At 40.3% G+C, this 72,089-nt stretch overlaps 1 protein-coding gene across 4 annotated transcripts; it reads left to right on the top strand.

Annotated features, from left to right (window-relative positions):
- Nucleotides 1–11,735: 11,735 nt before the first annotated feature.
- LOC135222928 (mucin-2-like) lies at nt 11,736–65,123 on the top strand. Of its 4 annotated transcripts, none has more exons than XM_064261379.1 (11): nt 11,736–11,879; nt 25,747–26,013; nt 34,846–34,989; nt 35,730–35,866; nt 36,311–36,523; nt 36,923–37,022; nt 37,589–37,937; nt 38,946–39,112; nt 49,012–49,265; nt 53,725–53,927; nt 55,333–65,123. In XM_064261379.1, the coding sequence occupies exons 2-11, from the start codon at nt 25,766–25,768 to the stop codon at nt 58,426–58,428; spliced, it is 4,911 nt and encodes a 1,636-aa protein (XP_064117449.1). In that variant the 5' UTR covers nt 11,736–11,879; nt 25,747–25,765; the 3' UTR covers nt 58,429–65,123. The 4 variants fall into 4 exon arrangements, with proteins under 4 accessions (XP_064117449.1, XP_064117461.1, XP_064117442.1 ...); XM_064261391.1 differs by having other exon boundaries at nt 11,738–12,033; nt 36,323–36,523; XM_064261372.1 differs by having other exon boundaries at nt 11,738–12,033.
- Nucleotides 65,124–72,089: the final 6,966 nt, after the last annotated feature.

Below are 72,089 nucleotides of genomic sequence, written 5' to 3'. Positions count from 1 at the left end.
GACAAGATTCCTTCTTCCACAGATAATGAGCGCAATAAGGAACAGAAAATTCATCTGTAAGACGGTAATTGACGAATTATTCTATTTATCTTCGAAATTGTAATGTTGGTTGCTCTTCTTGGTTAATAAACGTCAAAATGGAAGGCCATATCTGGATTAACTTTCCACCTGTGGGGGAAGGAAGGATATGGGTCTCAGTCCGGGTAAAGCCGTCTTTTTGTGCTTCGTGTGGCTCCCTCCCCTTCGCATCCATCAGATGAAAAGATAAACAAGCCACTCCTTTTACAAGATAAGCCCCTATCATCAACTATAACCACGCTCTGGTTTTCGTTGTCAAAAAGCAAGTACATATCAAGGACATTATCTTTTGGTTCTTTTGAGATAAGTGGCTTTTCCTCTCTGCCAGCTCCTAATTCTATTTAAGCACAGCCTGCAAGGCTATTATGACCAAGCATAATAGCTTAATCCTTCATTGCTGGTTCCTTCACCGACCACCAAGTCTACGCCCATCTTGGGCCGGAATGATATTGTTCATCCCACATACTTTCTCTATGACTCACTCATTTCCTGAATCCACAGCTAACACACGTTTTCTTTGACTGGCATCAAATGGCTTAAAAGATTTTGGTATCTTACACATCTTTTATCTTTTTCTTCACAGGAAATATATAACAGTACTATGATGTTTTCATACAAGCAAAACCCCGTGCTAGCACAAGGTCAGTTTAGCACCAACAATCATTTCTCTATAAATAATTGTTATTATAAACAGGGATACGGATATGAGATCGAACAATAAAACCTAAAAATATCACTAGAGATGTCAATTTCCAAAATTTGCAAAGTAATAATCACTTCAAGTTTTGGAATTGGCATAAACAACAACCATTCTAAATTTGAAAAAGAGTGCTTTCGTGAAATCGTAAGATCTTAACACATATACTGGCCAATATTCATTCTAAAATTCGGTGCCTATTGGACGCTCTGAGTCGAAAGGTCCACATCAGGCCTCTTATCCTCCTTCAACGCCGTAGTCATTAACGAATAACCCATATCCTTTGTGAGAGGGTTGATAATCGTGTCATTATGAAAGAGCTTAAATATGGTGACTCGACTCTGAAGGTAGCTCCTTAACCTCGTAAGAAATATAATTCTTTTTGATGACTCCTCACTTTAACAGTGATCCTTGCCCTTACGTGAGTTAAGCTTCCCTTTGGAGGTATTGCGGCCTTTTGGGGGCGATTCATGCGCCTCTCTCTCTCTCTCTCTCTCTCTCTCTCTCTCTCTCTCTCTCTCTCTCTCTCTCTCTCCTTCTCTCTCTCTCTCTCACTAACCTCCTGGACGTCTAGAGCTGATTTTCACCAAGGCATGCTCAATGTGTGGAATAACTTGCTTTCGTCCTTCATCCATTCCAACGGAGTATCGAATTTGTTACCTACATCCTTCTTTTTCCACTAGACTAGGTCTTGCTTCTATCACTGAACAATAACGGGATTTCTTACTCGCCTCTTTATTCGTGTCATATGCCCATCCTCTTTTATAAACGTTATCTCATGGATTCTGGTTCGCACGCGCCTAAGTATTATTTCTATATAAAGACTAATGGTGCTTTCTTTTCCCTTTTCACCCAGTCCGTCAAAAACCATACAAAAGAAATAAAGGAGAATGCCTAATTATTATCATTCAATAAAGTCCCTCTAGGAGAGCAATTTCCAATAACCTGGAATAGATAAGTCTTCCCACTTGCTAAATTTAAAAAATATATTGAGATTCGTTTGTTGACTTTGTTGACGGCTTAAATTATCTCAAGAGAAAGACTCGAAATATTGGTCCCACAGTTTCACTAAGGCTTCAGTTCCATTACGTTAATGAACAATCAGCCATTTTCCTTTATTTGTATATCTTTATGATATGTTTGGTTAATGTATTGAACCATACATTAATAGTTCTATGAATTATTATAATTAACAATTTAGGTTATTTTTAATCACTTATTACATTTGTCTTTATGTATTTGTAAGAATGTCACCAATTTCACAAAGGATATTCTCATATTCAAATAGTAAACTATGAATAAATCATTAATATCGGATTCACTACAACTGGGAACCATTTTCACCAAGGGGATTAGAACCTACGCCTTCTGGGTAGTATATTGGTAATGATAATAATAATGATAATAATTAATATAATAACAGCAGAGCTAGCAGCAGCTGTTGTTGTGGTTCTCACAACACTAAATCAAAATTTTATCTTCACCCTACCAAAATAGAGAGAGAGAGAGAGAGAGAGAGAGAGAGAGAGAGACTAATAACAGTTTGATATAGTATCATCTTACACGTACGCTCCAGAAGCTGTATGAATGCAATCATATCTTACATGTGTGAATAACATCAAGGCTTCCTGAATCCTGTCAAATGAAAGTATATTAAAACAATAATGAGCTCTTAGGCAATCGCTAAACCACAAGAAAAAAAATCTGCTGTATTATTATTATTATTATTATTATTATTATTATTATTATTATTATTATTATTATTATTATTATTATTATTATTATTATTATTCAGAACAAAAGCCTCATTTATAAAACGACAAAAAAACGGAGCAGTGAGTTTCGACGATGGTCATCCAAAAACAAATAGATGTAAGTTGTTAGTAACTATGGTAGTCAACCTCATTTTTCATTTGCTACCGAGTTGCCAACTTTATATATATCATTTATCTGTATGTTACGCTTCTCCATATGTGAGCATCAATAATAATAATAATAATAATAATAGAAAAATGCGCCTTAGTCAACATACAAAAAGGCAAAGTAACGAGAACTGAAGGGATAAAGCTACCAGATGGGAGCAACATCAAACACATAGATGAGACAGGATACAAATACCTGGGAATAATGGAAGGAGGAGATATAAAACACCAAAAGATGAAGGACACGATCAGGAAAGAATATATGCAGAGACTAAAGGCGATACTCAAGTCAAAACTCAACGCCGGAAATATGATAAAAGCCATAAATACATGGGCAGTGCCAGTAATCAGATACAGCGCAGGAATAGTGGAATGGACGAAGGCAGAACTCCGCAGCATAGATCAGAAAACCAGGAAACATATGACAATACACAAAGCACTACACCCAAGAGCAAATACGGACAGACTATACATAACACGAAAGGAAGGAGGGAGAGGACTACTAAGTATAGAGGACTGCGTCAACATCGAAAACAGAGCACTGGGGCAATATCTGAAAACCAGTGAAGACGAGTGGCTAAAGAGTGCATGGGAAGAAGGACTAATAAAAGTAGACGAAGACCCAAAAATATACAGAGACAGGAGAAAGACAGAAAGAACAGAACAGAGGACTGGCACAACAAACCAATGCACGGACAATACATGAGACAGACTAAAGAACTAGCCAGCGATGACACATGGCAATGGCTACAGAGGGGAGAGCTAAAGAAGGAAACTGAAGGAATGATAACAGCGGCACAAGATCAGGCCCTAAGAACCAGATATGTTCAAAGTACGATAGACGGAAATAACATCTCTCCCATATGTAGGAAGTGCAATACGAAAAATGAAACCATAAACCACATAGCAAGTGAATGCCCGGCACTTGCACAGAACCAGTACAAAAAGAGGCATGATTCAGTGGCAAAAGCCCTCCACTGGAGCCTGTGCAAGAAACATCAGCTACCTTGCAGTAATAAGTGGTACGAGCACCAACCTGAAGGAGTGATAGAAAACGATCAGGCAAAGATCCTCTGGGACTATGGTATCAGAACGGATAGGGTGATACGTGCAAACAGACCAGACGTGACGTTGATTGACAAAGTCAGAAGAAAGTATCACTCATTGATGTCGCAATACCATGGGACACCAGAGTTGAAGAGAAAGAGAGGGAAAAAATGGATAAGTATCAAGATCTGAAAATAGAAATAAGAAGGATATGGGATATGCCAGTGGAAATCGTACCCATAATCATAGGAGCACTAGGCACGATCCCAAGATCCCTGAAAAGGAATCTAGAAAAACTAGAGGCTGAAGTAGCTCCAGGACTCATGCAGAAGAGTGTGATCCTAGAAACGGCACACATAGTAAGAAAAGTGCTGGACTCCTAAGGAGGCAGGATGCAACCCGGAACCCCACACTATAAATACCACCCAGTCGAATTGGAGGACTGTGATAGAGCAAAAAAAAAATAATAAGAATAATAATAATAATATAATAATAATAATAAGAATAATAATTAATAATAATAATAATTTACTGGGCAATATCATCCGGTGTCGGTAACAGGATGCCATGTTATTCATATTATTATGACCAATAAACGAACTTAACTAAATAAAAATCTTTCTTGTTCATTCAGTATTTCATTCATTATAACACCTCTCAACGGAAGTCTGTAAAACTAGAATTTCGAACGACAAATATGCACCCCAACCTTTAACAATACTGTGTCAGATGTTTCAAAAATTCCCGTAATTTTATTAGACAATTTGAATGCCGAGGGCTCTGTGATGTGTCGCAATTAATCAAATCTTGTTCTTTCATTTGATAGGTTCATCATTCTCTTCAGAGAGAGAGAGAGAGAGAGAGAGAGAGAGAGAGAGAGAGAGAGAGAGAGTAGAAAAAATCACAGCGAATGAAAGGAATGCAAAAAACTGTTCGGGAGGTTTACTACACTCGGGAAATAAGACTCATTTTATCGCTGTCACATTAATTGATCTGAATGCTTCCCTTAATTAGACCAAGAAAACATAACTGCTGATAATTATAGGCGATATGACTCGTGGAACGCGTATAATTTGCCATGAAGAATGTGGCAGCTGTCTCCCATATTTATCGTCGTTATTTCTATCAGTGCGATGATAATGATGGATATAATTATTTCTTGTCGCTGAAATAATTAACATGAATTTTGCGTTTGAACTTGTTATATGCTAATTCTGACGGGTATACCTCTCTCTCTCTCTCTCTCTCTCTCTCTCAAGATTTATTCAACGTTATAACAGCGTTATAATGTTTTTTGTCCTCTCCTCCGATCCTCCCTTGCAGTAAAGTGTGTCCATCCGACAGATATTCTGGAAGTCTTACTCCTGTGTCCAAGATCATATAACCGTACCTTTGGGAAAATTAGTAAAGGATTTCTGTGGCTAATATTATCAACTTCTGACACAGTTTGCTGTCATTGCCTAATATATTCTATTTGATTTATGGAATAATAATAATTATGAGACCTGAAAATAGAAATAAGAAGGATGTGGGAAATGCCAGTGAAAATTGTACCCTTAATCATAGGGGCATTAGGAGGCACGATCCCAAGATCCCTGAAAAGGAATCTGGAAAAACTAGATGCTGAAATAGCTCCGGGACTTATGCAGAAGAGTGTGCTACTAGAAACAGCGTACATAGTAAGAAAAGTGATGGACTCCTAAGAAGGCAAGATACAACCCGGAATCCCACACTATAAAAACCACCCAATCGAATAAGATGACTGTGATTGAACAAAAAATAAATAAATAGATAAATAATAATAATAATAATAAATAATAATAATAATAATAATAATAATAATAATAATAATAATAATAATAATAATGGGTATATGAAAAATAATTTGTGTTTCGTCATTTTCTTTGAAGTCATCCCCAATTATGAGGAGGAACTTCTTTTTGAAATAGTAATGCATAAAAGTAATAACAAAATATACTGTCAAGAAATATCCAGTACCGTATATTGTACGTGTGCATAGTGGAATAAAAGCTTGTTAAAGTAACATCATTCTCTGATAATGAATAATTCACGGAATCAGTGAAACAGAATCACGGAAACCTACTATAATCATGTACATACATTTCATATGTCTTATGTGAGCATTTTCTATAGAGTTTACCAAGAGTAAAAAAATACTACTTTTCACTCCTCACTTATAAAGAAACAAATCATATGGAAAACAATTATATCTAAATCGTGTGAAATTAGAATTTCAATGATTTAGAAAAGAAAAGAAAAGCACAAATATTAATCTTAGCGCATCGCGCGACGCGCACTACTGTGAAGACGAAGGAACAAATAAAAGGAGCGAAACATCCCCATCCACTTCCCCACGGCCAACTGCAACTATTATGGCGATAAAAAAGAAGAAGCGGAAGAAAGGCTGGAGAGGGAAAAAAACCTCGAACAAACATTACCTTTGACATGGAGAGGATCAGGCCCCACTTTCGCGTGGTTTTGTTTCGTTTTCCATCTTGTAATTGCTTCCGCAATGTCTTCTGCTGCGTCCTACTTCTCTCGCGCTACACCTGACATGAGAGAGAGAGAGAGAGAGAGAGAGAGAGAGAGAGAGAGAGAGAGAGAGAGAGAGAGAGAGAATGTGTTTTGTTATTTCACACACAGGAGAAAAGAGGTCTGTTTTATCTTAACGGTAAGTATAAAGATTTTAGATACGTTGTATAGTATGAAGTGACATTAAGTTATGAAATAGGGAGAGAGATACACTTTTCCTGCAATAGGAAGTAGAGACGTGTTACACTTTAACCAAGAGAGACAGAGCTAAAGATCTTCGCTTATATTACAAAAAATTCAATGGTGAGGCTAAAGGTCAAAAACCAAAATCACAAAATCAAAGGTCAACGAAGTTACTACAATTATGATAACACTCCTGTAAACGAAGGGTGAATAGCTACATATTTCACAGGCATTGCCTTTTCATTCTTGTGACCTTTGAAGCCCTTCACATGTGTTGCCAGCAATAATAATGATGAAAATGAAACGTTACCTATTCTAGTATACATCAAAATATATAATTCTGGTACAAGAGTTATGACATGTATATACGTACACCGGCCCCGATTAATGGTAGCGACGGATTTGGCATAAGGTAATGAACAGTTATTCAAACTATGTAACAAAAATAACAAGCGGCGTTGAGAACAGGTGCCAGCGCTCCTATACTACGGCACGTGAGGAAAAAATGGTTAGTTCCACTCGAGCGTTCATTGATATAACGAACCATTATTTGAGTTAATTATGTTTTGCATGTACTCCCTAGGGATGGATAACATTAGTCTTAATTTTGTATTATTATTGCTCCCTTGAATGTTCTCTCTCTCTCTCTCTCTCTCTCTCTCTCTCTCTCTCTCTCTCTCTCTCTATATATAAATATATATATATATATATATATATATATATATATATATATATATATATATATATATATAATATATATATTATATATATATATATATACAGTATATATACATACGGATATTTACATCTATATATATATATATATATGCACGAGATACGAGATACGACCAATCCGAGAATGGGCACCAGCATCATGTGGGAGTCCAAGAAGGGGTATGGCAAGGTATGGGGTCTAGCAGTCTCATCCCGGAAAGGCTTGCTGAGAACCGTTAGTCTAACACCTTCGAGCGTTACCCCTTTCTCGGAGAAAAATGTACACACACGTTATGCATAAACGTATGCCTCTTTCTCTCTATCCTGGCTGTGTCTCACTCGACTAACTGCTAAGTACCTAATTCTCTCTTTAGTTCAATGGCAAACAATGAATATTTCAGAAAATGAGTTCACTGCATCTATGTATTTGTCCACTGATTTTCATCCGTTTCTGCACCTTATGACATTGTGTGGAACATCGTTTCAAAAGTCTCAGTGGACCCCAGCTTACACACTCATACACACAGGGGGAAGCCTAAATTATGCAGCCACAAGAAACACTGCAACTCCACACCAACCGTTCTTACATCTGTCGAGCCATATCTGTTCTGCACTCTCGCCCTGACGTCCTGTCTGTTAATTTTTTTCTTACGTTTTTTCCCTTTTCTGAATAATCAACATCTACTAAGGCCTCCTTTCCATCTGATTTTACAGATATGTCCGAATTCATCCTCATTATTCATTCCCCTCACAGATAAGATTTTTTTCTTTTTTTTTAGCCTTGATTGGAATTGATCGATCACCTCCCCACCCTATGGCACGTTCATATCAACGAGCAGCGTCTTAAAGTATTCATTGGATGGCTGCTTATCTATCAGCAGTGACAAAATTCAGTCTAAAGCCCCGTACACACTTGGAAACATTGTTTGGAAACAATGTTTGGAAACGGTTTCCAAACAGCTTGGAAACGGTTTCCAAACAGTTTGGAAACTGTTTCCAAACTGTATGCAAACAATGTTTCCAAACTGCTTACAAACTGTTTCTAAACAGTTTGGAACTGTTTCCAAACTGTTTTGCAAAACCATTTCCAAACACCATTTCACGAATTACTGTTTCCCATCCAGAATGGGAAACACTGCGTGTGTGTGTGTGTGTGTGTGTTTGTGGTGTGTGTGTGTGTGTGTGCGTGTGTGTGTGTGTGTGTGTGCGGCCGAGGCGACGATGAATTAGTACCTACTCGAGACTTGCAGTGATAACACAATGTGGTCTGCCGAGAAAACTCTAGAACTAATTGAATTGCTGCATTCATCCCCAACATTGTGGGATGTAACAAATGTGGATTACAAAAATAGAATTAAAAAGATGGATGCCTTGACGGGGATAGCCGCCAAAGGCAAATCACCATAGGGTCCTTTTTCAAAAAATTCCTCACCCATATCTTTCTCTTTTTCTTGACCTCCCTTGACTTTATCAAAAGTGCCAAGTAAAATGCAGACGCTGCTGCAGCAACCTCTTACCTCATCACAGACATGACCACAACTGAGGTGTGGACAGGAAACATTGTTTGGAAGTAGTTTACAAATAATTTGCAAACTGTTTCCAAACAGTTTGAAAACTGTTTCCAAACAGTTTGAAAACTGTTTCCAAACTGTTTGGAATCAAGTTTTCGGAATCAGTTTCCAAACTGTTTGGAAACCGTTTCCAAACATTGTTTCCAAACAATGTTTCCAAGTGTGTACAGGGCTTCATGAATTAAACGTGTGGATTCCTTAGTGCAAAAAAGCAATAAGTGTGACACGAAAACGGTTTGCAGAATTCTGTATAGTCTTTTATTTCAAACATAAATATTTAAGTGACTTACACACATCATTATTTGCAATCACATATACCGCGTGAAAGTACATTGCGATGACCACAGTCCCTGTGACACCAGGGACTGTGTATCTGTCTATCAAGCGCTCCGCTCTATTTCCTGAAACATTTAACTTGTCCTAAATCACGTACCTTCACTTCACTGACCAAGGTCGGCCTTTTTCCGTCTTTTTCCCGAGTAAAAAAAAAAAAGTCATAATATGTCTCGAAAGCCTTAAGTCTATTTTAAACATTACAGTTTTGTGTACAGATGAGAAATTCTGAAAATCTGAAGAGCGTTATTGCAAAACAGTTAAAAAGACTATTAAGATTTCCTGATATACATATATATATATATTGCTATATATTAAATATATACTTTATATAGATAATAATTTATATTATAATTTATATATATATTTATATATAGTAATTAATATATTTCAATTACTTGATCACGAAGTATATAAAACGTGATGCTATGTATAAATGGAGGTTTTTGCCACCGTGGCAAAAACCTTTATATATATATTATATATATATATATTATATATATATATATATATATATATATATATATAGTATATGTGTGTGTGTGTGTGTGTGTGTGTGTGTGTGTGTTTCTAGCTTGGAAATCTGATTGGATTTTCGGCCTTTTCAGGTATTTCTTTTCGTGTACTTGTTTACGCTATGAAATGACATACCAAAAATTAATATACAGCGGCACTCTCGTCCCATTAGCAAAGCGAAAGCTGATCAAATATAACTCCTTCTTCCAACCCCGGTTCACGCCGAATTAGCTACCCTTTCCTGGTCCTTTATTATGGATCATAATGAGAGAAAATAAGTTTCGCTAAAGTCACATCTGTTTATCTGGCAGGATGAAAGCACAAGTTGCAAACCAGACCAACAGGGTTCCGGATTTTATTATTAGATACACGTATATTTACCAAGATATCTTCGGTGGGTGCATCTCCCTAGAAATAGAATGATACACCGATCTGCTCTTTAAAATGATAACTCTCTAACGGCCTTACAAAAGAGGCTTAACTTCCTCACGGCCTTGAATGGAAATAGCTAATCATATAAAATTGAAATTGAACATGTTTCACAGACAAACGAATCATCGAATCAACCGGTTCCCAGAATATTCGAGACAAAATACATTAGACAGGCAACGCAAAACTTAACGACAAGAAATAGGAGTGAGCTATTGATAAGAATGTGATAAAAGCGCAACCTGACGCCTACGCCTCTTAAGAAAGGTCTAACACCTTCAAGAAAACTAAAGGTACCGTGACCTACGCACAAACAGGCCAACTGCTGACTACGAGAATGCACTAACCCCTGACACCTTTGTCAGCTTTGTACCATCCCAATTTACTCCGGACCTTTGCTTTTTCGGTTGACTTAGCTCCACTGGCGTTGCAGAATGAATATTCATTCGCTTAATTTGGTCTATTCCTGTGGCCCGCGATTGGCCAATCACAGAGGCGCTCTGGCTTATCCATCAATGAGGGACAAGTTCCCACTATATCCTGGGCAAATACCATCAATGCACCATGCAAATGCCCGACGAAAATAATTTCATACTCCATTTAGGATATTCATTCTTCTCTCGTGTAGTTTTGGAGGCAATTTTACATGTTTAATACCTCGATTTAGTGAGAGGTTTGAACAGGATCAGCTTTTGTTACCTACTGTGAGCAATCATCTGTGTTTTGTAGATGCAACACGATATCTTATTTTGCAGTGATGCGGTCTAACCAAGTAAATCTCCTTTAAGATTATGGGCAACTGTGTTTTGTTCTTCTGTCTATTACCAAAGTTTTAGCTAGGTTTTTCAATACTGTAAAGAGTGAAGATATGCTTTGCAGAACTGACGACGCCGTATCAGCTTTAAGAGATTCAAATCTAAAAGGGGATACGGGCGCTGTGTTTCTTTCAAGACATGTCTGGGAAAGTTGGAATGATGCTATTCCAGGCGAATTATGACTTGGTTTGAAATACCCTCCTTCAGTAGATATTTTCTTCTTGGTGGAAATTCCCGTCAAAAGAAACTGTAAGCGGCCGATTTCCGTAACGGCACGATATGAGGCAACGTTTCAATTTATACAAACTTGGTTTTGTATTGAGCTCTGGAAACTTTTAAACATCTATTAGTTTGTAGAGCAGTAAATGCGAATTAATTAGGAATAAATTTGATTGCAAAAAAAAATTGATTACCAGCAACTATTTTCTTCACTACCTATTTCACGTATTCTCTGTGATGCCATGTTAGAATAGCTGTAATTATAAAGTCACGGAAATAAACATTTCTGCTGCTTATAATAATATCTATAATAATCTACAAGTGACATAGATTATTGATCGATTCCCATTTTCTAAGACACCAACAGAGGGGTGGGGCGCTCTCGTCGAGCGAGGGGAGAGGCAGAGATCTCACTTCGAAGTCACTTCCAAATCTTTTCGCTCATCAAAACATTGAAAGCAAAATAATTGTTGATGTGAACGATATTAACAAATTTAAATGGTAGGTTTTCACCATGAAACAGCATCTTTATTATACAGAATGCGTTAAAAGTAACAGCTTCCGCCTGCTTTTTATTACATGGCTCTCAAAGGTGAGAGACGAACGGAACAATTTAGAAATGTCGAATATATTTGGTAAGAGCAGAAGGCAGCAGACACCCTGAGAGCGTCCTCGTACCACAACAAACATGGCGGCGGTGGTCGACAGTAGGGAAAGTTCGCCGCAAATATGACCCAGTTTGGATTATTTCTTTGCTGCCCGGTTCTTAAAACAGACTTAAATATCAATTAAGAGACCATACGTAAGTGTGCGCGTGTGTGGACTTGAGTTATCGAATTTCAGTGAACTGGAAATCAAGATTGATCCAACTGGAAGTGAATTTAGTGAACTTTTTTGTGGAAGTACTATGCTATATTATTGAACTGAAGAATCTTATTTTTCTGTCATGGGCGATGGTGAGTATGTTAAATAACAAGAGTGTGAATATGCACTGTTTAAGGAGGAAAATATTTTTCATCTTTTATATTTGTTGACTTGGGTATACAGACCAATCAGACTCGGATTTCCGTCACTTGCTCGTCCGGTCACACTAAGCGTATTATATTTTCAAAAATGTTAAATCAGCGTTACCTTTGATGGAAATATTTTTAATTTGGCACAATTCATATGAAAGAATTATTCCTAGGCAAGCCATTGTACCTTTAAAGGCTAAGTATGCGTATTCTAGTCATGGCTAACATTATTCTAGGAACACCCGGGAATGATTAACTAATCCGGAAGTAGCCCAGCCCAGATGTGAACTACAGCAGAATATATGAGCCATTGCTGTAATCATCTCAAGCATGGTCCTAGTAGGAATAATAACTTCCTTATATTCCATGATCCAAGTAGGTGCAGTTCGAACAAAGGCACTTACCTATAACTGAAGTAGCCTATTGTTTTCTGTGTGGTCTTTGTTAGCATAACCATTCAGCCTAATTAAAGGTTGCAGTTTAGACTAGGAAAATAAAAAGGAATTGGCATAAAATTTAAGAATTGAATCATAAAGCATACCAGGTAGGTAGGTGAAAATTGGGTACCTAGTAATTCTACAGAATAGTTCCGCACGGACTGCAAGGAACGTAACCGCAGATACGACATTCACTAGGGATTGGGGCGTCCAATATATTTCGCTGTGTTTAGTACTAGCCCCCAGGGGTTAATTACAGCCGTCCGAATAAATATTTCTTAAAATTCTTGTTCAGGAGGGAAAACTGCATTGAAAAATCGCAACTGCCATAGTCTAGGCCGCCGCGGAATAGTACCCTAGATCTTCCAAAAATTGGTAGTCTCACTGTAGACTACCTAGGATAGCAATAAAGTGTGATTGGTTAATTCTGTCTTTTTTGGAAGAATTATGTAAATCAATACAGTAGCCAAATAACAAGCCAAATGTTTTGGAAGAATAGGGCAAAATTCTATGTGCAAAATAAAATTAATACCTTAATGTTAGCCTACTAATGATATCCAGTCCAGCGCAAGCATCCTTACCCACGTCCCAGTAAAGCCAGGGCCCCTCTGATATCTCCAGCTACAATACTGCTGTAATGCCATTTTAGTCTTGCATTCCCTCTTTATTTCTTTTATTTTTATCAAAAGGAAAATGGCTTTATGCAAGTGAGTTTAAGAAGATAGATTGCAAAAAATACATATAGTAAATTGATAGCCCTACCAAAAGACCTTTGCTCGAATGGAATGGTGTATATTTAATATACTACATGCACTAGGTAATCATTGTATTAAACCACAGCATGCAGGGTATGTTAATAGTACTAATGCACCAGTGGTTTACCATGACCTATCCTTACTTTTAAACTATAATATTGGGTCAATTCTGGATGTTAGCTACATTATATTAGGCTTCCTATGCTAGTTCTAGTTTAGACTGCTCCAGGTTTTATCCAAGTACATGTAAAATATAGATGGTTAATTATGAAGTGGTTAATCCCTCACACCTCTGACCTTGGTTTGCAGCTCATATTATTACTTCTATTCTTATTACAACTTTTGCCCTAAATAATGAAACTACTTCCTTTAAAGTTAGAGTATCACAAATTTACTAAGATATAACCAATGATTTGGAAATAAAAGTAGGCTAACAAAGCATAGCCCAAGTTACTGCAGCCCTCTACACTTAAAAACTGTGGCCACTAAACCTGGGTCAGGAGCTGTCTACTGCATTATTTTCATTTATTAACTCACAAAATTGTTATAAAAATTCCAATGGTAGGAATGAAAATAATAAAATATATTAATTTGAAGTTGTTGGTATTTCTGCAATTCTAAAATGGTTAGAAATAATGTTCTGTTATGGTTGAAAGGTTAAGAAATATAATTATGAGACATTACAAGAATGACACTGTACATATGATAGGAATGGGGATATTAATTACAGCACAGTGCATGTCTTTGTCAATAACGCCTAAAAATCACAACAACAAACTTGTCTGACACCCTTTTGTAGTAAGAGTGGATATATTAACTACAGTACATTGGTCTGTTTGTAAATCACACTTAAGTTGTCAAAAAGCAGACTTTAAATAGGTATCCTTTTTAGCTACAAAGACATCTTAATATTGTGTTAAGATATAATCAAACAAGTTGAGTATCCTTTGGATGTATAATTTCATATAGGTACTGTACTAGTTTAATTTAGGTTAAAAATCAAGTTAACCTTTTTTTCATTCTTTTTAATGAACAGTGAACCTTTTTTTCATTCTTTTTAATGAACAGTGCTTCTTAATTAACAGTGATATTTAAGGTCATCTCAAGGCACGCATGAAAGTTCCCACTACTTATCATTTCATTTTATATATCATGCAGTGCATATTCAGTAACTGTAATCTTTCATCATTACACTACTATAATTCTTTCTCTTTGGGTAAAACTTTTGGGAGATTTATTCTTAGTTGGATTTTATAAGACTAACATTTATGTGAGTGATTTGTGTATATTTTATTTAACAGATCATTTTGTATTGAGATGTATAACTGATGTGACTGTCAGTTCAAGATATCTGGGTAATTCAATAAATTGCACAAGTAATTCTGAAAAAATTTTGAGAACTTCTTCACTCTGGCCTCAGAATCCAGTACAGAATAAATCATAGAATAATTTAGAAGTACTGTAATGATCTTGATATCTCATGTTACTAAAATATATTAAATTGAAAGAAGAATTCTTTAAAGAAATGTTTTGTGATTCCCAATGAGTCTTCTGTGTGTTTAAAAGTACAGTACCTCAAAACACTCATGATTTTATATAAACACAATTGAAATTGTACTTGGTTATTGAGGGCTAAAAATTGAGAATCTTATCTGCTAGTATTCAGATTTCATTTATCGTAAATTAGTGAATGTCTATGTGAGAAGTTCGTAACTTACAATCTGGCTACACTGGTGTGAGGGTTGAAGTGTGATTAGCACCATTTACAAGCACTGACAAAAATATAATTGTAATGGAGCGTATTGAGTTCATGTTAAATATACACTTTTACGTACTTATTCTTCAGTCGTAATATACATGGTGTAAGCAATACCACATCTCTTATCGGCTCTTACTTATAGTAATGGATGAGCATTTAAGAAGCTTACTTTTGCTGTTAAGAAACCATGAATCATATGTCACACAACATGGATAGCCAGAGCTTCTCACTTAAAAGTCTTTTACAGTTAAGCACAAGAGATTATTTAAGATGGTTTAAAATATCACATTATAGAAATGAGGAGGTCCTGTTACTGTTTCTAGAGTAATGTTTTGTAGAGACAACAAATGTAAGCAAGCCACAGTGGAGTGAATCTTCAATGAAGCAAAGACAACAATAAAGGACAATAGGGATGGATTAACCCTTAAGAGATGGGCTAAAAAACCAATATGGAACACCCCACACCTACCAAACTTTGAGGTCGGTCAATTTAAGAAAACACAACACTGGGAAGAGGAAGACATGCAAATGGTGTAAGAAAAAAAAAATTCTAAAAAAATTCTCCCTACCTTCCACAGGAAGTTGAAAGTGACTATGTACAATCCCTTTTTGGGCCTCTTTTATAAGACAATTACAAGTTGTTCATATACGAAACAACCCGTCAATCTTAACAATAGGATGTTATTAAGATGTCCTTTGAATTGCCAATTTCTAGTCATGCAGAATCAGCCCTCCGACATGTGAACTCAAGGATTTCAGGTCAGGATAACTTGTTATGATCAAGTAGGTCATTCAAGTTGCTCCTTCCTCCGCTACCTCAACATAAGGGATATTACACAACTCAGTTATTCCCCTCTTGGGTAGACAGATTAACCAAGACGTTGTTCAACTGAGACCAGGACTGACATTGGATCAAGTTAGAAAGGAATCTCCTTCTCTTATATGCCAAGAAGCTGCTACATTAGAATTGACTGCCTCTTCAGTCTTCCAGATGGCATCTAGCCCCCAGTCAAAGGATTTTGTATCTGGGTATGGTTATAAACACAGTTCAGGCAAGAGTTTTTCCATCCAAACAAAGACTAGAGAATTCCAAGAATGTGGTAAATTCCTTTCTGTCCAATCAAGCACAACCAGCAAACCAATGAGAACTAGTTCTGGGCCTACTAACTTCTCTAGAGAAATTTGTTTCTCACAGACATCTACATCTGATGTCGTTACATTGGAGACTGATGAAGTTTTTTTCTCGAGCAACAGAATAACCTCACATGCAAGTCCCCTTGTCTACAGAGGTGAGGAACGACCTTTGGGGTGGTTGAACAAACACAATTTGACAGTAGGAGTGCCTCTCCGTGTGCCCTCTCTGGATATTCTTTTGTTCTCAGATGCATCAACTAAAGGCTTGGGGGCTCATCAAGAGGACCTGAAAGTTTTGGGAGAATGGAGTCTCCAAGACAAACTACTCAAAATAAATGTGTTGGAGTTGAAGGCAGCACTTCTAGTGTTACTGGAGTTTCAGGAGAGGGTAATGGGGCACTCCGTAGTCTTGATGTCGGACAAACTACAGTTGTGGCGTATATAAACAAACGGGGGACTACTGTCTCTACAGCTACATCTTATGACGGTCCAACTACATCAATGGACTGTGGACAATTCAATCCTGATGGGTTCTGGCGCTTGGTCCTCAAGACTTAAATTTCATAATCAATCAATCAATCAGTAGAGAAGTCCAACTACATCAGTGGACTGTGGACAATTCAGTAGAGATAAGGGCCAGATAGTATATCCTAGGAAAAAGGAATGTAGTAGCATACAAATTAAGCTGTCAGGAACAAAGGTGTGTCTGCATTAAGATGTGGCGAACAGACTATTTATCTTGTAGGGAAGACCAGTAATAGATCTCTTCTTGACAAGATGCAACAGAAAACTGGAAGTCTATTGCTCAGCAGTCTATTTCAGAACGGAGAAACATCTTTCTGTCTGTCATAAAGGGCTATAGTCCCACTCTAGCTCTAGTTCTATGGATGAAAGACAGATGTACTATGTACATCGTGGGAAATATTATGTTGATTTAGTTTTGAGCAATCCCGTTCCCCTAGAGAGCTCAAACTACCTAGTTGGGATTTGACCTTGGTTTTGACTAGTCTTACTAGAACACCCTATGAACTATTTAGACAAGCTACAGATAGAAACTTTTACCCTCAAGGCTGTCGTAACTGATAAGTAACAAATTCTTTGTATATTTCTTGTAAAATATTAAGTAAATTTACTGAGCAAAGATGCAGTAACTTTTGTGGATTATATACATGCTTTTTCTAATATTTCTTTGCACTTTTCTTTGCAAAATTACAATTATAACTGACATTCTGTAATAAAAGATAAGAACTAAAACCAACAGCAACCCATGGGTATATTTATGAGCAAGTATATAAAAAGACATCATGTGAGAGAGAAAAACACAACATGCCTCCTTCAAGTCAAGAACACAACTGACTTGGACACCCAAAAATGCTAAGCCAAGCCAGTCTAAAGTTGCCATTAGTAAATTTGTAGGCCATTGAAGTAATGGAACCTTTTTCCTGCCTGATTCCTACAAATCGATGGCGCATAATATTGATGCTCACCATAAGTTAATCAGCCCACAACTCATAACCTGTTATTGTTACTCGTGATGGTATCCGTCCATTACAGGTTAATTGTGAATTGTTCCGATACGTAATACAAACCCTCGGTCCTTTAACAATAGGAAGGTAACTAGCGGCAGCTGGGACGGTCGTAAGCTTCGAACAAGGGGAGAACGGTAGTTAACTGCTTGTCCGGTCGTGCGCGCGCCCGGGCGGTGAAGAATCACTTTTGCTTTCGGCCGTGGTGTGACAGGACGTGTTCGTCATCGCTCTGCCCGCTATTTCGTCGTGTGCTTTGGATGTTACAATTTCTTCTGACTGGTTTGTTTGTGGTCTTGAATGAAATTGTAAGTACTCTTTTTTCATTTTTCATTGAGTGAAGTGAATTATTTAATCATGGATCAAGAAGAGCTTTCGCCGCGCCCACCAGCTGCCGTAGTAGTGTGTCCCCGGGCTGGAGGGGCGTAAATGCGGCGGATTCCGCTCTTACCCAGATATTGATCCTCATGAGTTATGTTTTCGGTGTCGGGGGCGAGAATGCTCCCGAACCGAACCATGTAATGTTTGTGTAAATTGGTCCGAGGTGCAGTGGGTGCTGTACGAGGGTAGGAAGAGGCGTAGGTCGACCAAGGAGTCGTCGGAAAGCTCTCCAGCGACTCCTTTGGTTACAGATACCTCGTCATCCTTCCTGCCTCCAGCTCAGCCCCCACGATTTGCGCCTTCCCCTGCGGGGGGGGTTTCGGAGTCCTTCTCCTCACTCGATCCGTCGAGTGTGGAGGAGGGTGCCCGATACCCGGATGTTCAATTGTATTCGGGGTCTTCCGTCCGCTCTGGGTGGGGTTCGTCCTCCCCCAAGCGCGAGGGTGCCCCTCTAACTGACCCGACTGTTCCTCCCTCTAGGTGTGGCCTTCGGTGAGTGACGACCTTGGACAGGTGTGGCGTCGTTGGGACTGCAGGGCGCCCCCAGTATCCAGGGCTTGATTCAACGGCTAGCGGGGTCGGCAGTGGTAACTCATGGTGTGGTTACAACAACGACCAATACTGTGTCAACACCAGCGTACGCCGCCCCTTTCCTCATGTGGTGTATACGCAACACTTGCGTCGGTGACTCCGACGGCATCAATTCAATGCCGATCGCTGCCGTACCTAAGAGGGGCGTGCCGCCGCCACCTGGGTTTTATGTGCTGCCGACTCCCGACTTTCGCTGCCCTAAAAGTTCGCCCCTGGATCTACCGCCCGTCCCGATGATGAGTTTGGCTGAGATGGAGAGGTCTGTGACGCCGGACTATGCTGCCGTACCTGCCGTACCTGCAGCGAGTGTTGCTGGCCCAGCCCCTCGCGCCGCTCCTACGAAGCGCGCGGTGCGGGACTCTCATGTTGATGTTGCTGCTGGTGCTGGTCCTGCTGGTGCTGGTCCTATTGTGTGGGTCCTGGTCCTGCTGCTGCTGGTCCTGCTGGTGCTGGTCCTGCTGGTGCTGGTCCTGATGGTGCTGGTCCTGCTGTTGATGTTCCTGCCGCTCCTGCCGTGCCTGCCCCTGCCCACGTCGCGTCTCGTCATGGAGGTGCTGCACCGGTCTCAGGTCTTTCCGGACAGGATCAGTCGGGGCGTGTTGCTTCGGCAATTGGCCCGACTTTTCCGTGGATGGAAGACCTGACGTCCGTCCTGAGAGAGCTGACGAAGAAGAGGAAGAAGAAGAGGAAGATGTCGTCGTCGTCTTCTTCGTCGTCTGTTGCCGCCTCTTCCCCTTCGACTTCTAAGGCTTCCAAGCCGAAGAAGAAGAAGGCTGCCTCCTCCCCCCCTAAGAAGGCTCCTGCGGGACCTTCGAAGGGCCCGTCTCGCACTGGCGTGACGGGGGGTGCTTCTGCTGGTCCTCCTGTTCCCTCGGGAACGGGGCCCGTCTCCTCTTCTGAGAAGAAGAAGAAGACGGGGACCAAGGATGTGCTGGCTACTGCTGGTACATCCGCGCCTGGTCTTAGCAGCACTGCTGCTAAGCCAGGTACCGGCTCGACTTCTCGTTCGCGAGAAGGTCCGAGTGTACGGTCTCCTTCGGGCGACCGTGCAGCCAACGTCAAGACGCCTGAGCTTGCTCACCGTCACGACAGAGGCACGGAGCAGAAGACTGTCGAGAGTCGCGCAAGTGACGCTCGCCAGGCCAGCGGTCGCTCTCGTAGCGACCAGCCGGTACCTCGGGTTGACGTGACGGTCTCTGACCGGCCACGGGTTGAGGCTGGGAAGAGGTCCCCTCGACCAACGGCACCAGCTTCGGCTGGTACCAGCGGTTTGACGTGCCGTGAGGACGCTCACCGGTCTCACCGCGAAAGCGAGCTCTGCAGATCACCTGACCGCCGCTCCCACAGGGACCGGACGGAGACGGTGGCCAGCAGCAGCTCGTCTGACGCACGAGATCGGGGTCGACGTGCTCAGTCGAGCCGCTCGCCACAGGTGAGCGGCACGACCAGGGCCTGCAGTTCGATCCCCACCGCGAAGTGGGTTGGTGATCGGCTACAGCCCCCACGTACGCTGGTCCTGCCAGCGAAACGGGGGGGAGCGTCAGGTCTGTCCTCTCCTATACCTTCAACTTCCTCGGGCTACACCGGGAAGAGCGAGGTACCTAGGAGTGATCGTGAGAGGTGCGCCGCTCACGATCCCGCCACGACGCCGCACGAACCCAGGCATGGTCTTAGGACCAGCCAGGGTCGTACGCGCAAGTGGTTGGAGGCGGACCGTCAAGGGGTCTGTTGCTGTTCCTCCTTCTGAAGGAGGAGGGTCTCGAGAGCTGCTCCTGTTTGGAGGGACTGGACGGTCCTACTCCTCAGGACGCTGTGAACTCCTGAGATCCAGAGGAACTTTGCCCAGGTTATTGCGCTGATTCGTCAGCACAACGACCTGGGGGAAGGATCGCCGCTACCACCATCTGAGCCCACGTCCCGGCTCGAGTCATTTTGGGGCCCGAAGAGGGAACCCAAATTGACGGTGGGACTGCCGCGATCGGAGCTTGCAGACTCAGTCCTTGACCAGGTGGAGAATTTCGTCTCAGGACGAGAGGACTCACTTAAGTCAGGACGGTCTTCCAAGCTTACTCCTCCTCCTCTGCAGCGACAGCGGAAGTTCTACGTGCCATCAGTGGATCCAATACCGCCCAAACCCAAACAGGTTAACCCGGAGCTAGCTAGGCTAACTCCAGGTGTGTCCCTGCAGCAGCTCCTGTCGGAGAACCTGTGGTTCTCGCAGCAGGAGGCACTGGGCCTGGAAGCTACCGCTATGGCGGCTTTCCAGGCAGTCTCTTGGTTGGATCTGTGGTCCCTCACAGTATCCAAGGTCGCGGCCGACGCGGGGGCGCTGCCCTCGAAGACGACCCCGACTTCAGGAGACTGTGCCAGTCTGGAGGTAGGGCCATCTCCTACCTCGCACCCATCAGACGGCAAACCTGTGGGCCAACTTGGTTCTCCGTCGTAGGGACGCTGTCCTTACACGAGTAGCCAAGGGGGCCGGGCGTGAGGCGGAATAAATGGACTCCGTAACGGACCAATGAAGAGTTCCTCCGCTCTCTTTCCCGGAGAGATGGTGGACGCTGCGGTGGAAAGACGACGCACTGATGACAGTGACCGTCTGGTTCACCAGGCAGTTTACGAAGGTTCTGGGCAACCTCGTACAACTGCGGCTAAGCCTAAGAGTTTAGCGAGCGCTTCCTCGGCTGCTAAGACGGCTGCTCCATCGAAGCCCCGAGGAAAGACTCTTCCTGCTTCAACTTCTGGTAAAGGAGGCCGTAACCAGCCCTCCTCCCAGCCCTCCTTTCCCCGAGGAGGTGCTGGGAAGAAGTCGAAGCGAGGTGGGAAACGCTAGGGACGGCGTTCCCCCTCACCAGCTGCCGGAAGTGGGGGGGTGCCTGGCGAGCCATTGGGCAACTTGGCAGCGCTACGGTGCCGAGACCTGGATAGTAGACGTCCTTCGCGGGAGGGATATCTACTACCCTTCGAATCTCGGCCACCCCTCACCTCCAACCCGGTCCATCTGCAGACATATGTTCTGGGATCCTCAAAGGACGACGCTCTTCGGCAGGAGATCAAGACCATGCTGACCAAACGAGCTGTAGAAGTCGTAGTGGATCGGTCACCGGGCTTTTACAGCCGCCTTTTCTTAGTGGAAAAGGCATCGGGAGGCTGGCGCCCGGTGATAGATCTCTCTCCCCTGAACCGATTTGTTCGCCAGACTCGGTTCAAGATGGAGACGGCACGTTCCGTGCTGGACTCCATCAGGGAGAACGACTTCATGCTTTCGGTGGACCTGAAGGATGCGTATTTCCAAATACCCATCCATCAGTCCTCCAGAAAGTACCTCCGCTTCATCTTCGACGGGACGGTGTACCAATTCAGGGCACTTTGCTTCGGTCTCTCAACCGCCCCACAGGTGTTCACGAGAGTGTTCACACTGGTGTCTGCTTGGGCCCATTCGCACGGGATACGTCTTCTGAGGTATCTCGACGATTGGCTGGTCCTGGCGAGCTCCCGCTCGCAGTTGCTGCAGGACAGGGATCGACTTCTAAAGTTTTGTCGCGATCTGGGGATCGTGATAAACTACGAGAAGTCCGATCTCGAACCCAAGCAGAAGATGAAGTACCTGGGTATGCTGATCGATACGGTAGCAGCTCAAGTCCGCCCCGCAGAATTGAGGATCAGCAAATTCAGGGAGGCAGCCGGCCGGTTCCTGTCTCGGCAGGAACAGGCAGCTCAGCAATGGCAAGTCGTGATCGGCCACCTGTCGTCACTCGAGAAGTTAGTTCCTCACGGACGTCTTCACCTGCGGTCTCTCCAGTGGAGACTAAGGGAGAGTTGGTCACAGGTAAAGGATCCACCTTACTTCCCCGTGTCCATCACGGAGAAGGTGAGGCAGGACCTAGCCTGGTGGCTCGACGACAGGAACCTCTTAAGAGGAGTGCCCTACGCACTCCCCCCCCGAGATGCTGCTGTTCTCAGACGCATCGACCGAGGGATGGGGCGCACACCTGGAGGAGTTGCTGGCTGCAGGTGTGTGGGACCATCACGACAAGCACCTTCACATCAATGTCCTGGAACTCAAGGCGGCGTTTTTACGCTCTCCAAGAGTTCCAAGACCGCTTGATGGGACACTCGTGGTGTTGATGTGCGACAACACCACAGTAGTGGCATACGTCAACAAGCAGGGGGGCCTAGTGTCTCTCCCGCTACACCAGTTGACTGTGCAGGTGCACGAGTGGGCCACGGCTCACTCGATAGAGCTGTCAGCACGCTACATTCCAGGCAAGAGGAATGTAGTAGCGGAACAAGCTCAGCCGTCGGGATTCAGGTAATAGGGACCGAGTGGTCCCTACACCCAGAAGTGGCGGAAAGGCTCTTCAACCTGTGGGGGCGTCCGGTCATAGACCTGTTCGCCACCCGGCACACAAAAAACAAAAACTTCAAGTTTTTTGCTCAGCCGTGCCGGACCCATGGGCAGCTGGCAGAGGACCGGCTCTTCAACACCCCTGGGACAACCTCTTCGTCTACGCCTTTCCTCCCTTTTGTCTGATTCGGAAAGTGATCAGCCGAGCGCTGGTCACTCCCAATCTCAGGATGATCCTGGTGGCTCCCAAACGACCTCAAGCCGTTTGGTATCCGGACCTGCTGGCTCTCTTGCAGAGGAACCGAGAGAGATGCCCCACTGGCACAACCTTCTAGCCCAGCCACACGTAGAGCGGTACCACCGAGCAGTCCAGTCCCTACAACTTCACGGCTGGCTGTTATCCACCATCTCTTGCGAACGAGAGGCTTTTCTCGCAGCGCAGCAACAGAGATGGCTGGACACGTCAGACAGTCCTCTGCAGCTGTGTACCATGGGAAGTGGGCCGTCTTCTGTGGTTGGTGTCGTAGACGGGGTCTATCTTCCTCTCAGAGCCCACTCTTCAGGGCAGGTAGCGGATTTCCTCGTATTTTTCTTGCCGAGAGAAGCTCCTCTCAGTACCACAGTTAAGGATATAGAGCTGCACTGGCACTCGTCCTAAAACTGAGGGGACTGGACATCTCGAACTCGTTCGAGATCTCCTTGCTAATGAGGAGCTTCGAAAGGTTTGCTTGCCCACCCAGGGAGCTCAGGCCCCCTGAGTGGGATGTGACTCTCGTCCTTAGGAGTTTGACTCGAAGACCATTCGAGCCACTCCGAGAGTCGTCAGACAGGGATCTGACCCTCAAGACCCTCTTCTTGCTGGCCCTGGCATCGGCGAAGAGAGTAGGGGAACTTCAAGGTCTGTCCTTCAATGTTAAACATTCCAGGGGCTGGGATCTGTGACGCTCGATTTCGTCCCGAATTTCGTAGCTAAGACTCAGAATCCGTCGATCCCTGACGACAGGTTCGAGTCTTTCACAATCCCCTCCCTAATGGATTTCACCGACAACGATACGGATGAGAATGCTGCTTTGTCCTGTGAGGGCGCTACGGCGCTATCTGAAGAAAACTCGACACCTCAGGCCTGAGTGTCGACGCCTCTTCGTTAGCACTGGGGTTACCAAGAAAGAAGTATCCAAGAACACGCTTTCTTTCTGGCTGCGTGAGGTGATCAGGAGAGCGTACGAGGCTGATGGTAGTGACGACATCCGTACGCTCCGACCGAGAGCCCACGAAGTCAGAGGTATTGGACCCTCTTTGGCGTTCCGCAAGAACTTCTCCGTGGCGCAGGTCCTGAAGGCAGGTGTCTGGGCCAACCAGACTACCTTCACGTCCTCTCACCTTCGGGATATTGCCCACAAGTCCTTGGATACTTTTTCCTTGGGACCTGTGGTGGCTGCTCAACACGTTGTGTAAGCTTACCCAGCACCCCGAGCAGGCAGAACAGCATCGATTCCTGTGTGACTGTAGGAATGAATGGTTGAATGAGAGTGCGACTGGCTTCTCTTCTCCATCTTTCTCTCTCTCTACCTGTGGGCAGAGGGTCACGGTCGTCACCATGCTGGAAAGGAATCGATGGCAGGTAAGCTACTCAACCGAGCCCCAATCTATCCCTTTAGTTAGGGATAGAAGCAAATATCCTCCACTCCCTCCAACAAGGGGGAAGGAGTGGATGCCTACTTGAGACAAACCATAACTTTATGTTGGCTCCTGTACAGGAACAAGTTCTTGCAATGCTGGTACGAAGAGATACGCTTGCCTCTCTCTTAGTACTTGGCTCAGAGGTCTGACCATTGATCCTGCGGTGCACACCCCGATCAATCGACAGAGGTTTGGATCCCTCCCTTGCTCTTACGACCAGGGAGGCATTCCAAGGTGGACGAACACCAGTCTGTTCACCAAAAAGACTCAGATTCCACCCACCAGAAGTGAGTCTTCCTATTGTTAAAGGACGAGGGTTTGTATTACGTATCGAACAAATGACAATTTGTCGAAAATTGCATTTTTCCTAACTATACAAACCTGAGGTCCTTTACATATAGTCCCACCTCATACCACCCCTCACTCTGCAACTTTTTGCATGGGCCTAAAGCAAAAGTGATTCTTCACCGCCCGGGCCGCGCGGCGCGCGCACGACCGGACAAGCAGTTAACTACCGTTCTCCCCCCTTGTTCGAAGCTTACGACCGTCCCAGCTGCCGCTAGTTACCTTCCTATTGTTAAAGGACCTCAGGTTTGTATAGTTAGGAAAAATGCAATTTTCGACAAATTGTCATATTTAATAGAATGCCAAAGTGCAAGAGAAAGATTTTGAGATTTTTCAACAGCCTATCATCCAAAATGAGGAACATTGTAATTGTAACCACAAGCAAATTCAAGGAGTAATAAATTATTATGTAATTGTAACCACAAGCAAATTCAAGGAGTAATAAATTATTATGTAAAATCCAGCATAAAGAGAGACTTACAGATTTGAATATTAATATTAATAACATCACAGTTAATTTAATACAACTAACACATATTTGCATCGTACAACACTAACAGTGGGTACTAAAATTCCACTGTGTCATAAATTAGAGGTTTTCTATCCTCTAAAAATTCTAAGATTTTGATTTTGAGTATTGTTTATTTACATCATTTTGATGTTTCTAAGTTATTAAAGGTTTTTTTCTTTTTCTTTCCAGATGAACTAATTGGCAGGTGATGGTAGGTGTAGGAATAAAAAGGCCAATATGGGCCCTCGGAGGGGCTTACTCCCCTCCTAACACTGCTGTCCATTCTCCCTCCCTGCTAGATGTTCTTGGAGGGGAGCCTGGTGGTCCTATAGATGGTGCATCACTAACTGTAGCTTTAGATGTGATCCAAGCATGGGCAGTTCTTATTACCATTGGCTTCACAATAGTGCTGTTTATCTTCTTGGCATTCTGTGTTTGTGCTAAGAAGGATGATGGGTAAGTGTGTTGAATCGTAATTTTCATTATTTTTAAATATATTGTAATACTAAAATATTGCCTTATATATAACCTTATTCTTCAGCAATCCCTGGTATAGCATGACCAAATATTAACATGTTTCTGGTGTAATTAGTGAGTGAGGCCACCTGAAGGAGCCATCTTTACCTCTGTTATTAATTAGTATACAGAAATTTTCACCTGGTTTTGATGATGGCAGTAAATATTCATGAGTGGAAATCATTACCTCAAGAATTATTGGATTTTTCCCTCTGTTTTTCAGTATGAAAGTTTCTATTTGCAGATTACTTTCTTTTTCCCCATCAGATTTTGGTGACAGGACTTTTCCTTACATGTTTCTGTAATTCATTTGTCACGGTTATGATATGTTACTAGCTTCCTTTGGAATTTTGGTTATTTGGAGTAAGTGAAACCTTTCTCCTATTTCCTCTTAATTGGATTGAGCACAATGGCTCCTCTGCTGATAATTTTAGTATAACTTGTTAACTTACAATGAAACAGTACTACCATTTACACAATGCTCTCAGTTTTGTCTTACTCACCTTCCTTATTGTTGAAGTATGGTTTAGTTATGGTTAACTTTGGAAAGTAGACTAATTTGGCATCTCAAAACAAAAGAATACCTTCTTATAGGGAGCATCATTAGTGTTGTCCATTTCTAATAGAAGCCAGGTACTGAAATTGTTATGCAAGAAACCTATATTGCTGGCCTGATTCAGGCAGATGCTGAAATACATAGTAAATTTTTTGTCACTGGAATTCTGATTTGGTCAAGTCTCCATTTATGGCTCCCTTTGTAATATTCTGTACTTTCCTGTTTGTTGGTTCATTTCACTTTCATATATGTATACGTACTGTATATATGTACGTACTATAATACTTGTGCAACTGATTGCCTTCCCCCCATTACTATATTTTTAATACAGCTCAGTTATACTCTAGTCACATTCAGCAGACTTTTTTTAATTGTTCCAGGTAATTTTACCCCCCACAGCCCGGGTATTGGATATATACGATCAAAAATAGCTTCAGGGCAGTGGACGGGTATCATACATATAGTACAATCAAGATTTGGCGTCATACAGTTAAAATGAATTTTGCGGGAAAAATATTCCTAGTTCCATATAGTATAACTTAATTGGTTACTCCTAAATCATGCTATAAGAATGTGAAGTGAGCTGAGAAGCCCTCAGTCTTGCTCGAGGTGGTAAGGGGGAAATGTCACAAATTCCCATCCAAGGATGCGTCATAAATATTTTACAGCTAGGAATTTGTTCCCTGTTTTGTTTCTTATCTTTTATGATATTGTTTGAGCTGTAATATCAATTTTAGAAAGTAAAAATAAAAAAAATAAATATTAGAAAGAATGCTTATAAGTTTGTAAAATTAGCATATTTTTTATGACTGTCATAGGGAAAAAGAGGCCCGCAAGGGGTGGGGAATATTTAATTACAACGTCCCGTGGAAGGTACAGACTTTTTTCAGAATTTTTTTTCTTATACCATGTGAATATACATACTATCTTCAAATTTTTTTTAGTTTTAGTTTTTCTTTTAAATTGATCATCCTTAAATTTAGCCCAGTCATGGGTGTAAGCATTAGTGTATATTAGTCCAGACGGGGGGGGGGGGGGGGGGGGGGGGGGGGGGGGGAATAATTTTCAGTATCTTGGTTGTTGCAGCCTCAAGCCTTTCTTGACACAAAATGATCCAAATTAGCTGGGATAGTTAATTTTTTTATGCATATACAGATAAGGCCAGGTTTTGCATCTGTATACATTGGACCCCATCCATTTGTGGTTCAGGATTTGTGACTTCACTGATTCGCAGATTTTCAGTGGAACATATACCCACATTGTTCATGGAAAATTCATCTGCTCACAGAATTTTTCATAGATAAATGTTCACTAATTTTTGTTTTCATGTATGACACTTACCTGGCAGGTATATATATAGCTATATTCTCTGTTCGCACTGGCAGAATTTTCAAAACTCGCGGCAACCGCTAGATCACTGGTAGTTCAGGTGATCGCCACCCCCGCTCCCGTGGCGCTGGTGCTCGAATCATTCCCTTCCCATTTTCGTCAGATTTTTTCTGCCACTGAACCGGCAACATCGTTGTTGGTTCCCTGCTAGAATTCGAAACTCGTTAGCTGACTTTCGCTGTACTTGGATGGTTTATTGGGTATCGTATTGGAAAGTTGGATTGGCAATCGCGATTGGAAGTTATTATAATGTCTGATTCTGGTATAGTATTTCGAGTGTATGAAGAAGGGTGTAAGGTGAGACTACCGAAAGCTTCGGTAGACCCTCACACACTATGTAAGAAGTGTAGAGAGGTTTTTGTGTACTTGGACAATAGATGTAATGAGTGTGAAAGTTTAAATGAGAAAGAATGGAAGACTTTCACCAAATATGTTGAGAGACTTGAAAAGGATAGAGTATGAAGATCGGTGTCTCGGAGTGAGAGTCAGGTTCTTCTAGTAAGGCCTTGAATAATTCTGTTATTTCTCCCACTTCTTCCCAAGAGAGTTGTTAATCCTTCTCCTAGGTCTCTCCTGCGCCCGCTGCTGTTTCTGAGGATACTAATATTGAAAAGTGTTTGCCGCCCTTGCGTCAATGGGCGATCAGATTCAGCGTCTTACAGACAAAGTGGGTACGATTGAAAGTGTCAGTGTAGTGGAGGGGGCGGCTGATCGTCTCACTCGTGTCTCCTAGACCTAGACCTCTGCCAAGCTCCCAGACCCAAGGGAGAAGGCATGTCGACAGTCGAAGGGAGGCGAGAGGGGTTCCCTTACGATCAGTCGTCCCTTCAGGCAGTCCTGTTGCGTCCCAGGCTGCAGCAGTGCGCCATAGAAAAGGCGACACTGGGAAGTGTCTTTCCTCGACAGATAGTGCTGCGTCAGGCAGGTATGGACGTTATGCGGAAGTTTCGCGTCCTCTGAAGAGGACGCATAGACCTACGTCTTCTCAAGATGAGCGTTACCGCAAGAACGGTGGAGTAGTCCCGAGATTTTCTCTTCTAGTGATGAGGAAGAGGTGGTTCCGATTAAAAAGGAGGAGATCCTTTAAGTCAAGACAAGACGCAAGACCTCATGTGTACGACGGTTCTCGGGATAGGAGCTCTCCTTCTGATACGGAGCAGTCTCTCCGATATCTTCCCCTTATCGTAGAACTCAAGATCGAGTTTCTCGTGTGATGATCCGTCTCGTCTTCGTCTCCGCTTGCTCAGACTTCACGCCAGGAAGCAGAGACTAGGAACTTCCTTGAAGAGATGCAAGGAAGGTTAGCCGATTTGGTTAAATCGTGGGGAACATCGGAACTTCCTCCTACAAGGCGTAAGGACGCATCTCTCCCAGTCAAGTCGTCTAAGAGGACGCATGATGGTTGGCCTCCTTCTCGTCAGGCTTCGGAGTCTCGGGTAGGACGCAAGTTACGGGAGCAGGACGCAAGTTACGAGAACAGGACGCAGGACGCAAGCTTCCGGAACAGGACGCAGGACGCAACCTCGGAGCTCAGAAGGACGCAGGACGCAGGCGGCAGGAGCAGGTTTCTTCACGCGAGGTTGGAGAAGATTTTCTGCAGCAAGACCTGGGTTTACAGGATGTGTCTTCGGCAGAAGAGGAAATAGAAGACTTAGAATCAGGAGGAAGAAAAAGAAGGTGAAAACACCTTCTTCAGATTATAAGAAATTGACGAATTGCCTTCTTTCACTTTTGGAGGGGATTTTCAGCCTGCAGCTCCGACATCACCCCTTTCTCAATTCTCCAAGAATAAAACTCCGAAGAAGTCCTCGTTTTTGAAGATGAAGTTTTCGATTACGGCTAAGAAGGCTCTTCAAGAATTGATACGTGGTTGAAGGAAAAGAGGGAAGCGGGCAAGACTGTGTTCTCTTTCCTCCTGCCAAATTGGCATCGAAGTCCGGAATTTGGTATGCGACAGGGGAAAATCTCGGCCTGGAGTGCCTGCCTCCTCCCAGTGGGGGATTTTTCCAACATTGTGGACAGTTCCCGCAGACATGCATTGAATTCGGCCAAAGTGTGGTGGCTCCCATCAGAATTAGATCATCTCTTGAAAGGGATTTTCCGGACCTTCGAGTTTTTAATTTTCTGGATTGGTCCTTGGGAGCCTGGGCTGGGACGAACAGTGGAAGATAATGAAGCAACGGCTTCTCAACTCCCAAGCAGTATTATGTCCTGCATGGACAAAGCCTTAAGGGGGATGGAGCGAATGAATTGGCATCTCTTTTCACCGCAGGAGTTTTAAAGAAAAAGGTCACTCCTATGCTCTTTTGCTGCTAAGGGCGTTTCTAACGCCCAGAAATCCGAATTGCTTTTTTTTCCCCACTTTCGGAGCAATTGTTTCCTGCGGATATTATCAAGGATATTTCGCTTTCCTAACTCAGAAGGCGACGCAGGATCTGTTAACTTCTCGGTAAGGAATTTTTACCAACAAGGTAGTTAAGAAGACTCCTAAGGAATCAAGGCAAGCTAGTCAGCCTCCCTTTCGAGGCAAGTCCTTTTCTCGTCCGGCCTTCAGAGCAAGAAGAGCTCCGTCCAAGAGGGGTTCGAAACCCAGTACTAAACAATGAACAGCAAGTCCTTCAGACATCAGTAGGTGCCAGACTCCAGAAGTTTTGGGAGATTTGGCAAGAAAAGGGAGCAGATCCTTGGGTAGTCAAGGTGGCCAAAGAAGGTTACAAGATCCCTTTTCTAAAGAGACCGCCTCTTGCGACATCGCCAAGAGAGCTGGGAGCTCACTACAGCGATCCAGGGAAACAAGAAGCACTACAAGAACAAGTTCTTTCTATGCTCAGAAAGGAGCAATAGAACCTGTTCTGGATCACTTATCTCCGGGATTTTACAACCGGCTGTTTTTAGTAGCAAAATCCTCGGGGGATGGAGACCAGTACTGGACGTAAGTCAACTCAATTTATTTGTGGAGAAAACAAAATTTACGATGGAGACGACGATTCAGTACTGGCAGCGGTACGTCCAGGGGACTGGATGGTCACCCTGGACCTTCAAGACGCATATTTTCATATCCCAATTCATGCAAGATACAGGAAGTACCTGAGATTTGTGATCCAGAACAGGGTTTTTCAGTTCAAAGCCCTCTGTTTTTGGACTGTGCACAGCCCCACAAGTTTTTACAAGAGTGATGGCGAGCGTGGCGAAGTGGCTACACATTCTAGGAATAAGAGTGTCTCTATACCTGGACGATTGGCTCATAAGAGCCCAATCAAGAAAGCAATGTCTGGAGGACTTAGAAATGACGTTAACATTAACGAAAGAGTTAGGGTTGATGGTGAACTTAGAAAAGTCGAATATGAACCCCAGTCAGGAGCTAGTTTATTTGGGATTCTGATCTCCTCTGACTTTTCGGGCTTTTCCGTCTCCCAACAGACAAGATCTGTGCATCCGGAAAGTGCAAGCCTTTCTAGAGAAAGAACAATGTTCAGCACGAGAGTGGATGAGCTTACTGGGGACACTCTCGTCCCTGGAACGGTTCGTTTCTCTAGGAAGGCTTCACATGAGACCCCTACAAATATTTTTGAACCAAGTCTGGCCAAGAAATCGCAACCAGATTCCTTCCTGTTTCGAATTCCTCGCAAGATCAAAGAGGAGTTAAAGTGGTGGCTAACTCCGGGGAAGTTAGCAAAGGGAGCGTCTCTCCAGCAAAAGGAAAAAACCCAGACCATGTATTGGTTCTCAGACGCCTCGGACGCAGGCTGGTAGCGACTCTCGACTTCAGAAGTTTCAGGTCGTTGGAGCAAGGAGGAAACGGCTTGGCATATAAACAGGAAGGAACTGATGGCGATTTTCTTGGCCTTGAAGGAGTTCAACGCGTGATTCGCAACAAGGTGGTACAAGTCAACGCGGACAATACCACAGCTCTGGCGTACATCCCGCAAACAAGGAGGGACACATTCAATCTCTCTTTGCAAGTTGGAGGAGGAGATCCTTCTTTGGGCAGGTAGAAGGAAAACGTAGAACCCTTGTCTCACCAGAAATTCATTCAAGCCCGGGAGGGGGAAGAATTGTGAGAGCGGACCTGTTTGAGCCTGGAAGGTCAACTGTTCTATCAAACAGAAATGGACGCTTCATTTCAGAAAGTCATGCCAGAGTTCCTGATGGGAAATTATGGGGTCGCCGCCCAGTAGTAGACTTGTTTGCGACAGCAATGCGAAGAGATTGACGACGTATTGCTCTCCAGTCCCAGACCGTCAAGCAGTCGCAGTAGACGCTTTTTCTTCTAGATTGGACGGGGCTAGACGTCTACGTCCTTTCGCCCTTCAAGATATTAGGGAAGGTTTTGAAGAAATTCAGGGAGAGTCAAGGGACAAGAATGACTCTCATAGCTCCATACTGGCCGGCCCGAGATTGGTTCACAGAGGTACGGAATGGACCAATAGATTGTACCAAGGACACTTCCAGCAAGAGTAGATCTACTCAAACAGCCTCACTTCAACAGGTACCACAAGAACACCCTCGCTCTGGGTCTGACTGCGTTCAGACTATCGAAAGACTTGTCAGAGCGAGGGGGTTTTCTAGAGAGGCGGCCAGAGCGGTGGCCGGAGCTAGAGAGCCTCTACTATTAAGTTGTACCAGGCGAAGTGGGGAATCTTTCGCAAGTGGTGCAAGAGTCGGAAGATTTCTTCATCCAGTACCTCCTGTGACCCAAATTGCCGACTTCCTTTTATACTTAAAGAAGGAAATAAAATTGTCAACTCAGACGATTAAAGGGTATCGGAGTATGTTGGCTTCTGTATTTAGACATAGAGGTCTAGATATTACAAATAATCTAGATCTGAGAGACCTCATAAGGTCTTTGCAACAAGGAAGGAGCCCCAATACAGAGCGCCTCCTGGAATCTCGATGTGGTCCTTGAAATTTTTAGGAACTAGTAAGTTTGTTAACCGATGGATCAAGCTTCGTTGAGAGATATCACAAAAAAGACCATCTTTTAATGGCATTGGCCACAGCTAAAAGGGTGAGTAGCTGCAAGCAATTAGCAAACATATTGGTTGGAAACATGACAAAGCGGTTTGCTCTTTTCAACAGGGGTCTGGCCAAGCCAACGAGAATCCAGCTCATCCATGGCCAGGTCGTTTGAAATGATGGGTCTTTCAGATCTAGTAGGACAGGAACAAGAGATAGTTCTTTGTCCAGTAAGGGCATTGCGCTATTATTTGGATAAAACCCAGTAAGATTAGAGGAACTTCAGAATCACTGTGGTGCTCATGTGAAAGGACCCTAGCAGAGCAATGACAAAAATGCTTATGGCCTTTTTCCTTAGGGGAACTAATTAAAGAATCTCATATTTATGCCAAGAAGAAAATTTCGGCATCTTAAGGTTAAGGCACACGAAAGTGAGAGCAGTAGCTACTTCTTTGGCTTTTAAAAAGAATATGGCCCCTCAAAGATATCATTGAAACGACGTTTTGGAGGACTAATTCAGTTTTTGCAAGTCATTACCTCAGAAACGTAAAAAACACGTTTGACATTGTCAAACGTTTGGGGTCCAGATGTATCCTCAGGAGCAGTATTGGGCAAAGGATTTTCCACCCCATAACTTACTAACATGCTAGGTATTTTAATGAAGGGTGTGTTTGTTTTTACGGTTGTCTGAGAGGGTGATTTCCTCTTCAGGTCGGGTTGAAGTGTAGTGTGGGGTTAGGTTCGTTGAGGTGTGTGGTTCAGGTGGTCTAACTTATCCTAGCATGAATGCCCGTGGTAAGAGAGGGCTAGGGTTTCCTGTCAACAAATTGGTCCGTCCAGTTGTCAGACCACCCTTGTATTTAGCTTCATCAACTAATAGGTCACGTCCTAGTTGGAAGCTACTAAGGCTTAGCAGGCTAAGAGGCAGGAATGCTGAAGTCAGCTACCTTAGCAGGTAAGGAATCTAAGAGTATTTTAAATTTTTTTTAAAACTCTTACAATGTTGCTGTCTTTGACCCACCTCCAAATGTGTCAATCAGCTATATATATACCTTGCAGTAAGTGTTCATACATGAAAATGATGTTATTATGATTATAACAAAGTTTCATGTATACTTACCTGGCAGGTATATATAATTAAATTAAACCCACCACCCCCCTCAGGAAGACAGGGTTCAGAGAGAAAAATAAACTGACAAGAAAATGGGAAATGATTCCTGAGCACCAGGCGCCACGGGAGCGGGGTGGCGATCACCTGAACTACCAGTGATCTAGCGGTTGCCGCGAGTTTGAAAATTCTGCCAGTGCGAACAGAGAATATAGCTATATATATACCTGCCAGGTAAGTATACATGAAACTTTGTTATATCATAATAACATCATATTTTCAAATTATTTTTGTGACTAATACATTGTTTATGGTAAAACTATAAAAATAGACAGTTATATGCATTTTTAGAGGGGGGTTTTGGTGTTTGAATTATTAAACTAGGCAGCTATAAAGGTTCATAGAGGATGTCAAGTATTCACATATTTTAGCTATGTGCAGGGGTTGTGGTCCCTATCCCCCGCGAATCCTGGGGGTCGACTGTATTACAGGTACAACAAATAATCGAGGTTTTGAGTGCTTGTCCTAACTTCATCTACTGACAGTACATGCAGCTGTTGTAACTGGAAATTAACACCATTTACCACTTTTCTTTTGCATGAATGCAAGGTCATTTCATGTATCAAATGTATACTGTATTTCCATTAACATATAGAGTGATATAGAATACAGTTTTATGCAAAACTTAAGTCTTTATTAATGTTTAATAGTGTTGTTGGTTCATAAGTTACAGAGTTTACATAAATTTATGTGATTATGACAGGTACGATGAGTATGAATTGTCCCAGGGAATTACTACTGTTAAAGTCTGTCATGATGGAGGAGAAAATGGTTTAGGGAGCTATCCACGGATCAATGGGTCAAATACACCAAGAGGCAGTGATGAAGCTTCAGAGGCATCAAGCAGGTAAAGTGGATGTTCTGGTCTTGTTGCTTGACCTAACTAAAGAAATATGGCTGTTGAAAATAAAGACTGTTACTACAATAGTTTTTAAGTGGAGTGTAATTGCAAATTACATAATAAATGTGAATGTGCATTAGGTAAATTTTGTAGTATATTTAATTTTATCTCTCTAGTCTTTGCTAGTCAACAGTTTAAGTAATTCATGATTATTGGCAAAAAGAAATACCATAAACCTTAAATTACTGTACTATACAAGTTTAATTTTCAAAGTACTATCATTATTTTTTGTTTTCTCATGCAGATAATTTATCAGAGCATTAAATATAAAATATAACAAGCTTTACATTACAATTCAATATTGTTTTCTGAGCATATGTATTATCGTGCAGGATAATAATTTTAAAAACACTGTATTCAATTGAATGGTAGAGTGAACTTTTCACTTCATGCAGTAAAAATAGTTGCCATAAGCAATACAGTAGGTTCTCTGTGTCATTCCTTTGACCCCAAGCTGCATATCTGGCAGCCTTTTACTCTTCATCTGTTCCTTTAGGTCTATTCTCATCTAGCCGTCCAAATTCTTAAACTTAATATTCTCTTCCAGTTTCCACTTTTCACTTAATCAACATTTTGCATTGTCCTTTACAGGTCTAGAAATATGACACAAAATTGGTTAGCATGTAGAGTAGGGCAGCTGTCTGTGCATTTTCTTTCTCAATATAACAATTTTTTTGGCTTCAAAGGTGCACTCTGAAGCGAGAATTACCTGCTATCCCTCTGAGTGCTCAGCCTGATCCGGCAGCTTCTGAATGTAAAGTCGAACGTACTCAGTCACAACATTCTTCAGATCTTTATGCAGCTGTTGGAGATGTTAATGATGGTGAGTCATTATCACAAAGGGGGGGGGGGGGGGGGGGGGGGACTGACATCTCGTACTTTAGTGCTTTAATTTTCAACAACAGATTAGAGTAGCTGCTTAAAAATTAAAAATTGGTCATACACTGCCTTACATAATTTATTTGAGGTAAGGCGTTTTGTTAACAAGAATGGCCTGGTATTGTAAGCAAAGCATTATATATTTTTATTACTAAATTTTAAAAACAGATTGATGATACAAACGTAATTGTAATGCAGAGTAAAGAAATTTTTCAAGTATTACATGCTGTTGAGAGAAACAAATAACTGTACTTATAAAAATATGATGTATTTGTTGATACTTCTGAATTTTCTTCTGTTCTTCCAAATGCATTTGGTTGTATAGGTCATATAGGCCAGTGGTCATATTTTGTGGAATACAGTAATTCATTATGTTCCTGAACCACAGGAACTGGTGCAGCTAAGGTCATTGGTGGGGTCCAGGTCCTTCCTGCTAATGCCATAGGTCAGGGTGGACGGGCTGCTGTAATAAGAGATGCATCGATTACGTCCCCCACCAGCCCTACTAGTCCACCCACAAGTGATGCTAGTGCTGCTGCTGCTCATCCATATGCCAAAGTGAAGAAGAATCATCCTTATGCTCATGTGAAGCTACCAAAGAGTAAGCAGATTTTTCTTTTTAGGTCATCTATCACAACATTTTAATAATGACTAAATGTTAAAACAAAACATTTAGAATGATTACAATTTAAAACAAAAGTTTTCAAGAAATATTATTTGTAAACAAAAGAAAAATTAAATTTTTAGTCTTGAAGATATGCATTAATATTTGTTGGCTTCTTGATTCATTGTATTGTTTTTATTTAACAGTAGTACTAGTAAGAAATGTGATTGCTTTTCGTATATTGAAAGTCACTGCTTTCCTTGCCAAGTATATGTACATACTTGACTGCTTTTACTATGTAAATATTCCCATAAATTTGAGTTCACAAGATATGTATTTTATTTTAGTGTTTTCAATCATGGTTACTTACAATGTAGTACTTATTTGTATTAACAGAGGATCATCCATATGCGAAAGTGGTCCGAGACGATTCTGAGGATCCAGAAACCGATACCGATAATTACGATGACCCCAAAGCTATTACCAAAGATAAAGGGTTTGTATTATATGAAATTTTTTGTTTTTTTTAATGTACTCTTAAAATAAGGAAGTAGTTTTTGGTCCTATTTGAAGAAAAGATGTTAATAGTCTAGGTAAACTCTGCAATAGTAATAGTAAACAGGAAATTTTTTACGTATATCTTTTAGACCCTGAAGCTTTATTTTTAAAAGGTATATTTTCCTGCCAAATTTTTTAGAGAAAAATACTGTATTTGTGGAACTACTGTATAAATAGTGTCATATAGTAGAAAATTTAAATAGTTTTAATATCAGCTGATTATGCTGATGTTGATCATCACATATGAATATCCCAGTCTGTAACTTTTGTGCTTATGTCCTTGAAAGGCAGAGAAAGAAATCCACTCAGAAATTACATTTCTTTGCAAGTCTCCAATCTTTCATCTTTACCATCACATAACTGTTCACTTGATGATTAATGATTTCTGGTGATGGTAGTAAAGAAAGGCAGTTCTCTGAAAACTTTTAATGTATTTTGGAATGGTTGATTTTCGTGAAATGTTTGTCTAAAGAGAATTAATAAAACATTTTCTGTTATATTTAGTGCTGGATGGAAGGGAGAAAGTACCTATGAACCAGCACCACCTGTCCCCGAAAAACGATTTGACATAGAAGAGGAGTCTACTCAAGGAGCAACCCCTGCTGAAAGTGGACTTATGTCTACCTCTGTGACCTCAGCATCATCAGCTAAGGGACCATCATCTCCAAGGTCACCCCATCTCACCACCCGATCTTCCATAACTCCAGGCTCAGAGCCGTCACCAACATCCCCACATGGTGCAGGAACAGCTGCTGACAGACCTCCATCAGCAGAAATCCCAGCAGCCATGGCTATCTCAGGACGAACTCCAGCAAATGAAGAGCTGCCTTATATGACACCACCACTTCTTCATGTAAGTGATGTTTTATGTTAACTATTATTCATGTTTACAGTGAAATTATGATATTACTGTATAACTTTTAATATATCAGACTTTACAGATGACCTGTTATTCATCATATTTATACAAGAAATTTTTCTTTTATGTAGCAAAACGAAGAGGTTTGTATTCAGGAATCTTAATTCTTTTTATTTTCATTTTGGGTATTTTGTTCTTTACAGTAAGTACATATAATCTTTAAATAGATGAAACTCAGCCTTTTCTGAGATAGCTAATCCTATGATTATAATATGAAATTTGATAAAATTAGTGGAAATATACATAGTATATGTAAGAATAAACGTAACATAAAATGTAAGAGAAATTCATGTTGAGAAACAATAACATTGATATGACCTAGCTGTAAAATATTTATCTCAAAGATATAGGCTTTAGTTTCCAAGAGATGTAATCTGCACTTCATAATACGTACTGTATTCCAATATTTAGTTATTTGGAGTAATGATATGAGATAATTTAAATTCAAAATATTCCAGATCCAGAGGTGATGATGTTATAGTGTATTTTCATGCATTCATTGGCAATATACTTGTGTTTTTATCTTGTTACAGTGTTTTGTTAAAGATTGTTTTGATGTAAGAAAATTGAAAATGCTTTTTTATTGATTACTTTTCAGGGTTGATACCCATGTGTGGTGCTAGTCTCATTTTACTTTTTTATTTTCATATTATTGGATCGTATTTTTAGTCAGGAGATAAATCCTTTTGTTTTGAATATTTGCGTGATAATACAGTAAGGCCTTATTTATGAGTCATTTAGCAACCATCTTTTTCTAAGTGTACTTCAAACACATGAATGGTTAGGTAATTGATCATTACAGTATTTATTATTTTTCTGTGCACCGTTTAGTTGCAGTGTTGAAGTAATTTTGCTCTACTAAATATCATTAAAAGATCTTGTTTGTATATTAAAGCAGCTGTTTGTAGATTCTGTTATTTAGTTTGGTATTTTATTTTTCAGGCAGGGATTGAGTTACCCCAGCAGCAAAATTTCAGTGGTGATTCTCAAGATTCTCGGGGCTATACAAGTATAAGTGTCCGAGAACCTTTAGCTGCCTTGAAAGCTCAAACTGCAGGTACTGCTGCAAGTCAGTCATCACAAGCAACCCAGCCTATGGAAGGAGAAGGGTAATTATAGCTATATTTTCCCCTGTACTTTAATTAAGGGACCAATACTATATAGTACTTGACAGTGAAACACTAATTTATATACAACTAACAAGTTCTTATGCCTGGTTTTACAGATGTAGTAGTTTTTCTTGGGTTTGCTTTCTAGATTTTCAATTTCTTTACTATTAACTTACAAATTGCTTGGTTCAACTCTTGAAAATGTTACATTACAAGTGGATCTCTGTGATGTAAGCACATTAGATATGGTTCATAGAATGACTGCATAGACATTGGTACTCTGGGATTTCATTCTTTCCCTGGCTTGATTCTTCATGTATCATACCCATTTACAAAGTTAGAATGCTAAAAGTAAAGGTTTTATTCATGATATTTCTAAGAGGGAATTTTGAGGATTAAGGAACAGTATATCACTAATAAATTAATTTGATTGGTGGCCATGTGATAGCATGATATATTTTAAAACACTAGTATATGTACAGTACAATATTACATGTTGGAATGGAAGGCTCTTTTTACATCTGACTTGACCTCCCTGGTCATTTAGGTTTTTTTCCTCATAAGTAGGGACTGCCTTTATGTTAGTTGTGTTTAAGGGATTTTTAAAACAATCCTTTATTACTTGGTGGTTTAACCCTTAAACGCCAACTGGACGTATTTTACGTCGACATTTTTTGTCTCTCGGGTGCCGACTGGACGTATTTTACGTCGACATACAAAAGTTTTTTTAAAAATTTGCGGAAAAATACTTTTAGGCCTACCAGCCGAAAACTCTTGAATCACGGGCCTTGGGGGATGCTGGGAGTTCACGAATCAAGGTGTTGTTTTGTTTACAATCGTTACGCAGGCGCGCAAGCGCGAATTTCTTTCTTGCCGCACTAAAAAGTATCTGTGACACATCTCGGAAATTATTTTGTCACTTTGACATAATTTTTTTACCATTTTAAATTAGCCGTTACATAAAGTTTTATATATGAAAATGTGCACATTTTTATGTAAAACACAACAAAAAAATACTCATGATTGTAGCTTTTATCAGTTTTGAGATATTCTCATATAAATAACGATAAGTGCCAAAATTTCAACCTTCGGTCAACTTTGACTCTACCGAAATGGTCAAAAAACGCAATTGTAAGCTAAAACTCTTATTTTTATACATTCAACTTCCCTGCCAGATATATACTTAGCTATAGACTCCGTCGTCTCCGACAGAATTTCAAATTTCGCGGCACACGCTACAGGTAGGTCAGGTGATCTACCGCCCTGCCCTGGGTGGCAGGACTAGGAACCATCCCCGTTTTCTAATCAGAATTCTTTCTGTCGCCGGACCATCACATTGTTGTTGGTTCCTCTCGATTGGTTTTCTTTTTTCGCCGGCAATTGATCTTCTTGACCGACTTTTGGTGACGTATCTGGATTGTTGGATTGGCATATAGCGCTTTTGTGGACTGTTTTGTGGACTTGATTTTTTTGGATTTTTCTTTAAATATGTCTGACTCTGGTATGGTTGTGAGACGTTGTGTGAATGTAGGCTGTAAGGTGAGGTTGCCGAAAGCTTCGGTAGACCCTCACACGGTATGCAAGAGGTGCAGGAGTATGAATGTTCTTTTACTAATACTTGTAAAGAACAATGTGAGAATTTGAGTGAGAACGAATGGAAGAATCTAACTAATTATTTGAAAAAGTTAGAAAGAGAGAGAGCGAGGAAGGCTTCTCATAGAAGTTTAAGTATTCTAGATCTGAACTAATTCCAAGCTTGGGATCTTCCCCAAGGGTAAGTATTGCTACTTCTCCTTCCATTGCAGCCCCTTCTCCTATTGCAGAACCTGTAGATCCAGCGAAAGAACTTGCAGATCTAAAAGCAGCCTTCAAAATAATGGAAAACAAAATGGCTGCCATACAAGGTAAGGCTAGTGATTTGTCATTAGACCGGTGATATAAGTGTCCCCATGTAGTGGAGGGGGCATCTGGTCGGCTCAGCAACGCTCCTAGGTCTAGACCTCTTTCCAAGCTCAACCATGCCCAGAGGAGAAGGAATGTCGAAAGCCGAAAGGAGGTTGTGGAGAATCCCCACCGATCAGGTGTCCCTTCGGCGGTTCTGTGACACCCCAGACTGCCAAGGACAGCTATTGTAAAGCGTCCTACTGAGTGTTTCTCGTCGTCGGGAATCTTCATCACCGAGACGTGATTGGAGAGATTCCGATCGATCTCGGCCTCTCAAGAGGAGTTGGAGGGCGAAGACAATTGACTCGAGCCCTGAAAACTTCCCTGAGGAGTCTCCATCGGGAGTTAAGAAGGCGAGAAGAGCCATTCTTCAACCAGAGTGAGAAGGAGGCAGGAGGTGGAGGCTATGGACTCCTCCCCTCCTCCTTCCCCTCCTCCCGAAGAGGATAAAGAGGAAGCTACAAAGAGGTTCATGATGGCGATGCAGGAGCAGATTTCGTCATTTGTAGGAGTCCCTGTCAAAGGAGCCTCCTAGAAGGAAAGACACTTCCCTTCCTATTAAAAGATCCTCCAGACGTATGGAGGTATCTACCTCCAGGATCGATACTCCTACCCGAGGTGAGGTTTCCTGTACGGACCTGGATGAAACAATCAGACGTCTGGGCACCGGCCAGGAGTGAGGATCCACCCAGGAGGCCAGGAGCCAAGAGCCAGGAGTGAGGATTCAGCCAGTATGCATAGGAGCCAAGAAGAGCCAAGAGTGTGGAGGCATCTACTAGGCCAAGGAAGGCAAGAGGCCAAAGAGCCCGGAGGAGCCAGAGGCAAGAGCCAAGAGCCAAGAGCAAGAGCCAGGCAGGAGGCAAGAGCCAGGGAGCAGAGCCATGAGGCAAGAGCCAGGAGGCAAGGGCGGAAGTCAAGAGGCAGGAACCAGGAGAGGCAGGAGTCAAGAGGCAAGGAGCCAGGAGGTCCGGAGTCCGGAGTCCAGTCAGGAGTCCGGAGTCAGGGAGGCAGGAGTCAGGAGTCAGGGAGGGGCAGGAGTCAGAGCCAGGAGGCAGGAGTCAGGAGGCAAGAGTCAAGAGCCAGATCAAGAGTTGGGGACTCGGTCCTGGAGGTTATGACTCTTCGCCAAATGGGAGCTCCTCTCCTTCAGAACATAGGAGGTCTTGGAAGGACTCTTCCTCAAAACTGGGAACGTTCTCCTTCGTCGGATCGAGGGTTAGACGAGTTGTCTGACGACGATCCTCCTGCTAATGAGGGACTTTCTAGTTACAAAGTCTTGGCCTCTTTACTACTACAAGAGTTTGGAGATTCTCTTAGTCCTGCAGCTCCTCCTTCTCCTCGTTCGCTCGTTTTCGAGCTCACATACGGCTAAATCGTCGGCCTTCTTGAAAATGAAGCCTGCGATATCATGAAGAAGGCACTCCATTCTTTAGATTCTTGGATGGACAAGTAAGAAGGAGTTAGGAAAGACGGTATTCTGCATGCCTCCTTCCAGATTGCACGGGAAGAGAGGTATTTGGTATGGGACAGGAGAGACTATGGGTCTTTCTTTACCCGCCTCTGCAGATGACGACTTTGCCAGTTTAGTGGAGGCCTCTAGACGTCACTCCTTAGGATCGGTCAGAGCGACGTGGAGCACTTCAGAGTTGAACCACTTGCTAAAGGGACTTTTTGTCACTTTAGAGGTGTTCAATTTTCTGGATTGGTCGCTCGGAGTTCTGGCCAACAAATCTAAGGATCCGGAGTTTCTGAAGAACCCAGAAATTCTCCATAGCGTGCTGTCCTGCATGGACAAGGCAGTACAGGACGGTTCTGGTGAAGTGGCTTCACTTTTCGGTGCTGGTCTCCTGAAAAAGAGATCAGTGTATGGTTCCCTTTTATCGAAATGGGGTTTCTCCGAGCCAGAGGACTGCCTTACTGTTCGCCCCGCTATCAGATCATCTGTTTTCCTTCTCAGTTAGTCAAGGATATATCTCGCTCACTAACTGAGAAGGCGACACAAGACCTACTTACTCAAACGTCCAAGAAAGGACGACCGGTAGTGGCGACGGTTAAGAAGGAACCTCGTCCTACTCAGCAGCCCTTTCGTGGAGGTGCAACGGCTCGTCCACCTGCCAGAAAGAAGAGCTCTGAAAAGAGAGGAAGGTCTTCATTTAGACCATTCAAGAGATCTAAGTGACTTGTTGCTCCTCCAAGCACCAGTGGGGGGGCGCCAGACTCCTGAACTTTGCAGGAGTATGGGAACAAAGGGGAGCCGACCCTTGGTCAGTGTCGGTCCTGAAGAAGGGATATGTAATCCCCTTCGACGACAAACCGCCCCTAACATCTACGCCTCGGGAACTGTCAGCGAGGTACAGAGACCCGTTAATGCGAAAGACTCTCCTTCAGATGGTGGAGCAGATGTGGGAAAAAGAGGCCATCGAACTGGTACAAGATCCCACACTCCCCGGGATTTTACAATCGCCTTTTTCTAGTACCAAAGGCATCGGGGGGTGGAGGCCAGTTCTGGACGTAAGCGCTCTGAATCGCTTCGTACAGAAAAAGAAGTTTTCGTATGGAAACGTCCGCCTCTGTCATGTCGGCGCTTCGCCCAGGAGATTGGATGGTCTCTCTGGACCTGCAAGACGCCTATTTCCACCAGTTCCCATTCACCATCAGTCAAAGAAATATCTTCGCTTTGTGATAGGAGACAAGATCTTTCAATTCAGGGCTCTGTGCTTCGGTCTGTCTACAGCCCCACAAGTATTCACCAACCTGATGGCGAATGTAGCAAGATGGCTTCACCTAGAGGGGATAAACATCTCCCTCTACTTGGACGACTGGCTGATCAGGGCCAAGTCGAAGAGTCAGTGCTTGGAGGACTTGGAAGTAACAAGAAACATGATAGATTCGCTAGGGTTGCTCGTCAACCTCGAGAATCACAACTGATCCCCAGCCAGAACTTGGTCTATCTGGGGATTCAGATGGATTCTCGGGGTTTTCGGGTATATCCTTCGCAAGAAAGAATCGCTCGAGGTTTGTCGAGAATCTCAAGCTTCTTTTTAGAGAGAAAGACAGCTCAGCGAGGGATTACCTGAGCCTATTAGGGACCCTGTCCTCATTGGAAAAGTTCTTCTCGCTAGGGAGACTTCACCTTCGCCCTCTTCAGTTTTTCCTCAAAGAGGTGTGGAACTGGAAGACGGGTCAACTCTCGGACATCTTCCAACTTCCACAAGAATAAAAGATCATCTGAGGTGGTGGATCCCTCAGCTTCAAAAGAACGAAGGCTTATCGCTTGCTGCAGAACCCAGACCAAGTGTTGTTTACCGACGCTTCGGAGTCGGGATGGGGGAGCGACGCTGGGAGCAAGGGAGGTGTCAGGCACCTGGACAAAGGAACAGGTGTCCTGGCACATCAATTGCAAGGAACTTGTGGCCATACACCTAGCCTTAAAGTCCTTCGAAAAGATAGTCAGAGACGGGGTAATACAGATCAACTCAGACAACACCACGGCTCTGGCTTACATAAGAAAGCAAGGAGGCACGCACTCGTTCTCCCTCTATCAGTTGACAAAACACCTGTTAACCTGGACGGAAGAAAGAGGCATAACTCTCCTCACAAGGTTTGTTTCAAGGGATCAAAAATGTGAGAGCGGACAGACTGAGCAGGAGAAACCAGGTCCTTCCCACAGAATGGACTCTTCACGAAGAAGTGTGTCGAAGTCTTTGGTCCCTGTGGGGGAGACCTCACATAGACCTGTTTGCGACGTTCCTCTCCAAAAGAATAGAGAACTTTTGCTCTCTAGTAGAGGATCCGAGAGCCTTCACAATAGACGCGTTTCTCATGGATTGGTCGGGTGTGGACGCTTACGCCTTTCCCCCGTTCAAAATCCTGGGGGAAGTGCTCAGGAAGTTTGTAGCTTCGAAGAGCACGAAGTTGATACTCATAGCCCCATTTTGGCAGCACAGGAATGGTTCACGGAGGTACTGGAGTGGATAGTGGACTTCCCCAGATCGCTTCCAAACAGACACGATCTACTCAGACAACCCCACTTCGAGAGGTTTCATCACACCTCCCAGGTCTCGCTCTGACTGCCTTTCGACTATCGAAAGACTTGTCAGAGCGAGAGGCTTTTCTCGCGAGGCTGCGGGCTCTATCGCTAGAGCCCGCAGAGCTTCGACGAGAAGAGTATACCAGTCGAAGTGGGAAGTCTTTAGGAGGTGGTGTAAGGTTCAGAAGCTGTCCTCCTCCAGTACCTCTATAGTGAATATTGCCGATTTCCTCCTCTTTCTGAGAAAGGAGTCACACCTATCTGTCTCGACAATAAAAGGATCCGAAGCATGCTGTCTTCGGTTTTCAGGAATCGAGGCCTAGACATTGCTAACGACAAAGATCTACACGATCTAATTAGATCTTTTGAGACGTCGAAAGCAGCTACTCCTAGAACACCTAGTTGGAATCTAGACGTGGTCCTGAAATTCCTTTCATCGGACAAATTCGAACCTTTACATCTGGCGTCCTTCCGAGACGTTACTAGGAAATTGGCTTGATTCCTAGTGGCTCTCGCTACAGCCAAGAGGACGAGCGAATTACACGCTCTGATTCCACGGTGGGGTTCAAAGGAGATGCTGCCTCTGTTCTTTCCAGACAATGTTTCTGGCAAAGAATGAAAACCCATCAAAACCTTGGCCCAGAAGTTTTGAGGTAAAAGGCCTATCTAACCTGGTAGGCAGAGAGATAGAGAGATCTCTCTGTCCAGTGAGAGCTCTTAAATTCTATTTAGAGAGGAAGAGACAGATGGGAGCTTGTCAACAAGGTCTTTGGTGTGCAGTGAAGAACCCCAAACGACTCATGTCCAAGAACGCCTTGGCTTTCTTTGTGAGAAGCGTTATTACGGACGCTCACAAGACTGCTCGGAGGAATCCTTCGGTCTTCTAAAAGTCAAGACGCATGAAGTAAGAGCAGTAGCAACGTCTTTGGCGTTCCAAAAGAATATGTCTCTGAAGAATATCATCGAGACTACATATTGGAGGTGCAATTCAGTGTTTTGCATCTCATTATCTGAAGGACGTGAGAGTGACCTATGAGAAGTGCTTCTCGCTAGGTCCTTTTGTATCAGCAGATACAGTACTGAGTCTTGGAGCAAAGACTGATCCTTAATTTTGTGTTTTTTATCGTACATAAACCCTCTTGTCAGATATGTGCTTGGTTTTCTAGTAGCAAGCTCACTACTGTCGCACGGGAGCAGAGTGTCATTGCTGGTAGGCGATCAAGGGTATGTATGACTAGTAGGGGAGTACAAAATTTTTTTTGTATATTTTGTAATGAAAGTGTAATGATGTTTCGAGTTTTTTGGTTGTTTGTGAGGAGTTCGGGGATAACTCCTTACAATCTTAGAACTAACATGGATGTTAGGATCAGGTGATCGGGATCGGTTTTGTGCTCCTTGAACAAGGTGTATTGTCATGTAATGAAATAGCACCCAATGACCAAAGGCCTTTAGGCTCTGCCGAGTAAGTGGATAAGACCCCATTGGCAGACCCACAAGAACTCTTAGCCATAGATCATTATCTCGCTGAGGCTCTTGAGGCTAAGCAGACTACAAGGCAGTAGCCGCGAAGTCTTCAGCCTAATAAGGTAGGAACCAAGGTTTATAAATACCTACAACATATGTTGTTTACCTGTCTATTTCAGTAGTTAGCTGTCTCTTACCCACCACCAATGGGTGCTAATCAGCTAAGTATATATCTGGCAGGGAAGTTGAATGTATAAAAATGATATTGTAATGTTACAATAAAGTTTTTATACATACTTACCTGACAGATATATACGATTAATAGCCACCCAGCCTCCCCGCAGGAGACAGGTGGAAAGAGAAGAATTCTGATTAGAAAAACGGGGATGGTTCCTAGTCCTGCCACCCAGGGCAGGGCGGTAGATCACCTGACCTACCTGTAGCGTGTGCCGCGAAATTTGAAATTCTGTCGGAGACGACGGAGTCTATAGCTAAGTATATATCTGTCAGGTAAGTATGTATAAAACTTTATTGTAACATGACAATATCATATTTTAGTAATATTCAATCATTTATCTTAATTTTGCAACTAATTGGAAGTCTCTAGCACAATATTTCGATTTATGGTGAATTTATGAAAAAACCTTTTCCTTACGTCCGCGCGGTAACTCTTCCGAAAAAAAATCATACATGCGATTGTGGTAATGTTTGCACCATTTTAAATTAGCCGTTACATAAAATTTTATATATGAAAATGTGCGCAATTTCATGCACAATACAACTAAAAACAACCCATGGTTGTAGCTTTTATCAATTTTGAAATATTTTCATATAAAAAATGATAAGTGACAAATTTCCAACCTTCGGTCAAATTTGACTCTACCGAAATGGTCGAAAAACGCAATTGTAAGCTAAAACGCTTATATTCTAGTAATATTCAAGCATTTACCTTAATTTTGCAACTAATTGGAAGTCTCTAGCACAATATTTCGATTTATGGTGAATTTATGAAAAAAATAACATTTTCTTTACGTCCGCGCGGTAACTCTTCCGAAAAAATCATACGTGCGATTGTGGTAATGTTTGCACCATTTTAAATTAGCCGTTACATAAAGTTTTATATATGAAAATGTGCGCAATTTTACGTAGAATACAACAAAAAATAATTGAAGGTTGTAGCGTTTCTCATTTTCGAAATATTTGCATATAAATCACGATAAATAGAAAAAAAAACCACGTTCGGTCAACTTTGACTCTACCGAAACGGTCGAAAAACGCAATTGTAAGCTAAAACTCTTACAGTATAGTAATATTCAGTCATTTATCTTCATCTTGAAACAAATTCAAAGTCTCTAGCAAAATATTTAAATTTATGGTGAATTTAAAAAAAACCTTTCCTTCCCTCCGCGCGCGGATTCTCAGCCACAAATCTCCGAAATGTGTACGTCCCATTCTCGGAATATTTTCTCCGTTTCATATTAGGCATTTCATAGAGTTTTATATATGAAAATGTGCGCAATTTCATGTAGAATAAAACGAAAAATATTTGAAAGTTGTAGCTTTTTTTATTTCCGAAATAATTGCATATAAAAGAATATATATATAAAAAAATTCGACATTCGGTCAACTTTAACTCGTCAGATATGGTTGAAAACTGCATTTGTAAGCTAATATTCTTATAGTATAGTAATATTCAATCATTTGTCTTCATTCTGAAAGAAATTGGAAGTCTCTAGGACAATATTAGATTTTGGTGGAATTTTTGAAAAAAATATTTGTTTACGTCCGCGCGTTACGAATTCATGCATTATTTTGTGATAATATTTTCTCTGTGTTGCTTTATTGTTTTACAATGTTTTATATACCAAAATGATTGCAATTTAGTGTACATTACAACGAAAAAAAAAGTAACTTGTTACCTTTAACCGTTTTGCGCACAGCGCGATTTGAATACAATTATATATGAAATTTCATTTTTGCGCTATCATATATCGCATTATTTATATATGATAATGATAATTTTTTTCATTTCTGATGGTTGCATACTAACTTCAGGCAATGACAAAAAAGGAGCCAAAAATGAACTCTTAATCTTGAAAACTAAGCGCGCTGTGATTTTTTGAAAAAAATATTTTTTCCGCTTCCGCGCTCACTCTGAAACACCTCCGGCACACGGGAGACATTTTTTTTTTACCGCTTCGGCGTTTAAGGGTTAATCAGACCATGAAGCCCCATTTCCGAATTCGCAGGATTACTTACAAAGCTTTGTTTATGAGGGGTGAAAATTAGAGCAAGACAGTGTTAAAACAAGTTAGACAACAAAGTGGGAAGCAACTGAAGAGTAAAATTGAAAATAGATACAGAAAACTATATTTCAGTATTTAATATTGGGTGTGCTGTTACTTCAAATTAAAATATGGTTATGCAGTCCTGTTCATTTTACATTTTGTCATATTTACAGATACTACATGACTGTCTCTGATGACTCAGCTGATGAAATGTATGCATGCATTTATGAGGGTACAAGAGGAGTTGGCAGTGAAACATATGCACAGATAGAGCCTAGATCAACACCTCCACCACCTCCACCTCAAATGCCTAGTCCTCCCCATGCTCCATCTACCCCTTCACCACTCTCGGCAAGAGGTGGTTCTCAACCTCCACCAGCTCCACCAAGTGTAGATAGCCTGCGTCATGTTGTACATTCCAGGCAAGGTAAGTTAGCCATGGCTTTCAATTTGAGGGTCCACTACACTGACAAATATTCATTTATCTTTTTATTACTGTTTCCCTGAGGTAAATAACAGTTGCAGAATAAGTCAGATTTAATGACAAGTAAATATGAATGATTGGTAGCAGCACCACTAAAGAAAACAGAAGGGAGAAAGTTGGACGTAACTAAGATGAGGATGGATGAGCGGAGTAACCAAAATGGACAGGGCTAGAAATGAACATGTTAGGCGTACCATAAAGGTCTTTGAAGCATCAAAGAAAGTGCAAGAGGCATGGTTAAGATGGTATGGCCACCTGATGAGAAGAGAAGAGCAACACATGGCAAGAGAAGTGATGGAGGTGGATAGAACACAAAGTAGAGGAAGACCTAAGACCAGCCTAGTGGAGAGATTTCATTAGAGATAATATGAGGGAGAAGGGAGTACGGGAGGAAATGACACAGGACAGAGATAGATGGAAGAGCCTCATTAAAAGCAGCAACCCAAATAGGGATAAAGCTGGGAAGAAGAAGAAATATGAATGATCAGCATGCAGACAACTATGAATCTTACAGAGGGGTCTGGAAGTATGGGATATTTTTTAAGTTTATTCAGGAATGACATAAGTTCTAATATTTGGGAATGTACTGCTATATAAGAAAATATTTGGATCTGCACAACCAACAAAACATCTCATTTATACATATGTTTCAATAAAACACTTTTGCTTGTACATTTGTTAATGCCTGGTAGAGCACAAAACCCAGAAGTTAAGTATATCTTAGTTTTACCAGACCACTGAGCTGATTAATAGCTTTCCTAGGGCTGGCCCGAAGGATTCAATATTTTACGTGGCTAGGAACAACCAGTTGGTTACCTAGCAATGGGACCTACAGCTTATTGTGGGATTTGAACCACATTATATTGAGAAATAAATTTTATGACCAGAAACGAATTCCTTTGATTCCGCGTTTGCCGAGCCGAGAATCAAACTTTGGACCACTGGATTGGTAGCCGAGAGCAAAATCCACTCGTTCAAGAAGAAACAAAACCTAGAATCTGCTTAAACTAGCAAAGCAGTAGTTGACACTGGCGAGACCTCCCCACACCAGCAAGAGCCCTAGTAACTCAGTGGTCTTGTTAAACAATTTTTGTTTGAACCAACTCCAAGATGCTCCACTGGTAGTCATTCATTTGAGTGATTCAGCACTTCTGTTATTCTTCCTGGATTTTATGGTTTTTTTAAAGTTTCAGGTGTTACGCTATTCATTTTTAACTTTTCTTACATATTTTCATAGTGTTTGCTTTCAGGCTGTCCTTTGCCACTAAATGTACTGTTATTTACTTTTACCATGTTCAGTTAGGTTTGCCCATTTGTATCTTGTAGGTTATTAGAATTTTGTGTGTGAAATTGTGTTTAATTCTTTTTGGTTATAGATATTTTATGTAATAGCGAGAAACAGGAGTCAATTGTTTTATCTACCAAACCCTCAGAACTGACAGGAGGAATCACCTCACACCTTTTTTACCTCCACTGACAGGCAACACCACTGTAGGAGGACTATTACCTCCTTTCTTGGAATGTCCTTTTAAGGTTGAGTTTTATTATCTTCACACATCATAGGAGGCCTGGACTGTTTAAGTCACATAGGCAAGTAAGGCTTCAGACTTGAAGTCAACATTAATGTACAGGTGGACAAAGAGGATCTATTGCTGTCTACATTGATAATAATTGCTCTAGTAACAAGCTCTTTCACTAAATATTCAAGACAAAAGATACACAGCTTCGTGAAGTTTGCTGCAACAGGAGCATAGACAAAGTCTTCCGAAAGAGTATTTCATCACAATGTTGGCCTGTGGATGTAAGACCATTGTGGTCTGCATGATCAAAGATATCCTATGGCTAAGGACCATCCTTCGAGCCTTCACCACTTCTGTCGATGTCACCCCCCTCGGAGAGAAGATGTAATACTGTTAGCACCAATTATAGCTATGTGGACTTAGGAGATGTTTCCCTGTAGTAGCTTCAGTAGAATCCTCTTCTTCAGGAGACAGTCACTGGTCCCGGGTTAAAAGAAGCTGGAGCAAAGAATTTGGCAATAACCTCCATCACTACCAATGAATGACATGTCTGTAAGGAACACCCTTAGATCTTGTAATATGTTTGCAGCTGCTGGTCTGACAGCAGGAACATATGAAGCAGCCTCAGTTTATCAGTCATAACCTCTTGCTGCTTCTTCTACGATCCATCTTTTATCATAAGTAAAAAATTATTGAGAACTTTTTTAAAAGTTGTCCCAGTTATTTTAAGGATGCTTGGAGGCCTATTTTTTTGTATCAAATAGCATTTTAGTTCATATATGAAACAAACCCTCGGTCTTAACATATCTTCTAGTCCCAGCTGGAAAACTGGTAAAATTAATTTTTTAAAATTGTGTACACATGCAACTGAACTAGTCACTCAAACTTAAACCCATCAAGATCCAAGTGCCTTCACTGCACATGCTTAGTCCTCCTGTGGTACCTCAGTTACACCATGAAGCAGGAACAAGTGCAAGGTAGGGAGGAAAACACTTCTGTGTGATCAGTGGTTTGGTATTGAAAACATGCTTTGCATTATAAAATATTGTTTGTTCATTATAACCCCATTAATCATATATTGTGTTGTCAAGGAAAGCCCAATTGAATACTAGGTTAGGAGCTTGCTAACATGTTTAGATGCCGGGGTTAGGTAAAACTATGTCTAAAAATTCAAATATTAATGTGAGGAATCCTGAAGAGACTCCTAAAAATATCTAGAAAAGCTGTGGAATATGTAGGACAAATCCCAGATTAGAAGTTTCACTTTTGATTAGGGGCTTGACTGATGAAAATGAATGTCAAATAAGACCTGAGAGGATGTACTTACTAAAAGTGGGACAAATGGGAACACAAAAGTAAACATCCTTCTGTTTAACTAAGCAAAATAGTCCCCCTTCCAAACTGGTTTTTTCAGAATGAAAAGGCAAATAGAAATTGAAAAGAATGATTAGGTTCAAAGTCATAACAGTATACGTACGTACATTACATGTATTTTCAGTTTAAATGTAAGTACATTTAGGAATTTTTCAAGCCCTCGAGTTCCATTTCCATTGATTTTTTCTTATAGGATACCCACTTTTTGAAACTGTTAAATCTTGGAAAAACAAAGCAAAGCAACAGCAACTTCATCATCAGATAAAAAAATTACTTGTAGCTGAGGCATCATAGAGTGACTGGTCATGAACTGTGAGGTCTTGTGGATCTTGGTCTGTATAATTTGGTGCATGAAGAAAGGCAGTGTATGATTAAAAAATAATTGCTAAGGATGGCCTCCCTTATTCACTTTTGACTATTTCTCACCTTTAGTTTGCATACAGAAGCTTAATATAAATAGTAAAATAGGGATGTTCCTTTATGAGGTGGTTTGCCCTGGTACTAATCACCACTGATATTTTAAGACTATTATACTTTATTTTTTTGTTTTCTGTCTATTTTAGCCTTTGCCTGCAATCTTGCATTTTTTCAAATAGAGGTTTTGGATCCTTCGCAGTTTCTTACAAGATTCTGGAGGCCAAACCTGTTAAAAAAATTTGCAATGTTGTTTGGTTTGTGAAAACATTTTTCCTTATGTAGCAACACATGGGAGAAGTTTCAGAGATGACTTTGGATGAAAGAAGGTAAACATTAATTCAGGAAGTAGTACAGTTTTTAGTTTTTTGTCAGCGTATTCAATACTGTCTTAGGTTCGGTTTGTTAACATTTAACAAGGATAGGTAATTTGCTAGGATTTTGCATATAGTCATGGTAACGATAGTTATTATGCTCTGCTGCTTTTATGCACTGCTATGCAAAAAACCAATGTGTTGTGTACATATTAAAGCAGGGAAGGCGGTTATTATGAAGCGTTTATCGTCATCTATTTTTTTTTAACTTCTACTTTCGTAAATGTATCAAGGACTGGAATAGACTTGATACTCTTCATAAAAGACTATACTGTACTGATTTCGATTTTATAAAATTTTATGATGAATAAGGAGCAACATTAGATATATAATTATACCTTCAACCTGTATCCAGGCCAACTTAGTAGATTTTCAAATTAATGGGGAGTAGCATTTGGTATGTAATTGTAGCTTTGGTCTGTATTGGTCAGCTTAGTAATAGTTGAAATATAATGTATATACTTTGCTTATTAAGCTTAGTTGTATATGAGAATAGTGCTATGCTTATTAAGCTTAGTTGTATATGAGAACAGCACAATAATTGCTGCCAATAGTGTAAGGAGTTTTTCTGTTCATTTTTATCTGTCTTCTCTGTTGTTTCTTTCTCCAAATAAGGAGTTTTTCTGTTCATTTATATCTGTCTTCTCTGTTGTTTCTTTCTCCAAATGTTACTGTTAAAAATTTCTTGTGTACATTTCATATAATCTTTATTTACCACAGCATCTTCAAGTAGTGCTGCAAGTACTGTCATGGGAAGTCCAGGAGCAGAAAAGAGAGGGACTCGCTCTCCTTTACCACCCCTTCCACAGGGTGATAACAGTCTGTATTCAGCCCCTTCCCCACAGCCTCCTCATTCTCCTCCACGCAGTGTGCCTCCTGCTGAACGACCTACACAACGAGCCCTTGAAGAAATGTATGCTAAGGTAAATATTGACAGCTGTTGGTATTTGAGGATTCATTATTGAAATTTCTAATGATTTGGTCATTTCTTCTCTTCCCACTTCTACGGATTAACATAGGTTCTTGCTGTGTGCAAAGTATGTACTGTTTACATAATTCTGTGTATAAGACGACCTTTCAATCCTAAAATTCACCTTTGAAAATTGGGAGATCGTCTTTACAGTCAACCCTGGTATTCGGAGGGGGGGAGATAAGGACACCCCTGGTGAATAGCAAACATCCAAAAATACTTAACATAACCTTCTAAAAATGCTTATAAATGGCTATTTAAATAGTTCAAATACCAAAGACCCCCTCAAAAAACATTTACATCTACTTTTTATAATAGTTCAAACACCAGCTGTATACCTTAAACTATCATCCTACACAGAATATACCTTAAAAGCTATCATCTAAAATACTTTTAATATCATTTCAGTCATCTTACATCATCACCTTTGATAATATGTCGCTTAACGCTAAGCGTGAAAACTATTAAAGTTACCCCTATTTTGAAGTACACCCATTTTCTCTAATATGGTATTGAAGCAGTCCCATATTTGTAACATAAAATAGTTCAAACAAAATTATGCCTTAAACTATTATCCTAAAACACCTTAATATCATTTCAAAGTCATCTTACATTTTTACCCTTAAAAATATATGCCTCACAGGTATGTGTGAAAACAAATGAAGTTACCCCGTTACCCCAAAGGGAGAGAGAGAAAAATACATATGCACATTAAAAATATGTAATACACTAGTGACAGTACACAATGGTAATTAAACAAAAATAGATTATAAGAATACACAGTAATCAGTAAACATTAAACTAAAGTCAGTCATAAAGAGAGAAAACTCCCTCACAAAGCATCGGAACTACAAGCCAATCAGCAGCTAGCAGAGCTCATATCCTGCTCTATGATTGGCTCTTCTAATCCTTCCAGCCGAAAACCAGTTGTGTATTAAATGTTCGGCTAAGTAACTCTTATGGGTTTCTCCCAAATCCTTGCAATTTGCAAGTGGCATTTGTGTTTCTAGTAGAGCCTCCAAATTATTAGGTTGTGATGTAGTATGTACTTTTATCTTGATTCTTTATTTAACTGGCTGTCACAGACATATGCATTCAAGTTTAACTTTCGAGAAACATGTATTGTACCCGTTTTCATACTTGTACAGCTCAGTGAAGCTATCACTGTGCAAACTATACTACTTGAAAAGTTGTTCAGGTATTATATTGATCTTCCTACAGTTTTTGTCAGATGTGCCAATAAAAATATTTGATATAAATATGTACCAGATTAACCATTAACATAGTGATATGGAATTGCCTTTACTTGTATGACAAGGTCCTTGAAACAACTGACCTTTTTATTAATTATTTTTCAGGTCATGAAAAAGCAACGACCTGGGCATAGTCGGGGTAATAGCTCTGGCGGAGGTGAAAGTGACAATGGAAGTGAGAGCTCTTCACGAAGAGGATCTGTTGATATAGGAGGTGGTCGATGGGGTTCTCATCACTCCACACCCCCTACGACTCCACGTCAGTCTGTGGATCTTGGAGCAATGACCCATAGTCTCATAGAGACAAGAAATAATGATACATCGAAGTCCATTAGCAGAGCAAAATCGTATGAAACAGCAAGTATTTGGAGTGGAACTTCACAACAATCACAACCTCTACCAAAGCCAAATCCAAACTACGAAACAATACCTCAGCATCCTGGTAATTTTTATTCGGGAGGTTCTGACCCCGGTTATGAAACTGTTAAAAATTCTGAACCACCCTATGCAAGTGTAGAACGCCCTGAAGAAAACTATCCAGGTTACGAAACAGTGAAACCTACTTCTGATATAGAGTCAGAACCTGGATATGAAACTTTGAAACATCGAGAATATGAGCCTGGTTATGAAACAGTAACTGGAGAAGCCAAGCAAACAGCATCTGAGCCTGGGTATGAGACAGTTGCTAGTAAGACAACCCAAGAAGATGATGAACCTGGGTATGAGACAGTTGCACATCAGACAGAAGCTGCTGATCCAGGTTATGAAACAGTAAAAGGAAAGTCTACAAGTGAGTTTGGGGATCCTGGTTATGAAGAGCTAAAGAGCACAGTCCACCATATAAGAACTACCTCGGAACATGATCCAAACTATGAGCAATTGAAATTTACCAGTCGGCGCTCAAGTGATGGGGATGCTGAACCAGGTTATGAAGTTGTTAAAAAAGTTGAAACGGAAAGTACCTATGAATCTGTTCGTGATTATGACATACCAGAAAAATATCCTCCCTATGAAAAGATTGATAAAACTGAGAAGTCTGAAGCTCAGCAGACTCCAGTTTATGCAAGTGTAGTACGAAAGGGAAGTAAAAGTCCTGACAAGAAATCACCAAGCAAAGAAAGCCCAGATGCAGATAAAGATACTGGGGCAACTGGCCTGTTAGAGAGTGACCTAGATAATCTTCCTCCTTTAGAACCAAAAGGTGAATTAATAACAATTGAAACTCGGAATGAAAACCAGAATATATCAGTGACTACTCGTGTTAAAACTCCTTCTCCTGTAAAGAGTCCATCTCCTCCATTGAAGAGTCCATCTCCTCCATTGAAAGAGAGTCCAGTTTCAAGTCCGGAGAAAGTATTACCCCCAGAAGTACCAGAAGTAAAAAGCCCAGAGAAAAGCCCTCCAGCTATGGTGAAAGCAGAGGAGAAAGGATCACCAACCTTGGATAGAAGTCCTGATAGTGAATCTCCATGTCTTACAAAGAGTCCCGATTCTATGTCTGAAATGAGTCCAGAAAAAGAAGAGGTACCTTTTGGTATTCCACCAGATACACAGAGGAAGTCACCTTCACCACCACTTCATGAAGATGATAGTCTTGCAAAGGATTCCTTACAAGGAAAAAGTGTCAAGAAGGATTCTTCCCCTGAAAAAGCCCCAGAGAGTGTATTTGTATTACCTGAAAAGGGATCCCCTCCTTCCATGAAATTATTTGAAAAAGAGTCTCCAACCATCTTAGTTACAATGGAAAAGGATCCTTCTATAGATCAAGATTCATCAATGATTGCAGACAGCCCAGAAAAAGAGACCCCACCTGAAGTTGCAAGTGCCGATAAGGAAACCACTGAAAAAGTTGTCTGTGACGTTGAAGACAAAGAATCTGTGTCCAAAGATAGAGATAGCCTTGATGAAACATCATCAGGTACAACAGGAAGTCCAGATAAAATGCCCTCCTCACCCCTAGACAGCAGTCCAGTCATTGAAGAACAACCTGTAGGAAAATCCTTGCTTGAAGAATTACAAGAGTCCACAGAAACCATAGAGACATTTTCACAGCCATTACCTCCAGCACCTGATTCTAAAGAGATGGAGGAGCAGTCTTCCTCATTCCAAGAGAATCCCTCTTTACCACCTCCTTTACTTATTCAAGATGAACCTCATCCAATCTCTTCATCTATAGATGAATGTGCAGTTAGGGAGAACTTACCCTCTCCACCTCCATCACAGAGTCCACAGAGGTCATCCTCTCCTACAACTGTTGATCATTTTGGTAGTGAACCTCCATTGCCTTTGCCAGAAACACACGCTCAACCAACGGAAACAGTAAATCCACTATATGTCACTGATAATGGTATTCCTCCCATAGAGCCATCTGCAATCAATGAAAATGCAGCTGATGAAGGGGAATCTCATGTCTCGCTTTGTGGAGAGTTACCCCCACCACCACCACCAATGGAAGTAGATGATACAACTTTTCCTAATGACCTACCACCACCATTACCTGAAATTGCACCTTTAGTAAATACTCTTCCTGAAGATACCCCTCCACCTTTAGTTCCTCCAGCAGATGTGGAAGGATTGGATGATATGTTAACTTTAGCCAACATGGGGTCCTCATCTTCAGGAAGTACAGCCGTTCAACTTGGCAGTGCTCATGGCAGTTCTGAAAAAGATTCAGAGTCACCTCAAGACAATGAAGGGAATCAGATGGAGGTAGTCTCAGTTATAGATGATTTGCCACCCCCACCTCCACCTTCTGATGAACCAGAAGCTGAACAAGACTCGGATGAGGAATTGGATAACTCAGTTTCCTCTGGATATGAGCTTGGCTTCACTGCAGGTGGTATAACTGTTACTGTTAATCCAATGGCTGATGTGACTGAGAAGTCAGAATCTCCTGACCCCATCCCACCACCTCCAGTTAGTGAGCCAAGTCAAGTGGTGCCACCTTCACCTATAGCAGTTAGTGCTATAATTAGCAGCAGTACTGGTAGCCAGAGTAGTAGTAGTGGATCAGGTAGTCAGGACACAGGAAGTGGCAGTATTGAAAGTGTAGTAACTGTAGAATGTGCTCCCCCTCCACCTCCTGGAGATGTAAGTGGAGGAGGCAGCGAGGGAATTTCAGAAAGTCAGCATTACTCAGAATCCCCCTCAAGTCCTGAAAGTCGACCCTTAGACCCTCACGAACAGATCACTGAAGTTTGAAATACTGCCTTATAGAATATCATTGAAAATTATGCAGACAAATTGTGAGAAGTTATAATCAGTGGAGTTTGGATTTGAATACCAGCTGTTTGATTTTTGATAACAGCTGCATGGATTTGAATGCCAGCTGCCACAGATGTGATTTTATGCTGTTGCTCAGGTTGTTTTTAGAATGACCAAACTGCCTAAATCACTAAAGGCACTTTTATTATTATCATTATTGTCAGTTCTTTTCACTAGCTACAGCTATTATATTGAAGTGGCAAATTAGTATTTGATAGTTATTGTCGCCATAGACAGCTAAGTGGACCATCTCAATAAGGCAACACTACATGTTGACTTCTTTGGTAGCTGTTGGCTGTGACATTATTAACGTACTGTATCGTAGAACCCTATTAGGAAGGTATAGGGTACTCTCCTTGATACCGTAGATTAAGGCTTACATGTGGAATTATTGAAGGTTAGGGTATTTTGATAAAGGTATAACATTTTCAAAGTTGTATTAACTAGTTTTCAAGCTGTTACACTCAACATCTTTTACCAAGCAATGGACAGAAATGGTATTTGTAGTTAGTTTTCAAAAGTGTCATCATTTATTTGTAATTCCAAAAAAACATTCATGGTTAGAGAGAAATAAGTTGTTCCATTTTTACCATTTGCATGAGGTGATTTTGTATATATATATTTTTTATTTATATTACTTTAAGTGATAAAAATAATCTGGTAAAATCAGATGTGCAAAAAGGGAAGGGGTAGGGTTTGTGACACAAGTTGCAGTCGAGAAGTTATTTACTGTAACTAGGTCAATACCCTGAGATCAGTATTGAAATAAGAATTTGCAGTGTGCTGCCAAAGTTCCTGTGTTTGTGTGACAGGCAGGATTGAATAAGCTTTATAAACGAAGATGTGTTTGGTACATGTTACAGTAAGTTATGTTTATTGTACTTGTAGCTGGTAGATCATTGCACTCACTTGTGTGCTGAATAATTGGTCAGTTTCCTCTCATCACACCAGGATTTTTTTTAACTGTAGATCTTTAGATCTCATTCTCCTGTGAAAAGGTCCAGTGATTTCACGTCTGCGTAGAAGTTCAAATACTTGTTGAATTGCTTTGGAATTTGAATTTAGGTAACATTTTTCACAGAGAATGCCCATCAGATTGCATTTTCTATTTTGCAATAACTTGTCTACACACTTCTTAGTGTTTTGTGGTTCACACAACTACATCAGAAACAATGTGATTGAAGTATTGAGTGTTTTGTGTGTATGTGTGTGCACGTTCGAGTTTATACAGATTATGAGCTTTTTTTATATCCCTGTCTTGAGATATTTTCAATCTTAAATCAAGAGTTATTTGATTGTGTTGGTTATTTTTAGTTTTAGGTGAACATTTTGTTAGGTCCATTGATGGTAGCTCAAAGTTAAGATTTAAATAATTTACTTTTGAATTTTTTAAAGTAATTTGTGTATGTAAATGTAAAGCATTGAAAGCTATGATTTTCAAATATGACTTCTATTGTTACTGAGTCATGTTGCTGTTCATTTTTGAATGTGATTATTAATGAAGAAATATTTCAGTTATGAATGTTGGTCATTTATCTCAAGTATGATCATCATGAATATTAGAGTTCAGTGAAGCATTTAAGGAAATGTATGCAGAGAATATAGGTATATATTATACATGCTGTTAATATTAAAGCACCTAAACCACATTTCAGTCCAGATTTTTTTTTTTTTTTTTTTTTTTTTTTTTTTTTTTTTTTATGACTTACATGGCCATTACTGGACAACAGAGTTGCTGGAGCTAATGAACAGGTACTAAAGTTATGAGGCTTCTTCATAGTGAAAGTCATATATACTGTATACTTTCCTTGACAATGGAAAGTGTCAGGGTTATTGAACTGTTAATAAAGTTACGAGGCTTCTTCGTATTTAAAGTCATATATACTGTATATTTTCCTTGACAATGGAAAAGTGTCAGGGATTGTGGATATTGATTAAATTAAATGTTCCTTTTATTGTGAATATACTGTTAGAAGATACAGAAGCATAAAACTCACTGGAATGTGTAGTAAGGCTCTACAATTCTTTTCTAATCCAGCCCAAAAGTTTTGGAGCCACAGTTCATTTGAGTTAGGCAAAAATTTAATACTATTGTAGAATAACTCGCATATAGTATTTCTCATGTTTATTGTTTTTAATGATCTCAAGGTGCAATTATTCTTTATGGATGCATTGCTGCATATTCATGTATGTACATTTCCATCTCTGAAATGTATAAGTAAGTACCTCATGAACAATCAAGACATTTGTCTACCTTGAGTTCTGAGTTTCAGTAACTAAAACATGGTAGAGTCTTGAGCATGGAAATAGGTTGTGGGCTATATGCCAAAGGGGGCAAATAAAAACTCTTCCAATTAATATTTATTGAAGTGAGTTTTTTACTCGTGTATCCATGGTGTATGCCTGTATAGTATAAATATCTTAGGGATACTTGTACTTAGTGGTCACATTTCACAGGTGAATGTTCTTTTTCAATGTAATGCTAGTTCCTTTAAATGAAATTGAGATAAAAATTGCTTTGAATTAATGGCATATGTAAAAAAAAAAAAAATGTCTTGAGTATAATTTTGAGTTAATAAACATGACATGCCAGTGACAGAAATTCAACTTGTTCAACTTTGTATATTTTCTTTTATGAGAATATACTTCAAATTTAACATTAATAATTCTATCCCAGCTTGACTGTAATTTTTCCTTTGTAGTCCATCAGAATTTTAAGGCGTGGCATGAATGAATACACGGACTATGGCCTGGTAATTGTAAATTGGGAGATTTCCATTGTATTGCTTGTAGTAGTTAGCCTGACTATTCTTATGCAATCCATTACCATGTCGTTTTGATGAACTAGAACTCTTAAAGATTATATATAAGGTTCAATTGCCTACTGCAGCAAGGTTTTACGTTCGATTTGACAATCTCATCAGGGATTTCTGTACTTCACGGGATCTTTTTATAGTAAGTAGGAGTATGTATTGAAAGCAAAAACCAAAGATCTCAAACTTTTAATAATAGTATATTTATTAGTGGTTTGATAAACACTTATCACATGGCTTTTCAAATTTCATGTACAGTTTCACCTCGTTATACTGTAAACATTATCATTTAGAATAGTTTTCATCATTATTGCAAGTCTTGTTTATTCTGATGGACACAAAAGGTTTTCATTTCAGTTGCTTAATATAATAATTCAAAAGACCACCTGCTTCTGTGAAATTGTCTAAGGTGAAGTACAGTGCATTTCACTTCCTTAAAGTTTCACTGCATTGTGAAGTATGTGTGTGTGTGCCAAAGATTATGTGTTGTGAGATGTTTTTATTCATTGGTGTACAGCAGTTTTTGGGTATTATCTACTTATTAGATCATGCATCTTTTTAAGAGCTTTACAAAATTCAAGGTATATCTAAGTCAATTATTCAAAATACAAACACTTTTATTTAGATTCATTTCAATGTTCTTATTTTATAATTATTGCTGTGGTTATTTTATAGTGATTGGTCTTTACAATGATTTTATTTTGTGTGCTAAACACACATCATTACAGTACCTGAATATATGATTTCCCTGCTCCTCCAGGACGATGATATTATTAGCTTGATGTGTTTATAATAAATTTTTTGTATTACATTGTGGAGTGGCTGTAATCTGTGTCTACCTTGAGCGGTAATGTCATTGTTCTATCCTTATACATTTTGTCAGCTTTATATTACCTATAATTATAGTGGAAATAGAGATGAAGGTTGAGCTGCTTCCATAACAATTAATTATCATCTTCCATTTCTGTTATTGTTGTTGTTGCCTTTCGTGGATGAGCCAAAGCTTTGACGTCTCAATAGATTTTTTGTGATAGGTTGTTGTACTTATTGTTATTTATTTAGCACTTCATCCTTTCATAGTTTCATTGCTGGTGCTAAAACACTGTGACTCTGTAATGCTTGTAAATAGCTGAAAGTCCCTTTATCCAGTTAGTTGTCCTCTTTTCACTGAGGATATCTGACTGGTCCCATAATTGTATGTTTTGTCAATACTGTACTTTCATCTTGAAAAGTTTATTATTGGTATCGTTTCTTTTTATCCGTTATTACAGATTTAGTTGTCTATTATTTATATTGTATATGTAATCGCTGTTCTAACGTCTCATTACTTTTATCTGGTGTTATTTTGCATTTGGTTTGCATCACTAATCAATACCCATTTCGTACTTGCCACTTTACTTCGTTTGTTTAACTGTACTGTACTTAATTTCATGGGTATATGTGTGTGTGTCATGCCAGACTTTATGTGCATGTGATTTTTTAATAAATACTCCCAAGATTAGGTAGGAAAAGTTAAAACAGAAACAAGCCTATAGTTAAAACCACTGCCAAATTAATGACCATTAGTATTTCCTTTCTGTGTTTTTTCTGATTATAGTGTAAGATATTCATTGAAAAAATACCATGAATCTGCATATGCATGTAGAAATTAATTAGATACTATACTGTGTATTAGAATGCAATATAGATCAATAGTGCCTTGTTAAAGGTTAAAGAATTCTTTTTTCTTTGGTTTTCTTTCTTTTTCCATTTTTTTACTTCTTGATGTTGACTGTGTCTTACAAAGTTGTTTTCATTGGCTAATCTGTCAGTGATAATTTAGGTTTTAAGATGGCTAAGGAATGTTTTTGTTCTAACTGCCTTACAGGAAAGGGAGGAAGTAGAAACTCATATGAACTGTCTACACAATATCTTATATGCCTGTGTCTTCTTGTTTACTATACATGTATTAAATATATATATTCACCATGAATAGATGGTGGTCACAAATAGTCAGTTAATTTATATTATCATTATTATTATTATTATTATTATTAGATCTTAGGTGTCATGTTTTGAGCCTACAATATCAGTTTCTGTAGTCTAAAGAGTTGTCTGCATATACATTTTCATCATTCATAAATCAATATTATGAATATATTAACTTTTCTTGGTTGTAAAAAATAAAAAGTTCATGTCCAGAAATGTTGTGGGAACTGTGCTGCCAAGTTAGTTTTAAAATTTAATGAAGGGCAATTGTTGTTTGATCTGTCTGGACTAAGAATGTTACTTGATGATGTGTTGACATTTAGGTTGTTGATGAGTATGGCTGTTTAGTCTTCTATGGCATTTCTTTATGTATCAGTATCTTGCAATAGATTCAAGTTTAGGCAGCATAGGCTTTTTAGGCAGTTGTTCAGGTCCATTTGTCTCGAAAATTATACAGTAATTGTTTTTGTCCTTGTAAATTTGGTACTGTGCATTGTTTTTAGGAAACAATTACTACTAATACAACTCAAGAATCTCGGGTAAGCATTTGGTCATTGCTGGACTCAGGTTGTGGTTTTATACCAGTAGGACTCTAAATCTTTGATGCTTTTTTTCCTAAATCAGTCTGTCACTTCAGAGGCAAGGATATAGTACTACCTTTACAGATGTGAAAACATGTTAGTGCAACAAGTGGTGGTTATGACACAAGTCATGAGTGTAATTGTGTTCCCCTTAGTTTACTTTCATAGGGTGTGCCAAGTAACATAATGCATTTTTGGTGTTCTATTACAGTTTTGGTGTTCTCTTAGTTACAGAAAAAGGATTAATATTAATGTAAGATTATAGTACAAACATATAGTATGGCATTTATTCTTTTAATGCTTGTACCTTATATTCTGCTAAATATGTTAGGCTGAGATTTTTGCTAATTTTCCCATATAATAAGTCATTACAATAGATAGGTCTAATATTGCTAGTGAGGCCATTTTAAATTATTTGAATGGAAATTTCTCTTTTTCATAACCCACGTTATCCTTCTTTCTTATGCACTTGGGAAGTGCTGATTCTGTTTTAGGATTCGCTCATTTCAGTGAATATTTTGCTTAATGTGAGAATCATACAAAACAATGATTTGAGTCCAGTTTTGACCTTAAGGCATCTACATGCTTAATCGTTATTTGTTGAGGCTGCTGGTTTCAGTCACACAGTGTAGGCTCTAGTGATTATTGTATTTTAATAACTTAAATTTTTTTTTTCAATCACATATGCTGATTTAGGACCTTGTTTTTTTATTTTCTGTATCATGTTTTGTTCAAAGTTTTTTCATCTTTTGGTTCATATCATTAGGGTATCTTTTATAAATACCTACTACTAGATTAATGATTTGTATTTTAATCTTGGAAAAGTTGCTTTTGTACTTTTTTATGTAAATCAGCTAATAGGGAAACAAGGTCTTGACTGAACATGAAGATGTGTAATCTCCAATAGAGATTTCTCCCCAAGAAATGGTTTATTCTTTGCTGTTCCATTTGTAGTGTAGTGTGATGAGACTACTCCTGTGTCATTGGTGGTAGCTAATGGTGTATACAACATCATCCATGTCTCATCTGCAAAAGATGAAATCATGATGCCTATCACCATCTTTCACAGCTCAGCTTTTTGTGTCCATTCAACCATGAAGAGTGTGTCAGCGCTCTGACATTTGGTAATTTTGAACTTCCTTTGACTGGTGTTGCATGCATGAAGTGTAATATTAACAAAGTCTAAGTTGGGTTCATCATTGCCATTGAGCGATTACTCACTTCTTGTGGTGTGTAAGCAACTTACACAGTAAAGAATGATTCTAGAAAACATAGTGCATTTCATTAATCCTCTTGGAATATTTATATGGATCCAGTGAAAAGAACACCTGTGAACACTGAAAAACTAGTCTTCGCTGTATTACTACCTCAATTTAATTTTACAGCATAACTAGTGTTTTTGCTCCAGCCAAATTACTTAGAGGTGTCTTTATTTGTTTCACTTGCCCATTCTATGAAAATTAATAGCTCAGTGGCAACTTTGAATTATTGTGTGTGTGATCTATGATCTGGAACACGAGACAGGTCAAGATTGGAGGAAATGCCTCTTCGGCTGTAGAATTTGAGTATTTCTAATATGGCTGAGAAATTTAGTCTTGCATCAATCTCTATTGAGCCTTTTGTCATAGAGACTGCAAATGTAGACAACTGAAGATGATTACTCAGCCACTATGCAAGACAATTTGCAAGTACATCCACAGCAGATGATCACACAACCACATACAAGATTTAAATAAATTACATTTATTATAATCGGTGTACAGAATACAGAATTAAGTTACTTTAATGCATGATACGTATGGGCATTTCCAAAACTAAAGTATAACCGAATTCCATAAATTAGCAATGGAAATCCCAAGAAAGCAGCATACTAATACACTTTTGAAGTCTCCAATATCCTTTACTTAAAAGCTGGCATCAAAATCTGGGTGGCATATGAAATTAATATTAAAACACTGTAAAAGACCACTTGATAGTGCTTCATCCGAGAGGCAAAAGCATATACGTAAGCAGACAAAATACATAGAAGCCAAAGTATGATCAAAATTTTATTGTTAAAAATTGTTAATGATTTATGAAATCTAGACTGTCAAGGTAAGAACTGGGCCGCTGTCAGCCATTTAGATTCCAAACAGTGTTGGAGTGGTTTGACAGTACGATATACACGTAACGAGATCCGGAAAATGAAGATCAAGTGCTGTGCGCCAAAGGTGGAACTAAGAGAAAATCCCACAGTTGCTTGAAGTTACGAGATGTTGGATGGCACTTCTGAAGAAAGGTAAGTGGAATTGCAGGCAAGACTATAAAGAGAACACAGTTAGGGGCTGAAACGCTGCACTCTAGTAATGGAGGCTGAGAAGTGCAACTAAAATCTTAAAATGGGTACCAGTCACTATAATTTCATGTAAAAACAGTAACAGTTATCAAGGCTTATTGTTTTTAAATGTAAAAATATGTTTTATTAACATTTATTTTCCTGGAGCAGTCTTAAAAGATTTTGCATTGATAAAGAATTATTCAGACCATTAAACTGGTGCAGTATAGGTATACCATAGCATAAGAGGCTAAATACAAAAGTTAAGTATATCTTAGTTTAACCAGACCACTGAGCTGATTAACAGTTCTCCTGGGGCTGGCCCGAAGGATTAGATATTTTTACACGGCTAGGAACCAATTGGTCACCTAGGAAAGCGACCTACAGCTTATTGTGGGATACGAACCACATTATATTGAGAAATGAATTTCTATCACCGGAAATAAATTCCTCTGATTCCATGCTGGCCGAGCCGAGAATCGAACTTCGGACCTCCGGATTGGTGGCCAAGCGCGAAAACCACTCATCCAACGAGGAACTGAGGCTAAAAACAATTTGCTTAGAAAAATGGCACTTTTTTTTTGTGCAATCTGAAAATATTAGTCACGTTTCTTGCAGTAGTTCATAATGAAAGTCTAAGAGGCTGCACTAGCGCTTTTAAATCATCTCAAAATGCATCACTGCAAATTGAAAGTGGTAAACCCTGTCTCAATGCAATGACCTAGTAACTGCAATGTGCAATAAAAATACAAACGTCATTCTTCCGCTAAAAATCTATCTAACAGAAAGGCATTGCCATAAATAATCAAAGAGCGAATCTTCTTAATAAATATGAGGATCAGATTTCCTCCAGCACTGGATCTGTCGCCTCCTTCCTTAAAAGTCAGAACTTATATTACCAGTCCAAAAAATATGGATACACCTTTGAACATTATAAACAACACACATACAAGACCCAGAGGCCCACACCATGCAATTTACATTGTTCCAAATCTCAAATAAGTATGGGATGAGCTGCCATTTCACCTAAAAAAACAAATCAATATACATAATTATTAATCAAATAATGCTCTATTTTCAGCAGACATCTTGAAAAAAAAAAATTCACTACAGAAATTTCTTGGTTTCAGTGACTCGGGAAGAGTTACTGAATGACTTCAGAATTTTCATCAAAAAAATTCTCTTGTACATCAAAATAACTTCACAATCCTCAATCTATAAAAATTAGCATAAAAGCTGAAATATGCTGGATTCCTGCCCATGTCGGCATCAAAAAAGGTGAGAATGCCGATAAAGCAGCCGAAGCTGTAATTACTATGAACAGATCAAACACAACCTGCACAGTGTTTAACTTCTAAAACCCGTCATCTTTAATGAATGTCAGAGTTTATGGAATAATAAATCTAACATATTAAAGCCAATCAAACCCTAGTCTGATATGGGGAATCTGCTGCCCCAAAGGATGGATGGATGGATGGATGATGAAATTTAGGGACAAGCCCAAGCTTCATTACAAAAAAAATATTTTTTTTATATTAAAAAACAATTAAAAGTATAACTGCATACACTTGCGTGTATTAGGTGAAAGGTAAAATTAAATATTAATAAAACAAGTCAAATTTTATAGTATATATCAATCTCTTTTAAGAACTTTACAAGGTTATTGACATCACCATCATCTCCTAAATATAAGAAAGTCGTTTCCCTGAAAGACCGAATTTCCTGCGGGCAGCACCATACACTGGGCAACAAACCAGAATATGCTCAACTGTCAACAGGCAGCTACAGCGAGCACAGACTAGAGCCTCACTTCCTTCAAGTATAAAGCTGTGTGTTAATCGGGAATGGCCAATACGAAGTCTCGTTAAAAACAATCTCGGTCCTCCTGTCTCTATGAAACGAAGACTGCCAAAAATTCAAATTAGGTCTGATTGCCTTCAGCTTCTTGTTTCTGGCAAGGTGGTTTGAGGACCATCGCTTCTGCCATTTGTGGCGGATATAGCTTCGAATAGGAGACATCATATCAATGTATGGAACTTCATGGATATCCAGTGATTTTTTATTACATACTCTTTTTGCTACTCTATCAGCTTTTTCATTACCTTTGATCCCTACATGGGCAGGAACCCAGCAGAACGAAACAGCTTAATTGTGTTTGCAAGAAATTCAAAACAGCCACTCTTGAGCTTGGAGAATCAAAGGATGTGATGAATTGCAAATATTAACTCTCCAAAACACTTTTAGAATCCGAATATATAACAAATTTCTTCTCGGTACGAAGAACAATAGCTAATGCTCTATTAATGGCAGAAAGTTCTGCTGTATATACTGAAGCCGAATTTGGTAGTTTTGCAAGAGTCTTCTGTAATTACAGCTAGCCAAACTCCCTCTCTTGACTTGGAACCGTCTGTATAAATCTTATACACACCATCATGAGTTACATCATGTTCTAAGAATAAACTCTGCCATTTTATCAGAAAGGTTCTTCTTGACCATAGTTTTGTTACAAACTTTTGCTTTAGGGATAAGCCATGGGGGGAATCTGAAGGCTAAATTTCCTGTTGTCAAGTTGGCGAATGACCTTATTGGAAGGATTTTCGGAACTGCTTTTTTACGCGCATTATGTAGCGCAGACCCAGTTCCTCCCGTCGAAAGTCAAGTGGCAGTTGATGGGTGACTACACACACACTCTCAACAGGAGATGTTCGGAATGCACCAGAGTAAATTCGTAATCCCATGTTATGAAAAATATTGAGGTCGTTAAGTTTGCTTTTACACGCTGAAGAATAAATCTGTCACCCATAATTTAGCTTTGATCTATAAAGTGCATCATAGTCTTAATAAACATTTCTTGTCAGCTTCCCACTCATATCCAGAGACTACTTTCAAAAGATTAAAAGATGCTTTAATTTTACATTTAAGGTTATCAATATGTTTGGTCCAGGTGAGTTTTGAGTCAAAAGTCATTCCCAAAAATTTGACATCGGCAGCATATGGTAAAATAGATCCCTCGAGTTTTAAATTAGGTATAAATTCTTTACGCCTGCTCCTTGAAAAGCGGATAGCAACACTCTTAATGGCTGAAAATTTAAAACCATTTAGCCTGGCCCATTTGGAGACAGAATCAATAGCTTTCTGTAGATATCGGCATGCAGATATAGTATCATAGGCAGTGCAATAAATGGCCAAATCATCCACAAACAATGAAACTCGAACTGGGCTTGGAACTTCATCCAAGATGCTATTTATGGCAGCAGCAAAGAGGGTCACACTGAGAACACTTCCTTGTGGAACACCTTCCTCTTTTTTAAAGGGGGACGACAGAAAGTTCCCTACTCTCACTTTTATTAATCTCTCAGATAGGAAGGAATGAATGAACCGAATTAAGTTGCCCTTAATACCCATTTTCTGTAGTTGTTTAAGAATTCCATTACGCCAAGTAGTGACATAAGCTTTCTCTTATTCAAAGAAGACCCCTATTGTCTGACACTGATTGACAAAACCCTGCTGAATTTGGTTGGAGAGTCTCATAAGTGGGCCGAGGGTAGATCTATTTTTACGAAACCCAAATTGGAAAGAAGAGAGAAGCTTATTTGATTCTAAGTGCCATACCAAGCGATAATTTAACATTTTTTCCATTAACTTGCAAACACAGCTTGTTAAGTGCTATAAGTCTATAACTTGAACTTTGTTGGGATCTTTATTTGGTTTTTGAACGGGGATTATGATGGAAATTTTCCAGGATCTCGGCATAACTCCAGTCTCCCAAATCTTATTAATGATCTTAAGAAGGTAGCGTTTGGCCTCTTCAGGTAGCTTCCTAAGCATTATATATAAAATAGTATCTTCACCAGGAGAAATGTCATCTGTTGAAGAGAGTTCTTTATGTAGTTCTTGAAGAGAGAATCTTGCATTGTATGCCTCCCGGTTATCACCAGATACAGGCAGTCCCCGGGTTACGACGGGGGTTCCGTTCTTGAGACGCGTCGTAAGCCGAAAATCGTCGTAAGCCGGAACGACGCTTGGAAATATGTCTTAAACTAATAAAAAGTTATAAAAACCTTACTTGTAATCCTTTGGTTACACTACATGTTGTTTCCTGTATGATATACAACCTGGAGTTATTTTCATAAAAGAATGCTGGTTCTTGAAGGTAAAAACTATTGTAATCCTCTGGTGACACTACATTCTTGAAGTTTTATGTACAACCTGGAGTGATTTTGCAAAATCTTGAGGGCTACAAGAACAGCTGATTACTATTTACGTATCATATAGACTAATTAAAGTAAATGTATCTTTAAATAGGCTTATATATTAGTATCAACAAAACATTTCCTGCCATGAGTCAGAGGCCGTTTAATGAAACGAACACTTCTCTGTCCTATCTGTTCAGAAAATAAACGTTACGTCAATCCCCGAGACCATTGTTGCCAAAGCGTCTCTCTCTCTCTCTCTCTCTCTCTCTCTCTCTCTCTCTCTCTCTCTCTCTCTCTCTCTGATCAAATTACATTGGAAACTTGACATACGATTGCCCTAATATACGAATGTTTTGAGATACAACAGAAAATTTGCGAAAATACAAGCTTTGATATACAACGAAATATTTGAGATACGATTTTGCGATGAGTGTTAGTTGTATAGGCGACCGATAAATGGCGTTCAGTCTGTTTGTTTGTTGGTGCTGCATGTTACATAACACGTCGTTGTTTAGTTCGTTGTATTTGCGCCTATTTTTCGTGTTATTTTGTCTATTTTATTATTAACCATGGGTCTCAAAGCTAAAGACAAAGCAGGTGATAAGAAAAAACCCAAGAAAATGATTTCGATGGAAGCAAAACATGAAATTATAGCAAAGCATGAACGTGGCGTTCGTATCGTCGATTTGGAAAACGAGTATGGTCGAAACCCTTCTACAATATCCACGATCATCAAGCAGAAGGAAGCTATAAAAACCCCCGAGACCATTGTTGCCAAAGCGTCTTCTCTCTCTCTCTCTCGCTCTCTCTCCAAATCCATCTCAAGATCCAGCGATCCTCCAGACAACGCCCCTCTTTCTCCGCCTTCTTCACTCTCTCAAATCTCCATCTCTCTCTCTCCTCTCTCCTCTCCTCTCTCTCTCCTTCTCCCCACCACATCCCCGTCCCTCTCTCTCTCCTCTCTCATCTCTGAGCAAAGTACGTACTGGACAATGTCTCTCTTTGGATACTTCGATTTTGCCAAATATTGAGGGCTACAAGAACAGTTGATTACTATTTACGTATCATATAGACTAATTAAAGTAAACGTATCTTTAAATAGGCTTATATTATTAGTATCAACAAAACATTTACTGGCATGAGTCAGAGGCCGTTTAACTCTTTGGATACTTGGAATTTGCGTTGTAATCTAACCAGAAACTTCGTTTTGTTATTATTACTGGAAACAAGCAATGATTTTTTCATTATTTGCGCTTTTGGACTGTTATATGTAAACTAGTATGTATTCATTCGCTCGGAAACTAGTTCCGCATATGAGGCGTCACTAAAAAACATAGAAAAATACAACATAAAAAGTGTCGAAAATCATCATAATCTCAAAATTTTTGTTGTAATCTAACCAGAAACTTATTTTTATTAATATACTGTGCTAAACTATAAAGGATTTTTATCATAGTATGCGTTTTTTAAAAGCGTCGTTAACTCAGAGCGTCGGAAGCGTCAGCGTCGTAACCTCGGAACAAGCGTCGTAACCCAGGACGGATTTTTCCATTGAATATTTAAGAAAAAGCGTCGTAACCTCGGAACGTCGTAAGCCGGAACCGTCGTAACCCGGGGACCGCCTGTAGATTCAGATTGACCTGAGTGTTCCTGATTCTTGGAATTCACTAGAATAGTTTTTAGGGCTAGAAATGTTGGAGAAATATTGACTCAATGATTCAGCTAC

Source organism: Macrobrachium nipponense, chromosome 20 (assembly GCF_015104395.2).
Source record: "Macrobrachium nipponense isolate FS-2020 chromosome 20, ASM1510439v2, whole genome shotgun sequence".
Lineage (NCBI taxonomy): Eukaryota > Metazoa > Arthropoda > Malacostraca > Decapoda > Palaemonidae > Macrobrachium > Macrobrachium nipponense.
Note: the sequence above shows the minus strand (reverse complement) of the source record. Positions and strands in the feature narration are given on the sequence as shown.

Coding starts and splice junctions, on each gene's coding strand:
- LOC135222928 (XM_064261379.1), top strand. CDS start 25,766: ATGGTAGGTGTAGGAATAAAAAGGCCAATATGGGCCCTCGGAGGGGCT. Junction 34,990..35,729: donor GCTTCAGAGGCATCAAGCAG/GTAAAGTGGATG, acceptor TTGGCTTCAAAG/GTGCACTCTGAAGCGAGAAT. Junction 37,938..38,945: donor TGACACCACCACTTCTTCAT/GTAAGTGATGTT, acceptor TTTATTTTTCAG/GCAGGGATTGAGTTACCCCA.